Source organism: Pituophis catenifer, unplaced genomic scaffold (genome assembly GCF_029215685.1).
Source record: "Pituophis catenifer annectens isolate HBS135680 unplaced genomic scaffold, rPitCat1.0.hap2 SCAF_8, whole genome shotgun sequence".
Classification (NCBI taxonomy): Eukaryota; Metazoa; Chordata; class Lepidosauria; order Squamata; family Colubridae; genus Pituophis; species Pituophis catenifer.
In genome coordinates, this window is record NW_027256888.1 from 58,213,321 (window position 1) to 58,285,409 (window position 72,089).

Here is a 72,089-nt window from a genome sequence, read left to right on the forward strand (position 1 = left end):
AGAATGCTAAATTGGGTGTCCACACAGAAACCTCCCAATTTCACACACAAATTTACACAGGAACCTTGGCCATTCCTAGTGAGAAAAGAGTTCAGAAGATAAGGCTGTCTTAAGAAGTTTAGGATAATGCTAACAAGTCCAATAAGGAAAACACACTGGTTAATTTCAGCTAAATGTTAATTTATCTAATTCTGAAATTAACCAGAATATTTTCCTCCTTTTCTTTACTTTTTGGACTTGTTAGCATTATCCTAAACTTCCTAAAACAGCTCTAAATTAACCAGAAGGTGGAAATAGGATTTATAGGTTAATTATAAGAAGAAAATTATTTTCTCCCACAAATACAACTAAGACTGTTTTATTTCTCCTTATAAGATTAACAGTATTTTACTGATTAATTTGCCAGTTGCATGTATTTAAAGCTTTATATTCGCTTTGTTTTCATATGTCCCGAATAATTCTGTGAGCCCTTGTTTCAGTCATAAAAATATGTTATTGAGGAAATTCAGTTTCAGTTCATAGGTAAGTTTCAATTCTGGTTTACTGTTAATATTTTGAACTTTTATTCATTTCATGTAACATTTTTAAAAAGCTGTAAGGTCTTTCTTTGTTTTTCCTTTGAAGATATAATTTAACCACAAAGCAGTTTCCTGAAACAAAAATTAAAAAAAATATATGCCAGAGCCAAATCACATTACATCTTTGACTTTTTGTTATGGTATCATTTCAAGAAGTGCATTTCAAGAAGTGCAGTATATGCAAATATTATACCAGCAGGAAGTTGTGTTAGCTCTTCAGAACTGTGAAACCTGAAATAAATTATTTCAGTTTCACAATGAGGTGAACTTTATTGCAATACATTGAAATAATTTTACAAGGCAAGCTGCAGTAAACCTGGATTAGAAGTATAGGCCTCAAACTGAATAGCTCATGTGACAAATGTTATAACAAACCTTCTTGCTTACCATTCCTATCCTATCCTAAATGCCTTAAACTCTTAGTCGTGGTTGGTGTGATTCATAGTTTGACAACTTTTTCTTTCCAAGAATGATGGAAGAGAAATAAAAAAAAGCCTGTGGCGAAAACAGCTAAAGATGGATGAGAGCGCTTACAAAATTGGCCTTAAATCAATTCTAACAAGCAAAATAAAGACAATAAAAGAATGATGTGATTGTATGGAACTTTTAGCAAAGATCTGAAAATGAAAAGAGATACAGAGGTAGAGAATTACAGAAATCACTTTGGAGAAATGGCAGGTATGCTTACAATAATTTGATCAAAAACTTGCTTCAAGCACGCAAAATAAAGAACATATTAGAAAGAAAGTCAGAGTGGCTCCATGCTACTTCTCTGAGGTAGAAGAGGGACAAAACAGAAAAATACAGTCAGGTTTTCAAGATTTAGAAAGCAATCAGATTCATTTAGAGTAACAGAATTGGAAGGTACCTTGGAGGTCTTCTAGTCCAACCCCCTGCTTAGGCAGGAAACCCTATACCACTTCAGACAAATGGTTACGCAACATCTTCTTAAAAACTTCCAGTGTTGGAGCATTCACAACTTCTGGAGGTAAGTTGTTCCACTGATTAATTGTTCTAACTGTCAGGAAATTTCTCCCTAGTTCTAAGTTGCTTCTCTCCTTGATTAGTTTCCACCCATTGCTTCTTGTCCTACCCTCAGGTGCTTTGGAGAATAGCTTGACTCCCTCTTCTTTATGGCAATCCTTGAGATATTGGAACACTGCTATCATGTCTTCCCTAGTCCTTCTTTTCATTAAACTAGACATACCCAGTTCCTGCAACCGTTCTTCATATGTTTTAGCCTCCAGTCCCTTAATCATCTTTGTTGCTCTTCTCTGGACTCTTTCTAGAATCTCAACATCTTTTTTACATTGTGGCAACCAAAACTGAATGCAGTATTCCAAATGTGGCTTTACCAAGGCACTATAAAGTGGTATTAACACTTCACTTGATCTCAACTCTATCCCTCTGTTTATGCAGCCCAGAACTGTGTTGGCTTTTTTGGCAGCTGCTGCACACTGCTGGCTCATATTTAAATGGTTGTCCACTAGGACTCCAAGATCCCTCTCTCAGTTACTACTATTGAGCAAGGTACCCCATATATTGTACCTGTGCATTTTGTTTTTCTTGCCTAAATGTAGAATCTTACTTTTTTCACCATTGATATTCTTATACTAGTATATACTTATAAATAATATTTCACTCAAATTTCTTGGTCTGGCCTATTTCAAAGGCTAATGGCATGGAATGGTAAAGGTGAACTAGGAAGAACACAACAAATATGGAGCTGTAGATATATGTCAAAGTAGCAAAAGTTCAAAATGAGTTGTTGGTTAAGAAAATCTTAAATAACTTATATGTTGCAAAGGAGATCCAGTTGGATTTAAGAGCTTAAGAGCTGCAATGATTTCCTTAGCAACTTGACAAAGGTTGTAAAATTGGACATGACTCATTCAGCAGCCATCTATCTTAACAATGGAAATTCTGTTCTCAATTGTGTTGTAAGTCAAGTGCTACTTGTATCCTCTTTCAGTCTTTATGGACTTAAAAGGAATTGGCTGTATGCTCAAATTTTTCTTTTTAATTGTGTTTCAGAATGGTTTCTCTTTAAAGGAAAAGAAGATTCTCAGAAATCTTTTTTAAAATTAATACTATAAGATACAAAAAATTCAACAGGAAATAATAGGAAAGATAGGGAAGGGAAAAAGGGAAGGGAAAAGTGTAGGTAAAGGGGGGGGAAAAAAAGAAAAAGTGTTGACTTCTGATTCCCTTTGGTGAAGTAGAATAAGATAATAACCTCAACTTTTTACTTTTACATAATAGTATAAACTAGCCATTTCTGTAACAACAAATCTATCTAATTGGTAAAACCCAAAGTCAGATTTCATTTTTTCCATCTCGAGCACAAAGTCCAGAAGTGGTTTCCAAGTAGAAAGATTCTCAGAAATCTAAAGAATCAGAAGTCTTTTTGAAGTCGTTGTTTTATTTTCTTATCTGTCTTCAAACACGTCAATCTCTAACATATGTAATAATGTGAAACCAGCACTTTAAAAAGGGAGTCCCTACAGAAAGCTACTTGATTGGCAAAGATGCTAAACTTGTCAATCAAAAGGTCGGCAGTTCAGCGGTTTGAATCCCTAGTGCTGCATAACAGGGTGAGCTCCCGTTACTTGTCCCAGCTTCTGCCAAGCTAGCAGTTTGAAAGCACATAAAAAATAGGGACCACCTTTGGTGAGAAGGTAACAGTGTTTTGTGTGCCTTTGGTGTTTGGTCATGCTGGCCACATGACCACGGAGACGTCTTCGGACAGCACTGGCTCTTTGGCTTTGAAACGGAGATGAGCATCGCCCCCTAGAGTCGGGAATGACTAGCACCTTTACCTTTACCTTAATGTGTAAAGTACATCACTGTAATGAGCAACTGCAAATTTCTACGGTCATGTAAGAACTCACTTTAGTCCTCACCTATCAATTTTCATGTATTAAAAATAGAACAGGAGAAAGATCTTTCATAAGAGATCTCTCTGAAATCATGGTCTACCAAAAATAATAATGAAAAGTAATTAGAATTTCCCCTTACAGTATATGTAATAAATTTATCTTCTCCTGCATCAGACTCATTGTTGCAAGGGTAGAAAGGGATTTCCAAGAAGACTAAATATTGAGTTCAATGTCTACCATAAAAATGAAATTTTATTTGACTATTCAGGCTATAAAATTTCCGCTACTTTTTATATTTTGGCATGTAACACATTATTTTAAAATAAATGCAAAATTTCATTTGTTTTCATGTGAATGGCTAAATAAAGAAGTAGTCTTAAAAGGGAGTACACTAATTCAAAAAGTTAAATCTCAGCTTTTGTGCATACTCCCAATCTGGACAATATTTATCCTCAAACTAATTTTTGACTAATTGAAAGTTTTATTAATATTTCTGTTTTGAATTATTCATCCAAACATTAATAAAATGCTTAATTATCCAAAGTGGTAAAAATCTACTTGACATTGTTTAAATCAGGTATGAAAGGTAATTTACTTAAAAAATATTTGGATGGTTGTACACTAGGACCTATTGCTATGAAAATTTCCAAGTTCATATCAAATTATATACCGGTAATCCCTGGGTTACGAGTGTTCCCTTAGTGAAAGTTCCAAGTTATGCAATAAGTGCCCCCTAGCATTTATGAGCACATCCCAAAACTACAAATCTTGCAGCACCACGGCAGTTGTTCTCCCTTATGAATAACCGCAGAGGCTCTGCAACATTCCATCTTCCACGTTATTGGCCGAAATGCAGCTTCTGAGGGGCAGATCTGCCCCTCAGAAGCTCCGTTCAGGGGTCCAGAGGCCTTGCCTGGCATGTTGGCAGCTGAAATGGAGCTTCTGAGAGGCTGGAGAGGAGATTGCTTGCTAGATCTTCATAAGGTAAGTGACCTGGCATGGCAGTTTGGGGTGGAGAAAGCAATTGTGGGGAGCATGAGGTATTTCAGTGGGTCAGGGAGGCCTTGGGTGATTTTAGGCAGGTGGCCTGTTCCATTACTAGCCCCCCCCCCATGGCCTTCCTCACCCTGAAATATCTTGTGTGCACTTAACGAGCCTCGCCTTCAATTAGCGAATGCGTTGGTGAAAGGAGGGAGTGATCCCGTTCAAGGTACAAGATTCATTCCCATGAATCCTTGGGTTACGAATGGATGGGCAGGCTCCATTACAGTTGTATCTCGAAGACTACCTGTACTTCTTTAAAATTTCTGTAATTCTTTAAAGGGCCTTTCTTTATTTAGACATCCCCAATTACCAGATGAACCGAATTAGATAAGTTTCAGATTGATATGTATTTGGGATAAATCCATTTTAAATAATCCATGTCCATGTTTGCATGTCATAGTAATTATTTTTAAAAAAGATTTATATTGAATGACCCCAATTATACCTTATGCAGAATGTTTTTACTTCTAGCAGGAGTGATTCAGAACTCAAAAACCCCTTTCATGGTTTGTTAATGGAGTTGAAATGTTGGCTTATACCAGAGGTGGGTTTCAGCAGGTTCTGACCAGTTCTGGAGAACTGCTAGTGGAAATTTTGAGTAGTTCGGAGAACTGGTAGTAAAAATTCTGACTGGCTCAACCGATCTATTTTCTATTCTCTCTATTCTCCCAAGTCCAAGCTGATCAGAGGGAAATGGGGATTTTGCAGTAACCTTCCCCTGGATTGGGGAGGGAATGGAGATTTTACAGTATTCTTCCCCTGCCACGCCCACCAAGCCACGCCCACCAAGCCATGCCATGCCCACCAAGCTATGCCCACAGAACTGGTAGTAAAAAGATTTGAAACCCACCACTGGCTTATACCCTGATACAAACCAGATCCTAGTTCAAAAGCTTGCTTAACTACTCCTATTAAGACCACAAGAATGACAATAGTTCATAATATTTCATAAAAATAAAAGTTGATTAAAGCATCTTCATATGCTTTTTAAATTAGAAATAAGATTTGCCATGTTCAGAGAATTGCAGTCCTGAAGAAGTGCACTTGAACAGAACTGAGCCTTTGAAGCCTCTAACAGAGGTGTCAAAGTCAAGGCCCGTGGGTCAAATCTGGCTCGTGGGGTGCTTAGATCTGGCCCGTTGGGTCAGCCTGGAAACAACAAAGGACCAGTCTGTGATGCCTCTGCCAGTGAAAATGGGCTCCTAATCTCTGTTTTTGGCTGGGACAGCCTCCTGCAACCCTCTGCCAGCGAAAATAGAGCCCTCCTGAGCTCTGTTTTAACTGGCAGAGGGTCGCAGGAGGCCGTCTCAGCTGAAAACGGATATTGGGAGCCTGTTTTCACTGGCACAGCACATGAGTGATGTCAAGTTGGCCATGCCCCCTGGCCATGCCCTCCCAAGGTCAAACACAACTCTGATGTGGCCCTCAATTAAATCGAGTTTAACACCCCTGATCTAAGACCTCAAAGTCATGTAGAACTCCATCTACAGTTCCAATCCAGGCATTATAAAACTCAGAAATCTGGGTGATTCTCATTCTGCTGGCATTCCAAGGGTCCTTAAAGACTTGGCTGTGCTCCTAGCTTTTGGGCTAGGGTGGCTGGAGCTTCTTGTGGGCTGGGTAACATATGCTTTTGTGGTGTTGGCTGGATTTACCATTATGCTTCATGGTTCCTTAAAAAAATCTGTTTGATATAGTATTGTGAGCTGTCCACAATATAAGGCAGGTGGTGACTAAATAAAATACCGTATTTTTCAGAGTATAAGCACCGGAGTATAAGATGCAGCATAGTTTTTGAGGAGGAAAATCGGGGAAAAAAATCTGTCTACCAGGTATTCATCTGGCTAGCGTCCTTAGTCTGGTCAGCTTCAGCACATTAGTTTGCTGGTTTTTTATCCCCTGCTTGGGATAAAAACCAGCTTCTAAGGCATAGCTGAGAGGAAGCAGCAATGAGAAAAGCAGGCAAAGCACAGGGATATCGCTTCACTCGGCTAGCGCCTAGTTAGGGCTGGAAAAAAGCTTCTAAAGAACAGCTGAGAGTTAGAGATGGCTTCACTTGCTAGTTAGGGCTTGTAAAAGCTTCGAAAAAGCTACATTCGGAGTATAAGACACACCCAAATTTTTACCTTCTTTTAGGTGGGAAAAAGGTGTGTCTTATACTCCAAAAAATACGTAACTGAACTCAGATTACAGCTCTGTATGACATTTTCTCATATTTTCATAACTCTTGATGTTATTTTGTTGTTTCCATCTTAAATTGCTAACCCCTCCCCCCAAGAACTAGGACCCTGGGTTGTCTTAATGAGAAGAAAAGATAAGAGACTGGAGAGGATTGGATTGGAAGGAATGAAAGCTCCATAGGGGAAACCTCATTAAAAGATTAAGATAAGTCTTCCAAATTAGAATCTCCAAGACAACACCAGCTTTGCAAAGTCCTGAACTCAGTCATAGAGTCTTGGACTTCTTATGGCATCAGCATTAGAGAAACTGAACCATCTGTAGCTCCAGGAAGTTCAAGAATTTGGAAATCTACCTGTAAGGTGGACTTTGAGAACATACAAATTTTTCTCAGGAGTAGGTCCTCCATTCACAATTAAGGATTCTTTTCAGATGACTTTTCAGATGTGAAAATATTTACAGACCCCTCGCATCCTGGACATAAAATTGTTTCAACTCCTACCCTCAAAACAATGCTATAGAGCTCTGCACACCAAGACAACTACAGTAGATACAAGAACAGTTTTTTCCCGAACGCCATCACTCTGCTAAATAAATAATTCCCTCAACACTGTCAAACTATTCACATTAGGCTGCATTACTATTGCTATTGGTCTTCTAATCGTTCCTGTCGCCTATCTCCTTCCACTTGTGACTGCATGACTGTAGCTTTGTTGCTTGTATTCTTGCAATTTATATTGATATTGATTGTTTCCTAGTATGATTTGATTGCTTATTGTACCATATGACTGTCACTGAGTATTGTGCCCTGTGATTCTTGAGGAGTGTATCTTGTTTTTTTATGCACACTGAGAGCACATGCACCAAAGACAAATTCCTTGTGTGTCCCATCACACTTGGCCAATAAAGAATTCTATTATATTCTATTCTTTGGCTAGCAGTTGAGATTTGAGTTGAGCAGTTGAGCAGTTGAGACTTATGGCTGCATAAGTCCTCAATTGCTATGAGTTACTAATTTGACACTATAGAGTTAAACTAGTCTTTTGTTTTCTCGGGAAAGTTGTTTTAAGTTTTTTTCCCCTCCTAAATTTACATAATGTTAGTGATGTTAGTAAGATCTGCGGTGGCACAGTGGTTAGAGTGCAGTACTGCAGGCTACTTCTGCTGATCACCGGCTGCCAGCAGTTTGGCAGTTTGAATCTCACCAGTCTCAACGTTAACTCAGCCTTCCATCCTTCCGAGATGGGTAAAATGAGGACCCAGATTGTTGGGGGCAATAGGCTGACTCTGTAAGCTGTTTAGAGAAGGCTGTAAAGCACTATGAAGTGGTATATAAGTCTAAGTGCTATTGCTATTGCTATGGTGACTGGATAAATTTAAAATAATCGTGGACCACAAAGGAATACCAGCAGCTAGCAGACAGGTAGTAGAGCTGGAGTTGGCAGTGTCAGTGAGACCTGGAGATGATGTGAGCGCTTGGCAGCTGCATTTCAAAGTGGCAGTGGTGAATTTATTGAATTTTAAAAAACACGGGGGAAGGGCATGACTTTATTTGTGGACTGTATATTATGCAGGTCTCTCTAGACCCCCAAAATGTTATTGCGTAGACAGTGTGTGCAGACAAATTAATAGACTAATAACATAAATTTTAGTTGCAGCAAAATATAGAATATTTTAGGTTATTCTGTCCTAAGGAGGATATTATTTGCTGATCAATGGATAAAAAGCTTCTCTTTACCTGTTAGGTTATAACTAGATTTTTATATTGCTCAGAAGTACTCTAACACTGCTGAAAATGTTCTTCTTGAAGTTCTAGATGTTTTTTTTTATTTTTACTATTTTAATGAATGGTTCTTTTCTAAATTCTCTCCTGTTTTCTTCATAAATCAGCTATTCCCTTAGAAAAAGAACAACGTTAAACCATTCCAAAAATAGTTTGTTAAATTTGGAATCACATGTTGGAGTGCTATTAGCAGGTTCATTATCTGGAATTAGCTGCAATAGATATGGTTCAAGATGGTGATGCACAATATAATGTAAATGAAACCAATCAACACTATTTTGTGTGTGTAAAAAATGGTTTTTTCACTTAGTATTACTCCAGTGGCCTATTTCAGCTTTGTGAATTTAAAACTGCAGCTTTAATAAGCTACTAGCATTCACCTTTCAAAAATGTATGTATGAATATTTAGTGTGTGTGTGTGTGTGTGTGTGTGTACGTACACACCAGGGGTGAAATGCTCCCGGTTCAGACCGGATCGCCCAATCTGTTAGCGATGGCTTTGGGTGGTTCGGAGAACTGGTAGCAAAAATCCCTGCCCACCCCATGCCCAGCTGAGATGCGTGATCATCAGAGGCTTTTTAAAAAACTTTTAAAAGCATTTTTTCTACAGGTTGTAGAAAAAATGCTTTTAAAAGGCTCTGACGATCCCAACTGAGTTGCCTGATCATCAGAGGCTTTTTTTTTCTTTTAAAACAAAAAACAAATGCTTTTAAAAGAAAACAAGTGTCTCTGACGATCAAGCAACTCAGCTGGGATCGTCAGAGCCTTTTAAAAGCATTTTTTTTACAACCTCTTTGACCAAAGAGATTGTTGAAAAAATGCTTTTAAAAGTTAAAAAAAAAAAAGTTGGCTACGCCCACCCAGTCACCTTACCCCCCCACCACCAAGTCAGCCCACAGAACAAATTTTACATTTCACCACTGGTACACACACACGCACACATGAATGTAATATTCATTTATCCATAAAATTAATTTTTGAATACTTTTATAGAAAGAAAGAGATTATAGCAGAAAGAACCCTTTGTTTTATCCTTCTGTCTAATGCAGTGTTTCTCAACCTTGGAAGCTTGAAGATGGGTGAACTTCAACTCCCAAAATCCCCCAGCCAGCTACTAAGGTTGAAAAACACTGGTCTAATGCATTGGATTTACACACAGGCTTAAACCCCAAACAATCCTGCCAATGAAAAGCTGGTTTTGCAATTTTTAACTCATATAAATTTAGCCAACATGTGAATCAGGATCATGGCAATGGAAGCTCATAGATGGCAAGATGTGGAAGAAGGAGGATGTATGTCCCTTTCCAATGTATATCCCTTTTCTAAGCAGTGTCTTTTTTGTTTGATTTCAATCAATCAACTCGATAGCACACAATCATTTAGAAAACTTAAAAGATTGTGGGAAAGATGTTGAGCCCAGATCACATTATGTCTTTAAACTCATTCTTTAAACATGTTTGAAGCTCTTTGTGAAACTATTTTTCAGTTTTAGAGTCTATATCCCGAAAGCATAATTACATATTCCTCCAAGTTTTCTTGCCATTTTAGGCAGCTGTGGAGTAGTCTTCTGAAATACATTGATATGACCACCAGATGGCACTGTTTCTCTATGCAAACCGAGATAGCGGCTCAGCTTAGTAGCTTTATAGACAAGCATTGTTATCTCAACATCCTGCTTATGTTAGGTGTTTTATGCATGATATAATTTTTTAAAATTACTACGACATCATTCTTTTGACAGTGTGAACTGTCTTGTGACTGTTTAAAAAGTTAATTAAGAAGGAATATACACTAAAATAGGATTAAAGGAAACATCTGATTAAAATGGGCCTTTAGAAGCATTTCTGTTTTAGCTGCCACTTGCCTGAATCATAAATACGTTGCTAGATTGACAGGCAGACAGGTAGACCGTCAATAATGTTTGCATCTGAAGGAAGTATTTTTCTTTTTCAAACCTGGAAGAGGTCATGCTTTTCAGATTAACAATTTCAAATGGATGGACAAAGATACTTCTTTTGTGATTTAAATCCAGACTTCATTCCATAAAAGCCTCAGGAATCCAACTCAAATGGTTTGAAGCCAGCTTTCTTCCACTTTAGTGCTTTCCAGATGTTTTGGAACCACAAGTTTATGAATCCTCAACCCAGCTGGTTCTCTTGGTGCATCTGAAGGGCATTGGGATGGAGAAGAATAGGTTATGATATTAATGATAATTAATGGTAATAACAGGTTAGGAAACATGGTGGTGCAATAGTTAGAATGCAGTATTGCAGGTAATTCTGCTGACTGCCAGGGGTTCAATCCTCACCAGGCTCAAGGTTGACCAGTACGCTGATGACACCCAGCTGTACATCTCCACCCCGGATCACCCCAACGATGTCCTTGAAGTGATGTCCCGGTGCCTGGAGGCTGTGTGGATCTGGATGGGGAGGAATAGGCTCAGGCTCAACCCATCCAAGACCGAGTGGCTGTGGTTTCCGATGTCCCGATATAGTCAGTTGATGCCATCATTGACTATTGGGGGCGAATCATTGGCCCCCACGGAGAGGGCTCGCAACTTGGGCGTCCTCCTGGATTCACGGCTGTCTTTAGAAAAGCATTTGATGGCCATGACCGGGAGGATTTTTCATCAGGTTCGCTTGATTCGCCAGTTGCATCCCTTTCTGGATCGGGACTCCTTACGCACGGTTACTCATGCCCTCGTCACTTCCCGCCTGGACTATTGTAACGCTCTCTACATGGGGCTCCCCTTGAGGTGCACCCGGAGGCTCCAACTGGTGCAGAGTGCAGCCGCACGGGTGGTAATGGGAGTGACACGGTGTTCCCATGTAACACCTCTCCTGCGCGAGCTGCACTGGCTCCCGGTGGTCTTCCGGGTGCGCTTCAAGGTTTTGGTTATCACCTTTAGAGCGCTCCATGGCTTAGGACCTGGTTATCTATGGGACCGCCTACTACCACCAATAGCCTCCCACCGGCCGGTACGCTCTCATAGAGAGGGGCTCCTCTGAGTGCCGTCAGCCAAACAATGTCGACTGGTGGCTCCTAGGGGGAGAACCTTCTCTGTGGGGGCACCTACTATCTGGAATGAGCTCTCCCCGGAGATACGGAGGATCCCGGATCTGCCCAACTTCCGTTGCCCTTTGAAGACCTTTTTATTCCATCAGGCGAGCCTGGCCTAATCTTTTTTCCTCTTTTCTTTTTAAACATGCAAATTTTAATCTGTTTTTAAATGACTGGGGTGTTTTAATTTGTCTGGGCCAAATTGTTTAATTCTATTTTATCCTGTTTTTAAATTTTGTATTTATGCATTTTACTGTTTGGCTGTTCACCGCCCTGAGTCCTTCGGGAGTAGGGTGGTATACAAATCAAATAAAGATAAAGAAGAAGATAAAGACTCCTCCTTCCATCCTTCCGAAGTCGATAAAATGAGGACCCAGATTGTTGGGGCAATATGCTGACTCTCTAAAATGCTTAGAGAGGGCTATACCACTATGGAATGGTATAGAAGTCTAAGTGCTATTGCTATGATAATTTATTGCCACTCATTCTTGGAGGCTATTACTTAATATTAAAAGTGCATTTGTTTTAATTTAATTTTGAATCTAAATTAATGCATTTTAATTTATTTTAATCTAATTAGATTCAAACGTTTTGACCAACATCACAGAGTTAATTTCATCACACTTTTTTTTCATAACATTTGTTGAGAGATACTTCATGGATATGACATTAAAGCTGCAGGAATCATGTGAAAGCCAGCTGAAAAATAATTGGTTGCAATTTACCAAAAAAGAAAACAACAAACATCTGAATGAGTGATAACAACTGAGTGTTGTGTTACGATCAAAATATCTGTTCAATGTTGAAAAGAATTATGTCTAGACATCTTGTCTCATTTCCAAACTGTGAGCTGCAGCCAGCTTCTCCAACTTTAATGTTTTTGATTTTTGTGGAAACCAAGAGTTGGAATTCAAATAACCCAAGAAATTATGTTTGAATTAAAGAAGAAAATTGCCACTGAAGAATAAAAATATAGTTCTGATGCAATGTTGATGCGGGCCCCGACGATTTCTTACTAATTGTCAGATTTCTTTAGCAAATGGTAACTGCCACCAATTTTAATCCTGACTATTAAACTGTTTGGAGTAAAGCTAGATTATGTTTTAAAGAAATAATAATAGCCATTTCAACACATTAGCAACTTAATTTATTTTTTTTCTGACTGGTTGATAAATGAGAATGTTGCCATTACTTTAGGGAATTGGATTAAATGGAAGTGAACTTTTTTTAAAAGGCAGAAATTTATGCTTAGCTATATTAGGGTTTATGCTAATTCTATCCCTGTTTTCATTTTATCCAGTTTTTGAGTGCAATGCTTGCAGAAGGCATTTCTCTGGGCCTTCTCCCTGAAATGGCACCCTAAATCTCAAACACAAACCAGGACTTTAAGTTCCCCAAGAAACGTCTGGTAGCATCTGTCAATAATCTTGATCCCTGTGCATATATTACAGACTTGAAATGAACTTGATCTGAAGCCCTAAGGCAATTTAGGGCTCTTCAAAGCCACTGCTATCTCAGTATTTCTTATGGTAAATGAATTCCTGTTATTTCCTACTGCTATCGTGATCAACATGGTCTCCAGATCTCAATGTAGTCAGGAGGTTGGCTTTTTCCTCCAGTCTCATATAGCCCCCTTTCTTCAATATGAAATATTTGTGTAGAGTTTTTATATGCCATATAAAATTCATAGTAAAAATGAAAAGGATATCCAGTTAATAATAATGAAAAAATATCAATATCAAGCCGTAGAAAGGAAGAATTCTGACTGCAAATAAATGCTGGAGTCATATCAAATGAATTGGCTACAGTACTAATGATTACAATATGAGCTTACCATTTGTATGAAAGTCAATATAATTGCTGTAAAAAAACTATTGGATTTCATACTGAAGAAAGGAAAAGAAATGCAGTGTTTCTGAGGTTAAGGATAAATATAATTGATTTATGATTAATATGTAGGCCTAGGTTTATTGAGCAAATATATTGTATTTCACACAAATGAATATAAAAGCATTTTTCTCATTTCCACGTGAAATCCAATATTTTGTATGCCAAGGAATGAAGGAAGTTATTGGCTTCAGCTACTGGTGGATGAATCCTTGACATCAATTCTTGCCAAAGTCAAGTCCATCTGTTGTGTAGCATTGGAAAATGAATGGGAGTTCAGCACTCCAAAATAATATTAAGGAAACTATAAAATAGCTATTCATGGAATGATCCAAATAAATGAAACTGAGACATATTTTCAAATCATCTTACTGAGAATTAATTAAGCAAACTGATATTAGGCATATAATAAAAGTATTGCCCTTTTAGGAATGAAAGGGAATCTGATGTTAATACTCCCCAAAACACCATAAGAAATTGAACAAATAAATAAATAATAGCCTCTGTATTTTTCCAGCTGTCCACTAGCGTCAAGAAAATACTACGCCCCAAGTCCATATATTATAACTCTTTAAAAGATCTAGTCTTAATTTGTGCCTGACTACTATTACAGAAAGGCAAATTCTAGTGTTTAAAGGTGCTTCATCTTTTGTTTTCTTGTCTAGGAACTGACTAGTGGACATTATGATTTCTTGACAGGCTAGCATTATCAAGGAAGCCTCAAATCATTTTAATCTCATTTATCACTCTGATCAGGTCCCAGCCCAGAGATGGGAGTGCTAGAGTTAGAAATGGCTCATTCATCCCTGCCATTTATTAAATTATTTGCAAAATAGCCTACATTTACACTAACAATCTTATGAATGTAGAAAAGTCAGGAGTGAAAAATGTAGATGTAGACCCAATTATGTTTCTTCATATCTTCACTGAACGTCAGAAATGTTTTAGCCAATGATATCTTCATCCTTTGTATTTTGGAACATGAAAATAAACCTCTAATTATAATTTGCTCAATTTAGGAAGTGTCTGCTTATACAGCTTTATTTGTAACATGGCTATTTTAGAATTTTACTGTTACATTATCATTATTTATTATTCATTAATTCATTGTTTATTTATCAGCTGTTTTGAACTTGACTGATGAATGATGGGTTTAAACCAGAAGCAGACAATTTTTTGATGACTAGGAATCATTTTTTAAAAACTTTATTTTCAGAGGTTAGGGCTGAAAGACATTGTAATTTTAGACAAATGGGCAGGATCAATTTGTCTGCTTTTAAAATGATGTCTTGGTATCTCTCGTTTGTTTGCTTTGTTGCTTAAAATCATATTAATGACTTTGGATGATTTATCACTAAATTTTGACGATGTACTTCTGCAAATTCTGCAGTCAAGAAAAAGGTATTTTCAACAGTAATCTAAGCCCTTATCACCATATTTGGCCTGCTGCAACAACTCTAGTTGAGGCTATCTCTAAAGATGATTGGAAACTACACTGAGTCCAAAATGCAACAGCTCAGTTAGTCTGAGGGCTCCTCCTCCTCCTCCTCCTCCTCCTCCTCCTTCCTATTGCTATTGCTATTGCTATTCTCATTTTATTTAGTGTGATCAGTTGATGGTTGGGAATAATTTTATTATTTTTTATTTATTGCAAACTGCCTAAAGTCTTTAAAGCTATTGTTCTGTGTAGAAAACATATAGAGACAGAGATAGATATGCAAATATATTTAGTTTAATTTAATTCAGTTTACTTTACTTTATTGTCATTGCACATGGTACAACGAAATTAAATGCCATCTTCAGTGTACATTATAACTATAAAAATAAAAACACAAACATACATCCTTGACATTCTATATAATTGAAATTGAAAACCCGATATTGCACTATACCGTAGAATTCAGTATGGTTATTGCCCTGGGATAGAAGCTGTTTTTCAGTCTATTTGTCCTTGTTTTTAATTATCCTGTACCGTCTGCCAGATGGTAATAGTTCAAAAAAAAGGGTGCCTAGGATGATCTGGATCTTAAAGAATGTTTTGAACTTTCTTAAGGCAGCGGGAGCTATAAAGCTCTTCCAAAGAGGGGAGAGGGCAACCAATGATCCTATAACTTAATAATAACTTAATGATATATTAAGAAGATTTTGAGACTGGTCCAGTCGTAAAATCTGACACTTATCTTGAATGTCTTTTTGGGATTAGTACAATGGAAATAAAGGTTGGCATAGTAGATGCTGGATTCTTTCATTTCATTTTTGATAGGTATGCCGTTCCTAAGGATCTTGTCTAATAGAACCTTATCAAAAAAGAGTAGTGCCCTATAGAACTGTTACAGGTATTTGTTTCACAGTTTGATGTAGCCTTGTGATCTTGTTTTTTAGTTGTTTAACTTCGTTTTAAACTTTCCACCTCTGTGAAGTGTATAGTTCCTCTTTGTGGCCTGTGGCTTGTGAACTGTGCTATCAGTTATTTGTTGTTGATCTTTTGCTCCTATCTAATAATCATTTGTTTTTTCTAAAGTTTGGCGCACATATTTTCTCTTCCTTTAGAGCTGTTTTGATTTAAATTTAAAACGTTAGATTTGATTTAGATGTAAGGATCTGGAAGACTTTGATTTTGCACTGCCCTCTAATGTTTGGCAACCCAACAAGCCTACCAATTAAATTTACAATCCCATATCTTAAGCACATTCTGGCTAAACTGTGGAGCGAGCTGCAGTAAGTCATCCCTTCCAGTGGCTTTCTACACTCCAACCAGATTATGATGAATTTAAGCTTCTACACATATAGCTTTTAGCATAATAAAAGCAAGTTGAAGTACTTACCCCACTTATTTGATAATCCTCTTTACTAATTTGCATCCTTAGAATTTATATTTATTTATTTATATTTTGCTTTAATTATTTTTACAAATAATTCAAGGTGGCAAACATATCCAACACACTTTCCTCCTTCTATTTTCCTCACAACAGGAAACCTGTGAGATGGGCTGAGAAGAAATGACTGATTAAGATTGTGGCTAAAATGAGACTAGAACTCACAGTCTCCTGGTTTCCAGCCTAGTGCCTTACCACTAGACCAAACTGATTTATTTACACATTTTCCTTGTTTTGTAGTAAGCATTCAAATATTGGAAGTCAAATTCACTGCTACCTTTCTTGGGTCAATGTATCCTGTTCATCTGGACAGAGGTATGGATTTTTAAAATGTATTTGTAGCTAGAAAATTGTAACCATGATTAATCTTTATCAGATTATCTATATGATCATGCACACTGTCATATCTTGATCATCAGTGGTGGGTTGCCCCGGATCAGGGGAACTGGTAGCGGTGGGTGGCTCCGCCCGCCCAGATACTTCTGTGCACATGCAGAAGTGTTGCGTGCACGCACCCACGAACAAACCGGTAGTGATGGGTTTTGAAACCCGCTGTTGTTAATCATGTATAATAAGAGGTGTAATGGTATGTGGGAATGACTTAGGGAGATAGGAAAAAGGCTGCAGACTAGATTATGGTCAGATAAGAGGCCACGTAGCCAAAGAAGGAATGTGGGCATGGCAATGTTTCTGAAGGGACCCTACCTAGTTTCTTAACCTGAAAAGGTGAGGGGATAGTGATGTACTTTCAGACTTCCAAGATTCTGTTAATGTAACCTTGCAATAACTTTAGAACTAGGACTTCTGGATCTGCTTCACATCTGGATTACCCTGATATCAATCTTGCTTGAAAGTTTATTTATAAAATTTATGAAAAGAAGTATCTGAAATATTATCAGTCATACTAACCTTAATATTGTCAGATTTTTTTTCTATTTGCTAAGCCATGCTATGGGTTGTCCTGTTTGATTTACCATATTGTGTGAAGTCAACCATTGTTGTTTACTCTAGGAACTTTGGATCAACAAACCATGGCTTAGTAGGATATACTAAATCACAGAGTGATGCATTCTAGGTCCTGTGCTACACCCCCAGCCAGCTGATGACAAACCAAATGTACCAAATCGTTTTATCCCGATGTATTTAAAGACTTGCAGCAAGACAGGTTTGACCTGTTTTCTGCGGTCTGATTTCAATACTGCAGATGGCAGATTGGAAAGAGTTTAAATAGCACAGCTTGTGACATGACCTTGGAGCCTGTTACATTTTGATGGACAATGGCTTAGTTTTGTATCTGTCACAGTTTCTCTTCTTGGTTGAATGAATCCTTTTCTTTTCTGTTTATCTTCATAATGAGAGGTGAAGAGATGATCAGGAGCAGTCAATCATGTGTCAAATCCTCAAGAAGAAAGGATACTTGGAGCGCTTTGTATATTGCCGAGGCCAGATTTGGATTCTAGTTTTAAGTGCCAAAAGTCTGCCACTGAACTTGCTGGATTTGATGTAAAGTTAGAGGAGCAAAATCTGTCCAGGCTGAAGAAAAAGACAAAACAGGAGAAGAGTGTCTTTCATCATTGCCACTGTAACACCATCACAGCGGCCATCACTGAATCTGCCTCATTTTGTTGGTGCTGTGTCCATGCTGAATTAATTTACCTTGGCAGTTTCCTGATTGTTCCAATGTCTATTTGTTTAAAATGGAAACTGAGCTATGTTGTCTGCTCTCTCATTTTTTTTGGCATGTGGTCATATTGTGTCTCCCATTTTCATAATCAATCATCTGCAGTATTATTTTCCATGGTATGTCTCAGTTTTACAATACCTTTGGAGACATTTTTATATAAAATTCAAGACATAATGAGAAATGAATATATACATATGTGTGTGTGTGTAATATCTGACCCATTAGACTCCATATATGGGAAAAATACTTTAGTTCTTTTAGATATTTGCTTGGTGCTTGGTTTTAAAGAACAATAGACCTTAAACTGTTGTTTCAGTACTTTTCCAAGAAATAAAATTTGCAGCAGTGAATGGAATAGGCTTTTGACTCATAGGCACCTCAGCTTTCCCTGTAGCCTTCCTGCTCTTAGATTAAGGGCAAGCCGGAGTGCTGCCAGGTTGATTTTAGCTTTAATTGAGTTCAACTCAAATCCTCAGGCTGGTTGCTCTAAAAATGTTGCATTAGTCTTACCCAACCTGATGCTTTCCAAGTTTTGCAGTCAGACATCTGGAAATTCCAGCCACTTGGGGCTACATTTAATCAAACATGGTGCAAATGTGCACCAATTGTGACCCTACTTGGATCGGGAGGCTCTCTTCACCATCACTCATGCCCTTGTCACCTCACGGTTAGGTTATTGCAATGCGCTCTACATGGGGCTATCCTTGAAAAGTGTTCGGAGACTACAGTTGGTTCAGAAAGCATCCGCACGAGCTGTCGTGGGTGCACCTAGGTACACCCACATTACACCAATTCTCCGCGAGCTGCACTGGTTCCCTATTGGTCTCCGGTCACAATTCAAGGTGTTGGTTATTACCTTTAAAGCCCTACATGGCTCAGGGCCAGGTTATCTTCGAGACTGCCTTCTATCGCATAGCTCCCAGTGACCGGTAAGATCCCACAGAGTTGGTCTCCTCCAGGTCCCGTCAGCTAAACAATGTCAGCTGGCGGGCCTGCGAGGGAGGGCCTTCTCTGTGGCTGCCCCAGCTCTCTGGAACCAGTTACCTCCTGAGGTCCGGACCATCCCCACCCTATTGGCCTTCCAAAAAGCGGTGAAGACCTGGCTCTTGCGATCTGGCGAGATCCATAAATGGTATGAATGAGTTTTAATGTTTTAATGTTTTTAATTTTTAAATGTTTTTTATTAGGATTTTAAATGTATTGTGAGTCACCTTGAGTCTTCGGAGAGGGGCGGCATATAAATTGAATTAAATTGAAATTGAAATTGAACATATTTAGAGGGTACCACATGGGGTGAACCAGCATATACCAAGGGTAGACCATTGATCCATTTAGTTTATCAAAGCCATGTGAAGGGCCTGTGATGTGGTGGATTCTGGCACCAGAGTGCTTGTAACATCCATAGCTGATTCTTGCAAAAATCATAAAATTAGTTGGATTTTTTAAAAAAGAAAATTAGTAAAAATCTCAGAAGAACATTAAATGTAAAATTTCATGCAAAAATGTTTCTGCAAGATTTGAAGGATTATATAGCCAAAATCTCATGCAATCTTGTGAAATGTCAGTTATTTTAATATTTTAAAATGTTTTTGGATGTACAATGGTGTCTAGGGCTTGAAAAGAATACTATGTGCTACACAGATTGATTATTCTGTTCCCATATTGTAGACAGGGAAGTTCTCTTCCAGTTTGCTAATCAGGAAGCTGGAAAGAAGAGTTCCTGGATGGTAGTTCTTATAGACATTCAAATGTTATGTCTGAAATTAACCAGGACTGGGATGAAGGGAATCTAATTTTTCCCCCTTATGCGTAACAGACAGTTCAGGAAATGGATTCTCCATGACCTTCTTACTGCTAAGAGACTAGTCCTTCAACAGTGGAAAAATAAATTTATGGGTTCAGTTACTCAGTGGACCTGATGTTATTTGCAATTTACAACTGAGTTGCTTATAGACATAGATTACGGTGGGTATGAAATATGATTTTGATGAAATATATCTAATCTTTATTGAGACTGTTGTGTAAAATATATATATTAAATCAAATCTAGTTTTTGTTCTTTTCTCTCTCTCTCTCTCTCTCTCTCTCTCTCTCTCTCTCTCTCTCTCTCTCTCTCAATTGCTTTTCTTCCTTCCCTTCTTCTGTGATTTTTTTTGGTCTTCCCTTTGTTTTGTTTTATTAAGTGAACAGAGGCTATTAAAAAAACTCAGTGGCTGACAGATTGTGGATGAGCCCCATGATGGTATGGTGGAAGACAAACAGGACCAATTTAGAGGTGTTCAGGCCACACTTGGCTTTGAGTGGTATAGTGAGGCTGGACTAGGCCATTTGAAAAACAAAAAAGAAAGCTTGTTTTAATTATTGTTATTTTGTAGTTGCTCTGTGCTCTATATATGTATGTATAAAATTTATAATTATATGCATACTTAGCTGGAAATAAGGCCTATGGGTCATGGGTATCCACAGAAGGTGTGTATGTGTATGTGTGAAAATCTGCAAGATGGTGGACATGGCATTGTGATCCAAGGACCTTGTGATCCTTTTGTATGAGGATGGAGATTGCAGCTTCTACTGTATTCAGTCTTGCAGAATTTGACCTTTCTGTTGGATGCTCCTGCCGTGGATAATAATTTTTCTCACTGCTGAATAAGCATGAATAGCAATTATTACAATGTTATATTTTTCACTTACCTTCTTTATTTCTCTAGTTCACGGGTGTCAAAGTTGTGGCATCACGTTGCTGTCACATGATGTTTTGCGATGTTTTTTTCCCTTCATGGAGCTGGGCTGGGCGTGGCCTGCACGTGACGCATCTGGCCCATAGGCCGCCAGTTTGACACTCCTGCTTAGTTGGCTGTTATCTCTCTTGTCAAGGCCACTTTCTTGGTCAATCCTTAAATTGGGATTTTGCAGATTGACGGTATCACAGGACATGAAAAATGCTACAATATTAATCCAACAGCATTTTGCACTATTCTTCTTAGAATATGACTTGCCATTTTAAATCATGACAGTTCAACCACAACAATACAAGAGCACACAATAGATACAACTTAAGGTAAACCGCACCAAACTTGATTGCAGGAAATACGACTTCAGCAACAGGGTGGTCAATGCCTGGAATGCACTACCTGGCTCTGTGGTTTCTTCCCCAAACCCGTAAAACTTTAACCTTAGACTATCTACTGTTGACCTCACCCCATTCCTAAGAGGTCTGTACGGGGCGTGCATAAGCGCACCAACGTGCCTACTGTCCCTGTCCTAATGTCCCCCTTTTATTTGTAACCATTTCACGTATTAATAACCATGTTTATATCTATATTTATTTATTTATTTATTTATTTATTTATTTATTTATTTATTTATTTATTGAATTTCTATACCGCCCTTCTCCCGAAGGACTCAGGGCGGTGAACAGATTAAGATTTCATATACATATAATAATTTTTTTTTTTATAAACAGTAAATAATAAATTGAGTCAACTTGGTGTATCTGCTAAGACCTTGGCATAGAATTTAGATGTTTATGCTAGCCCTGCTTGTTGAAACAGAAAGTTCTTCAGGGCACGTCGGAAAGTGTGAAGGTCTGGGATTATTCGTATTCCAGGGGGTATTTTGTTCCAAAGAGTAGGTGCCCCCACAGAGAAGGCTCTCTCCCTTGGAACTACTAGACGACATTGTTTTAATGATGGTACTATGAATAGGCCTACTCTGTGAGAGCGTATTGGTTGGTGGGAGGTTATCGGTTGCAGCAGGTGGTCTCATAAGTACTCAGGTCCTAAGCCAAGACTTTAAAGGTAAGAACCAACACCTTGAAGCGCACTCGGAAGGCCACCGGAAGCCAGTGCAGCTCGCGTAGAAGAGATGTTACATGTGAGCACCATGTTGCTCCCATAATTACTTGTGCGGCTGCATTCTGGACCAGTTGGAGCTTCCGGGTGCACTTCAAGGGGAGCCCCATGTAGAGAGCATTGTAGTAGTCAAGTCGGGAAATGACGAGGGCTTGAGTGACTGTGCGTAATGAGTCCCAGTCTAGAAAGGGACCCAATTGGCGAATCAGGTAAATATCTGTTATCTAATACGTGCTTGACAAAATAAAAAAAATAAAATAAAGTTTATGTGTTTCAGGAGTAAGGTTGCAGTAAGCAATATTATGATTAAATGTTGACTGTGCATTAAACCACTGCATTCATTCTTTAAGTACAAAAATAATGTGAGAATCTCCAGGCACAATAACCATCAACACCTTTCTTATTTTTTTTTAAGCTTAAACATTTAACTATAAATGTGGTTCTCTTTTAAATACAAACAGTTTTTGGAGTGCTTACAAAAAAGTCTGTCATTTTATAGGTGGTTATTTTAAAGACATTTTCGAAACATCTTTATTGCTCATTCAGTAGCTGGAGGCTTGCAGGGACACAACCTATACAGAATTGGAATCCAAATGATTCAGATCTGCATTTTAAAAAGGACTACATGAGCACTGAGCCGTGCTTCCTCCAGTATCAGTACACTCATTTATAGAACTAGTTTCCCAGTTATGTCAAAAAGAAGGTGATCTGCTGACAGATTAGACAATAGGCCTCTTAAGAAAGAAAGTTGCTATGCAGGTGTTTTACCGGTTTCCCCTCCAGCAGTTGTACAAACCAGCTAAATTATGCTTTGGCCTGATATAACCTGAACTTATCTTAAGATGAAAGCACAATTTCATAGAGCCCTAGAGTACAGGTCAAACTAGTTGCTCACGATATCTGATCCCAATAAAGACTGTGAAACAAGGGTAAATTGGATGACAATATTTCCTGCTACTGTGGCTCATACTTTTCTAGAGTTTCAGTTGCTCACCTTCTCAGACTTCAAGCTGTTGATCTTCCCCCTTCAGCAATATAGTTCTACTTGATTTCATCTGGAGGCATGCTCTCCCATGTATGATAGGTTAAAAACTTTGGCACTAGCAGGTGTATAAACATGCATGTTAAAACAAATCCAGGTGTTGTATAGAAGACAATATCTGATCGTTCCTAAATAGACGCTGTCCTTTCTAGTCACGTTTTGAAATCATTTAAAAATCAGGAGTGGCAGCCACCAAATAGGCTGATTTTTCTCATGTACGGACTAGCATTACAGATTTTGAGTTACAGATGTTAAATTCAAATTCATTTGTTAAACTGAATACATTTTCACACATTCTGCAATCCTTGTAACTTCCTTAGCCTTTTGACCATTAATAGTACATTTTGTGCTCAGAGTAACCCATTCAGCCAATAAAAGTTTAGCATTAATTTAGCAGCACATGAAATAAATCTTGCATACTGGAGATTGTTGGCTAAGAATTACTGTTGGCTAAGAATTACTATTAATATTAACTAATATTAAGTATTTTTAAAATATATCCACTTTAAAGTGGTAAGAAACACTGCACTGTCACTTTTCAGCAGCCATGGTCAACAAGCTATCCAAGAGCTATTACTGTAAAGAGTAAGATGATTTCATTAACAGAGAGATACAATCAAGATCAAGTGAGGTACTAATACCACTCTATAAAGCCTTGGTAAGACCACACCTAGAATACTGCATCCAGTTTTGGTCAGCACACTATAAAAAAGATGTTGAGACTCTAGAAAAAGTGCAGAGGAGAGCAATCAGGATGATTAGGGGACTGGAGGCTAAAACATATGAAGAACGGTTACAGGAACTGGGCATGGCTAATTTAGTGAAGAGAAGGACCAGGGGAGACATGATAGCAGTGTTCCAGTATTTGAGGGACTACCACAGAAAGGAGGGGGTCAAGCTATTTTCTAAGGCACCTGAAGGCCAGAAAAGGAATAATGGATGGAAACTGACCAAGGAGAGATTCAGCCTAGAAATAAGGAGAAATTTTCTGACAGTGAGAACAATCAACCAATGGAACAGCTTGTGGGAACTTCATCACAGGAGGCTTTCAGGAAGAGACTGGACTGCCATTTGTCAGAAATGGTCTAGGTGGAGTGTCTGTTTGGGCAGTGGGTTGGACTAGATGACCTACAAGGTCCCTTCCGACTCTGTTAATCTAATCTAATCTAGTCTAATCTAGTCTAGTCTAGTCTAGTCTAGTCTAGTCTAGTCTAGTCTAGTCTAGTCTAGTCTAGTCTAGTCTAGTCTGATCTAAACATCCCATCTGACTAACAATGGATGAAACATATTCCAATTCTCTTATATTGATGCTTGTCCATTTTATCCACTTTCTGCAGTAATCCGCTTTCTGCATTATTTTTGCATGCAGTTTTTCCTAATATATGCTTCAATGTAATAAATGAGCTTGAAGTTGCTCTTCCAAAGAAAACAATTCTCCAATTTTCATATCTATCTGTATAATAAAACTCTCAATTTGTTCAGAACTGTCCTTCTTTACAAGTGAGAGATACTCACCTCTGAAATCTTAATTCTGCATATTGAAGCTTATACAAGAGGAAAAGTCTTGGAAGAAGCAAAAGGTTATTACAGGGATATGTAGATGAAAAATCCCCCTTTTCTTACTCCCTCCTCAACTTACATATATGATGGTTTTTTCAGGTTTAATGTTAATGCTACTTATAGGAATAAAACTTCCACTATAGAAAGATGAAGCAAATATAGAGACATCCTGGTGAAAGAATTATAAATATCATCACACCAAATTCAAAAGAAAGAAGACGTTTTAAAGACTATCATACTGGGAAGCCTTTTTAAAATCTTCTCCATGGGTGAAGGGGTGATCCAGGAACCTCAATGAATAATCTACATTGGGAAGATAGTTTCCAAATGGGTCATACTCTGAATTGGGCTGGCTTCTAAGTACAGGAGAACCCTGGCTTTAGGAAGACAGAAATGTTGAAAAGCATCAGCCAAATCATACTCATTAACAGCTACTGAAACATTACTCTCCTTCTCCTCCTTTCATGAACTTCTGGATCCTCTAGTTGTCACCAGTTCCTAGAATCCAAGGGAAAGATGCTATGGTCCACTCTATTGGCAATTTTCTGTACCAGGTAAGGCAGGGGTGTCAAACTTGATTTCATTGAGGGCAGCATTAGTGTTGTGTTTGACCTCGTGGGGTCAAGGAGGGCGTGGCTGGAGTGGACATAGCCAGCTACACGTCACTCATGTTGGGGGCACCTGTGGTGGCCCAGGCCCTCTGCCAGTGAAAATGGGCTCCCGAACTCCATTTTTGGCCGTGACGACATCCTGCAACCCTCTGCCAGTGAAAATTGAGATCACGAGGGTTACATGTGGCCCTCCCTAGTTCCATTTTCGCTGGCAAAGGCACTGTGGGCCAGTTCTTTGCTGTTTCTAGGGTGGCCCTGCAGGCCAGATCTAAGCACCCCGCCGGCTGAATCAGCCTGCGGGCCTTGAGTTTGACACCCCTGAGGTAAGGCATTATTTTTAGATTATACTTACAGTAACTGCGGGTGGTATTCCACATAGAGCAGACAGAATGTTCAAACATGATTGCAATAGCACCTACTACTGTAAGACAAGAATGGAAGAAAAATTAGTGTCACTGGGAATGCAGTGAACACAACTCAGAGGTTAAAAAAGAAATCTTATATTCTATTACTTTTTTTCTGGAAGGTCCATATACAAACTAGGGAGAGGTCACAAAACAGCTCAATATATATATTAATATATATTTTAAGGCATGCTAAATTAAAAGGTCAGAAATTGGTTAGGTTCTCAAAAAGTAAGGTATGTGGTTGGAGATCCAGTTTCACTAAAGTGAATCCAGATTTTTGGCATGGACAAAATACTTGGTTTATAAGATTACTTGAATGAGAAATTCTTCAGCTGACATGTACCCAAAAAGAATGTGTGTACAGTAGGAAGAGAGATCTGCATAAGATATCAATAGTATTTTGATATATTAGCGATAGAAAATGAATATAATTGCATTGAATTTTAATACAAAACACTGTGTCACCTTGGATTAGCATGCAACAGTTTTGTATTTATATTCAAAATATTATATAATAATAGCCCCCCCCCGACTCTACCCCTAATTAAGAGATTACGGGGTCATAAAAAGGGAGTTATTCAAAATATTAAATAACTAACAGTATACATTTAATGTGACAACCTCTAAAAATCTCTCAATAATTTATTTATTTGTTCATTCATTCTTTTCATATTTTCGTCACAACTTGGACAGCGTCAGAGTTAATAAGAGTGGAAATTGGAGACTGAACATTTTTTTTTTCTTTGAAATCACTTTCTTCCTTAAGGAAGGAAATATGGACCAATGATGGATCCAACCACATATTCCCAAGCAACCTTCATTAGGCAGGAAAGGATCTAATCTAACATTGCTGTGTTAACAGTCCCAGGGATCCGGATGACTTGCACAAAACCGACCTTGCCTCAGCTAACCAAGCAAGGCCTCATTTCCATCACTTTATTTACCAGATGCCTACAAGAATTTTAACAATGGTCAGATAGATGGTCCCGAGTCTCCTCCTTCAATTATGTTTTATACATTTCATAGGTTTTTAAGTTTTGTAGGAATTTTGCAGAAATTCTGTATAATATTGATGGCTGTCCTTACACGGATAAACTTTCACTGTTCTGAGTGGCATTTCAAAATATGCATTGATCTCACTACGGTGATCTTCCGAGACCCGGCCATTGAATGGAGTTTGTGGGTTTTTAATGTTTTCTCTTAAAAATTTTTTACGGGATATTGTTCGCATTGTTTTTTTTTTGCTGTAAGCCGCCCAGAGTGCCTAAGGAGTTGGGCAGCATAAAAATGCGACTAATAAATAAATAAATAAATGTAGAGTTATCTTTTTCGAAGATACTTCATTTTAATGCATATTAAAAATATTACTGAATATTTTACCCAACTGAATATTACCCAAGGGGAAGAATTTATATCAAAGACTAGCATTAAGAATATAACTGATGAATTATAGGACTACAATAAATCAAGATTGGCAACCTGCATTGTTAGGGCTGTATGTGAGCTAATTTCAAAAGTCTCCTACAAGCCATTAATTCAAAAGTCTGGCAGATGTAATTTGTCTTAGCCTTCTGGGCTAGTCTTTGGGGAATGGGGACAGGACAAGGCAGAGGAGAAGTGGATGTTGAGAGTAAAAAACAAGCTAGAGAAAGTATGCAGAGAATGATTTCTGAAATTCTTTCCAAGCCCTTTGCTTGCAGTGGTCATAGGAGCGGTGTCTTTGCTTCTGAAATGTATTCCATTCCTCTGTGTATATGTGTATAGACATGCGTGCATGCATATTTCTGCTCTCCCTTGTGTGGCATCATGTGTTTATATGTATGCTATGTATTTTTATCTTTCTGTGTGTTTTGACCATCATTCTGCTTAACAACTAACTCCCACAACACTGTCAAATAATTTACTAAGACTGTATTACTATTATTCTTCTCTTCCTTACTAATATCTATCTCTTCCCACTTATTACTATAACCATGTTGCTTGTATCTTTCAATTTATATTGTTTTTATTTGTGTGATAGCTTATTAGTAACCTTGACTATCACGAAGTGTTATTTATTCTCGATGAATGTATTTTATTCTCCTTATGTACACTGAGAGCATACACACCAAAGACAAATTCCTTGTGTGTCCAATCACACTTGGCCAATAAAGAATTCTATTCTAAATAGGAAGATACCACAAAGTAGGTAAAACTTGCCATTTTAATTGCATATCATAATTTTGTATTTATACTTTTAATGAAATCCTTTTAAAGCTACTGATTCTAAGAGATCAATCATCTAGGCTTTTCAAAAATGATATTAGATACATTAGCATACTACATTTTTTGTCTCTCTAACAGTATGTACTTTCCACCAGTCTTAAGTGTAATAAGTTAATTGTTGTCTATATTTGATGCCATTGTGTAGACAAAAATATGGGTTTAGGTTTTTTTAAAAAATTAATACAGGAAGGCCTATGATGTAGGATTCTTTGAAATAATACAATGCAACAAAAGTTAAGAATTTATTATTTTTAGCTCTAAAGGTAAGCATGGGATTATTGTGTTTGACTTTTCAAATCCCCTGTAAATGTCTGATTGGTCTGTTTTCCAAGTTTTTCCTCTGGTTAATCAGTCTACAAGAAGAGACATATAATTTTTTTTCTATACAATTTCAGTCTCAGAATGAAGTTTCAATGTGGTCTATTTGTGATTGCAGTTTGGTATTTACAGGTGGAGATGCTCTGAATTAAAATAATCTTGAACTATGAACTTGATAACATCTTCACTGTTCTTTCCCAAAAAAGTATTGAACAGACCAATGTACAAGTCAGTTAAGGTGAATACATATAGGCAAACACAATTAAATTGTACAGTCTATTGTTAGCATATTTATAGATTTAACCTTACTGAGTGAAGAAAATGCTGCATCATAAAAATGGTTAATTGTTGTACATTAACAACTGTACATATGCACTGATGATATCACCTAGTTTGGTAATGAAATGAAGCATCAGCAACAGAACAGTCAAGCTCAGAGATCCCCAAGGTCCCCTCAGTTATTGTACAGGATATTCTTCCAGAACTTTGAATTTCTAATTGCATGAGACTGCAGCTCCCAGAATTCCCCCTCAACCCCACAACAACAGTTAACTAATGGGCATGTATCCAGAGGCTACCATAATAGTATGTCAATGTTTTGTAAGTACTATGCAGAATGGCTAATCCATCCATTTCTTGCTTAGTAAATGAGACTAAGGAAGTAGAAGGCCAACTGGACCACCCCAATGATGCCCTTGACGTGATGTCCTGGTGTCTGGAGGCCATACGGATCTGGATGGGGAGAAACAGGCTCAAGCTCAACCCATCCAAGACTAAGTGGCTGTGGCTTCTGGCATCCCGATATAGTCAGTTGGTGCCATCTCTGACTATTGGGGGCAAGTCATTGGCCCCCATAGAGAGGGCTCGCAACTTGGGTGTCCTCCTGGATACACGGCTGTCTTTAGAAGAGCATGTGATGGCCATGGCCATGGGGGCTTTTTATCAGGTTTGCCTGATTTGCCAGTTGTGTCCCTTTTTGGATCGGGACTCCTTACACACGGTCACTCATGCCCTCGTCACTTCCCGCCTGGACTACTACAATGCTCTCTACATGGGGCTCCCCTTGAAGAGCACTCGGAGGCTCCAACTGGTCCAGAATGCGGCCGCACAGGTGATTATGGGAGCATCATGGCGCTCCCATGTAACACCTCTCCTGCGTGAGCTGCACTGGCTCCCGGTGGTCCTCCAGGTGCGATTCAAGGTGTTGGTGACCACCTTTAGAGTGCTCCATGGCTTAGGGCCGGGATATTTACGGGACCGCCTTCTGCCACCGAAAGCCTCCCACCAGCCAGTACACTCCCACAGAGAGGGGCTCCTCTGGGTGCCGTCGGCCAAACAATGCCGACTGGCGGCCCCCGGGGGAGAGCTTTCTCTGTGGGAGCACCTGCCCTCTGGAACGAACTCCCCCCGGAGATACAGATGATTCCAGACTTACGTACTTTCCGTCGGGCCCTTAAAACCTTTTTATTTCATCAAGTCGGGCTGGCCTAATCTCTCCAATTGTATATTTTAATTTGGATTTTTAATGGGGGATTTTAACTGTCGGGCCAAATTTTTAATTCATTTTTAAATTGTTTTTATATTTTGTATTTGATGTTTTTTACTTCTGGCTGTTCATCGCCCTGAGTCCTTTGGGAGAAAGGCGGTATATAAATTTAAATATTAAATTTAAATTAAATTAAATTAAACTTGTTTTGTTCTGCTCTATCTTGACTCTGATTTGGTGCAGAATCTTTTTTGCAGTGAGAGAATGTCATGGTTTAGACAAATCACTGAAGAATGGAAAGTGTTTTGGTGGTATTCAACTTTCAAACCACCTTAAGCTTATTTTAAGCTTAGTTTAGAAATAAAATTGACCCTGGCACCTCATCACCTTTTACACTGAAAACAGGAAAATAAGTGATATTGGAAGAGTTGGACATGGGGTGATAGGAGGCTCACGAATTGAAATCTTTATGATTGGAAGCCCCTGGAGTAATGTGGGGATTAGAATGTAATTCTCTTCTAGATTTTAAACTTCTCTGAATTTTATAGACAGTTCTCAATTCAAAAGCAAAACTTATGCTTAAAATGCAAAAATTAGAATATGTCTGGAAATAAGTGTATTTAGGAAAATAATCACAAAATGCATACTTTGCAATACAGTTTCAATTATTCAAAACATATGATTTTTAAAATATAGATTAAAATATAGATTTTCAGGTCAATGCAGGCACAGGCCGAAATGATTTATGAACAAATGAAACATTAAAGTAGACTTGAAATATACGGATTCCTGAAAACTATGTGGAAACTAACAATTTTGTACTATTTCACAGTATTTCAATCAGTGATATTCATCTGACTTTGGTTCACTTATCCAAAATGGCCTTTAAGGAATAAAAAAGAAATACAAAATAAGGACAAAATAATTAATTAGGCACACAAATATATTGATTAAAATACAGCTGAATATATTATCAGTAAAAAGTAGACAATAGGTGGTAATTAAAACCAACTCTTTTAAGATATTTAAGAGAAATAATTATTTATAGATCACAGCAAGATTTTGATTAATTTTAATGCACATACTTAAGATACTGTTCCTGGAAAAACCAGTGATCCACTTATGCTGACATGTTTTCCCAGATAAGCAAAGAGTGTTTATAAGTACATAAATAAAACAGTACAGATAAAAAAAAGCTAAGGAATGGTAATCTGAAAAATACAGAATTCCCACATGTAATGCAATGGAGGGGAATGGACAGTGTTCCCATCATATATTGAGATGATATAGTATGTGTGTGACTTAGAAAAAATGCAGAACTGGGAAAAAATATATATCTATAATGTGGTATGCTTTCTTAGTACTTGTGTGAAACACCCAATTTTTTAGCTTTGCATCTCTATGATTTTTGGTTTTGATAGAAAGATGGAAGGAATTTTAGCTTCTTTGTACTTTGTACAGTTTTTGGTAGATTTGGTTTTCTTCACATTAAAGTGAGTATGTTAAAATGGATGCCCACCTGTATTCTCCTTTAATCCGATAAGATTTCTTTATTACATATATTATATTCTGGATGAAAGACAATTTTTGTTCTTGTTAAATAAATGCTGTTTTCTGCTGACTATATGTAACTAATCAGAAGTAATTATAACATATTGCTTTTATGAGAGTACTTATGCGTATGTATCAATATATAATATTATAGATATTCATCTCAGATTTTCATATGCCTATGCTTCAGTAACAATGCTTTTAGTTCTTATGTTATTGTGGTGATTGTACATGATTTTAATAAATTGTGCAAACAGTATCATTCTAAAAATATAGATTTTTAAATATACCAAGTACACTTTCACTTTCAAGTCTCCGTAGCATTATTACTCATTTGTTCAACATTCATTTGTCATAACTTGGCTTTCTATAATCAACTGCAAGGAAATATTCAGAATAATATGAATATAATATAATCTGAAAATAGGCAACAATTTCAAGAGAGTTCAATGAGAACAGCTGAAGACAGCGTGTTGTGTGAAAACAGGAAAAGTAATGACATCTGAAGACTACTTCTTCAAACAAAGTTACTCACAGGGTTGAACAACATGAATGACGAATAGAGCTGGAGTGTGAAGCTCATATGTCAGTTCTTTTGTGTAAATAGTAAACAGCTGCAGCCAAATGTTCTTTGGGTCCTTGAAGATAGCTCAAGGTTAAGATCTCAAAAAAAAGATCATTTCAGCTATGACAGGATTGTGATATTCTTTGCTCTGAATGTTGACTAGCACATAGAATAATCTGTTGGTACCGACGAAGTAGGTTTTAAGGTCCAAGAAAATAATTGGTATTAATAAAACTACTAGCAATTCTTTTGCATTAAATATAATCCCATAATAGCTTTAATTTATCTTCTTCTATCTGGTGTCTTCTAAAAGCATTAATTTCCTGGCCAATATTAATAATACCTGCTTCTCATGAGAGTGCTTCACATTCTTTATGGATTCACAGGTATTGGATAATATATTTATCCAATATATTTACTGGATATATTTACTTATTATTTCAGGCATCCACATTCCAGGTGGAGTCACACTAGTGAACCAAAAACTCCAAAGTAATTTAAAACATAATAAAACTTGAATATATGTACAATGGTCTTTGGCCATGTCATCTTCCTCCACATTTCTTTGATAACTGGACAGTGAAGCCAGACAACATTAAATCACCCCTTCCTCAGCTCTTGACTAGCTTACTGTACTATTCTCCATATAGGCCTGGCCTAAATAATGATCCAGAAAATGCAAATATACAATATGTGGTGACTAGAATACTAACAATTGTTGGTTATTGCATGGGTCACCAAAATTATAGGAATTGAGCAACAATATCTTTTCACAATATGATTGCTGTTTTTTCAGTTCTGGTTGTTTTTTGCTTTAACGTTTGCACATTTACAGTCTTATGACCTAGGTATAAATGCCTGCAAATAAATACCTGATTGCTAATTACCTTTGCTATTAATGCAGCTACATTAAAAATTTAATTCTAGCTTTGCAGGAGACTCCCTTAACATTTTTCAGGACTCCATTAAAAAGACCACATTATTACCCCTTTGAGTGCATTCCTCAATTCCAAATATGTAGAATGTTCAGATTTTATTCACTAAAATGCATCTCACCTTTTATAAAACCATAATGTGATACTAAATGTTCAAATTTATATGCAAATATTGGATCAAAAATAATATAAAAATAAAATAGATACAAGAGAATAAGCAAAAATAAGAAAGAAATAAGTCTTTATTGGAATACCACGAGAAGGGAGGGTAGAGAAACTTACCATATAAAACAGGCTTTTGAGAGAAAGAAGTGTTCTAAAGTAGAGTGATGACTGCATAACCACCTTTTAGGGTATGCTATTATGGAAGTCATACTCTGAAGATGCTACATTGATTGGTTTTCTGACTATTATTTCCTGACAGAATAATTAATCCGTGGAACAGCTTGTCTTCAGAAGTTGTGGAGGTTCAATCACTGGAAGTTTTTAAGAAGAATTGGATAACCATTTATCTGACATGATATAGTAGGGGGTTGCACCTGCATGGTCCCTTCCACTTTCTTATTCTGTTATTCTGTCATTCTGCTACTGTGGACAAAATCCTAGCAGGCACATGCACTTCTGACCACAGCTGCTACCTGAACATCCAGAAGTAAATCTTGGTTCAGGAGTAGTTCCATGTTGTGAATCTAATTACGACTCTATAATCTTAAATAAAATTGATGTAATACTCTTTTAGCAACTTACTCTTTTAGCTTCTTACTGTGCAAGAAGTGTAATTTATGTAAAATTAGCAAGACTTTTTGGAGATTTAACTAATTCTTATTTATCTATTGCATCTTTATCATAGTTTCTTCAAAAGAATTCTGGGAAATGTCTGATATGAATGCATTCATTTTCTGGTGGAGTTCTCTATGTTGTTTCATATTGCTACAGTACTCAAGATACCTTCTGGATTGTCTAGCTGGTTATTGAACTAGTTGAATATAGAAATGAAGATTAACAACAACAACAAGATCACCAGGGGATAGTGAAATAGATGAAAAAGAATTGGAAAAGATCACAAAGTATCAAGACCTAAAAATATTGATTGAAAATGGAAATATTATGGCATAAACTGGCTGTGGTGCTCCTACTGGTTCTCAGCACACTGGGTACTGTATAAAAAAAAATCTTAAACATTTAGAAGGTGGCACCAAGAAGATCTTCAAATTAACAAAATTTCCATCAATCATGCAAAAGATCACACTGCTTGTGCCCACACATATACTACACCAATATCTTTTATCCTTGGTTCTTGGGAAGAACTCAGTATATATGAAGGCCAACATTAGCTAAAAAACTGACAGCTGTAATTCATACTGTTTTGAACAGATAACAATAATAATATATTAAATGTATAGAAAATGCATACTTACCTTTGAGCAGTTGGTTGATCAGGTATAACTTGTATGCAGAAAGCTCTCACTGAATTCACAGGAGATGTGATTTTGTTGGTTGAATTGTATATGTTTTAAATATAATGGAATTTTTGGCAGATGAAAATTAGAAGATACAGAAAAGGCTATGCAAATAAACTGTCAGATTAAGCTCAAACTATATTTGTCTAAACATGCCAAATTATATTTAAGCTTGGGCATATTCAAGATCTTTATCTGACTGAACCCATTTTGGAAGATGATAGGATCTTGGCAGAGAAACTTTTATTAGCATGAAATGCTTCCAGGGCTTTGGTTGTACTGATTATTCTATTTTGGTGCTTTGCAAATTGATGTATCTTCCCATCACCATAAGATCAGAAAGCAATTATATGACATAACATTGCCCAAAGCGCTGACATAACAGAGGTGTGCCTCATAGGAACACAGTAAAACATTTGAATTCCTGCAGTAAGTAGAATATAGATGTACCTTTCAAAATGGTTTATGAATAGCAGCAAATTCAGAAGAAAGTAGTAATCTTATGAACACACATGAAGACTATTGCTTTATCAATTATACTGGTTCCAGGTCTGATAGGTCAAATCAGATCAAATCTGCTAGTTTTGATTGTTAAAGTCATACATGGCTTTGGTTAAGATTAACCAAACTTTCTTCAACATTTAATTAGCTAGACTCTGAATGACCTCATCCATTCTCCTCCATGTGAAAAAAAAAAGGGCTTCTCAATGATGGTGTCAGTTTGGCTATAGAATATGTTCCTCAAAGGGGCTAGTACCAACCAAACAAACAAAGAAACAAACAAACAAACAACACATTATTTTCCTAGGCATCTAATTGCTTTTATTACAACAGGATAATAAAAATTGCATTGCAGATACTATAAGAACAATCAAAGCACATTGTTTCAGCATAACCAAGGACAGGAGCAAACATAACATGCAGAGAGTTCAAATCAACCAATTAAAATCCTTGGCCAAGAAAAAGGTCTTCAGCAGGTGTCAAAACATGTCATTGGCAGCAGCATTATCACAAAGGGAAGATTATATGATAATTTTGGTGCTTCAGGCTTTCTTTACTAGTATATGGTGTATTTTATTTCTTGGAGAAGAGTCCTCTTTGATGATGAACAGGTTGACTGACATAGAAAGGCAGTTTTTTAAAACATTGGGACCTAAATGACCTATTACTTCCAGAGCCAGCACTGTTCTCTCATAATTGCTGCAATATAATTTTGCTTGTTTGTATTGGTTCCAATTCCAATACACACTAGACAAAGGTTCTGGGTTGCCTTCAAGAGAAACCGAATAATGCACCTTATGGTAATCTAATTATGACTGTAGAGCATACATTTTTGTGTCCTACTTATGTCTGCTGAATAGCAAGGATAGCGGATGAGATGAAGTTGATAAAAGAAATTCCTAGGAATTGAGATAAGATGTGCTTCAAATAACAAAGTAGCATCCAGAAATACTATAAGCTATAGGGTTCCAAGTAATACACCCATAGTAAACAGAACTCTGCGGCAAATAGGTTCCTCAAAGAACAGTTTATTGGATATATCATATCAGACTGGTGAAAACCAACTCTAAAGGTTCCCACGGTTTTCACCTAATTAAAAGTAAAAATTTCCCCCCTGTCCCAAACAATCAGTCACATGGTCCAATCAAGGTGCTGTCCGGTTGCTTGGAAACTTCACTCTTCCTCTCTTGTGGGATTCTTGTCACTTGTGGGATTTATTTATTTATTTATTTATTTATTTATTTATTTATTTATTTATTTATTTATTTATTTATTTATTTATTAGTTTGATTTATATGCTGCCCTTCTCCGGAGACTCAGGGCGGCTTACAATGCATTAAGCAATAGCCTCCTTGGTTCTCAGGGGAAATTATTTTGTTTTGTCTACAAAATCCCAGCTATCTTTATTCCCCCCTCCCTATTCCTCAGCACCATATGTGGCAACACTGAAGTCTCCAAGATGGCCTCAGTCCGGCCAGCTTCAGAGTTGGCACTATGCACCTACTCTTGCAAGACTAATTGCAATCCCATCTAGGCCAGGTTGTACATCTAACAATGAGACATAGAATTGCCTGTCCTTCAAGTTCTTTCTCCGGTCCGAATTCAAAATCAGTTTAAATTGGCTTTCAGTTCATATTCTGCTTCAAAACTTGCCCAGGTTATCAGTTGGAGCCACAACTAATTCAGTCAATAAAGAGAAATAAAACTGGATATTATCACTTATTCATGACAGGTCACTCAGGTTTTTTTAGTGACCTCAACTTGTTGAACTTCTCTAACTGTTAAAGAGCACATGGGAGCCACATATAAAATCCTTTGAGTTTACAGAAGTATATATCCAAATTTCACTTCTGTGTATCATGATGACATTGTCATTTAAGTTTCACAATTGATCTATGGTAGATGGTAACAAAATTGCTGAAAAAATGGTCGAACAACAGACTTTGCAGAATAGACTGGAATGGCTTAACACAATCTTCTTCAAAAGTATTTGAAGGATAATTTTCTGCAAAAACAATATATGTTGTTCTCATTATTTAAATCACAATAGGATAATGATATGATCAATATAAGTTAGCACTAGGCTTTGTGTTTGTTGTCAAAAATACAGTGAGCAACCAAAGCCTATATGCTGGTGTGACATATTTTCCATGAGAAATAATATCAGCGAGTGATCAAATGTTGTCAGCTTCATGCTCACAATTAACCCTAACTTCATCTATAATTCTAACTGAAAGCTTTAAGCAGGGATTATATGGTGGCAGGCTATATCCGACAGACACATTTGTTACTGCCTAAGTAGATTATGTTGGAAAAAATATTTTCTATATATTGTTAGTAAAGCAAATCAGTCACCATCATCTGAAGCTAGATTGCAAATTCCTTTGGTTTCATAGTTGATGATAAACAGATTATGCAGTTTATGTCCAAATTAAATCATAGTTAGCAATTAGTAATTGTCATCATAGTATTATGTGGTCAAATTGTGACACTAAATGAATGTGGGCATCTAATTTGGTTGTCAAACCAACTTGACAGGGAAACAGAGGCTCTAAGTATGGCCATATGCTATTTTATAAATCATCATTATCATCATCATCATTTTAGCCACTGTCTATTCACTGCAGGTGGAAAGTCTCTTCTGCATGTTTCCAAACAATATGGTCCCCAGCTTTCTTTTGCCAATCACTAAATAACTAACTAAAATTAAATATATATGTAAATATCTAAATAACTAATATAAACCACCATAAATCTTTCCATTAAAATGCCACCAAATAGAAGAACTCGAAAGACTAAAATAGACAATGTATTTTGGTGATTCAATTTACAAAGTCTATGATCTATTTTTTCCTTAAATTAAACTTTGATAAACCACTTAACCTTGCAGGTAATCTCAGTGCAGCTGTTGACTATTCATACATCTGTACATGTATACAAAAGGAGACAACTTTGGAGGCTGTCATATATAGATACAGTTGCTGTAACATATTGAGGAGGAGTTTTATGCCCATGATAAACTGCCCTGCTCAATACCTCTTTCAAATCCTTTGCACAACTCTAGAATTTCTAGAGATTAGAATTTCTAGAGATTAGAATTTCTAATCTGCAATTATAAAACTATATGTAGACCTATTGTGATGCTTTATCAATCACTGACCATGTCCGAGAACATAAATGGTTATCTGTTGACATCACCAAAAAATATTTTCAAAAATTGGGCCATAATTTACATTTGATTGTGTGACAGGAAATACAACTGAGCAATTTATTAAGGGAAACACTTTTGGTACAATTTCCAAATGTATTCCTTGTCCCAAGCAAAATAATCATTATGTGGAATTTAAATAATTTCAAAGTTTTACAGATTTACTTCTCCTATGCCTTGAGGAAGTATAATGATTTCTTGGTTTGTTAGTTAGATTTGGATTCTCCAGTTTTTCAAGAACTCAAGATTGGATAAATACAACTCTTTCCTTTAACTTTTTCTATCAATTATCCTGTACAATAGGCTAAGATGTGGGAGTGAACTGCCATGTCTGAAGGTAGAAATAAACTTGCCTCTTCTTGGTCCAATAGTTAATCACATTTTAAAATATTTTCTCGTTTTTTCAAATATATGTTATTTATCCCACATAGTAATGGTTTCTATGAAGTATTTCCAGTTTGCCTAGCTAGCTATAGCACCAAGAAAATCCTTACTGATCTCAACTAAGCAAGGAAAGATGCTTCTTAAAAGTTTGGATAACTATTAAGACCAAGCTCTGATCAAACCCCAGATAGCTCACACTGATTATTTGAACATATTTCTTGACTGGGCCAAATACTATTTCATCTCTAACTATTTATATCTTGTTTTGCTGCTTCTGTTTCAACTTATGAGCTAGAACGCATGCAGGAAAAGAGCATTGAAAAAAAAGCATTATCCCAATCTCCAGTTCTAAAATGTTGGCAGGTATGTGTTACTTTCATTGTGAGGTGATGAATTCAGATATTAAACAGTTTGTTCAATTTCCCTGACACAAATAAGTAGAACTTTAAGAGGAAACTGTTGCAATAGTGCTGCAATGCTAAAAATAACATTCATGTTAGCATAAAAAAATAAAAATCAGCGTTTGAAAGAATTCTGGAGAGGAAGGGTTTATGTCCATATTAAGACAGAGGCCTCATAAAATGGGGGCCCACATATAGTTTCATAATTGCGGATTTTTTTAAAACTAAAAGTAAAAGGTAGAGCCTTAGGTAAGACACTAATAGAATAACTTTCTATCCGTGAATTGGAAAATTCCACTGACAACTTTTTAAAAATACACATTTGCCAAGACAAACAGAACAGTACATGTTAACCTGGCTGGCCCTAGGTTAGAAAAGTTTTATCTAAACATTGCTATTTCTTATAGGAGAATGGGTCTGTATGAATGTAGTACGAATGAAATGTACTCTGGGCCTGTTCACCAGACAGAAATGTTCCTGATAGTATTTGTGTGTTAGTACATGTATTTGTAATCACATGTTTAAGTCTTACTTTTGCACATCAAGCTATACTTAAGTCTTGAAGATAGGTTGGCTTGTAAATGTTTTATTACTTCTTATAGCTAGGAACCTTTTAATAATTTGTTAGTTTTCCATATTCTCAATTAGACTCATTTGTTTGTTTGTTTTCCATTTCAGTACCACCAGAGACTTTCAGCTGCTTATATAGAAATGGAGTTATGTTGATTTAGTTCAGCTAAATTTAGCTTGTACTTGGAAATTAAAGAACTGAATATGAATCTCAGAAAAAGGCAACAGCAAGTTACCTTTTGTTATTTACCTTTCATATTGTTGCCTCCATGGTCATGTCTGTGTAGGTACCATGAGTCAAGTTTGTTGAGATGTTTACCATGTTTAAGGTATTTTGCAAGGGCAAATAGATTCTGAAAGGCTATTGTTATGGGATTACAGTTTTGAGTATAGAATGACTGATGATTAAGCATTTTCAGATTTGCTTAACAACTGTGCTGTTTGTTTAATGATTGCTGCAAAAATTTTGTTGCAAAATTGAGTCACATGATGACCTGCTTAATGATCAACATGAATTATGACCATAATTCCAGGGTTAATTATATTCGTAAGTGAAGGACTACCTGTATTTACAGTATCTCTCTGCTAAAAAAATGACATAGTTCAAAAGGATTAGAGAAGACAAATGAAATTTTTCATGTATGAGGAGAAAATGTTTACTTGTACAAAATGGGTCACCTGCAACTTGATCAAGAGAGAACTGTAATTGAATAGGAAATAATATGTTTCATTAAAATGTCCCAATTTTATTCTCTAACAACTCCAGCTAAGAATAGTGTAGAATTCTGGCCTGGAACCTAGAAGGACAGTCAGTCATCAATGATGCTACCTATTTAAAAATCTATCTTTGCAATTTTCTTTAAACTGTAGCAAATGTAAGTTTATAGAATTACATTGCAATATATACAAGAACTAACTGAATATGAAATAATAAATGTCTTGGCTAAACAAGCAGTTAGAACATAGATGCAAATTAAGTAAGATATTAATTTAATAGTCTGTTCAGGGGAAAGGTACGCCTACAAAACCAAAGATTCCCCCCTTTTTTTTCTTTTTGCAAAAGTTGAAGTCAGGCTCTTACAAGAGAGTGGTTCAGTGACTGACAGTTTGAAAACTCTCCTGTAAGGGATATTGTTCTCTATATCAGCCATACAAGGACTGTTATTTATTTAATATATGGCGATAGTACAGTAGTCAGGAAACTACCGTGTTAAAACAGAATAGTTGTTTGGATATCCAGAAATGCACCACAGGGGGCAAACTAGCTCTACACTCAGAATCAGAAAGGAAACATGATTTAAGGTGAAATTTTAAAGGAGGAAAGTAATTGTTGCTGCAACTTTTCAGTTCTTTTCTACCAACTCATTCACCTACACAATCAAGCCATCCTTCTTTCACCTTACTTTGCTGACTCCCTCATTCTGGTGTGCCTCCTGACAGCACTTAGCAGCTTCCATGTTTTGATTTAGCTATCATTGTGACTATCTGAAGCTGCTGCTCATTTGCTTGCCCATTCTTACAGCTCCTTCCTTCCTTCCTTCCTTCCTTCCTTCCTTCCTTCCTTCCTTCCTTCCTTCCTTCCTTCCTTCCTTCCTTCCTCCCTCCCTCCCTCCCTCCCTCCCTCCCTCCCTCTTCCCTCCCCTTCTAGAAGTTAATTATGAAGTATGCACAGAAGTATAATATTTATTTTTTTTCTAAGGGAAACGGTGACTGTTGTCTAAAGTGTTTTCCCAAATAATGGACAAAATCACTTAAGGGAGAATTGTCTGCTCAAAAATTTTTATCTTTTGCATTGGAAAGGTCCTAAATTTAGGTCTGTTACTGAAAACCTTTTGTGGACAGAACCAACCTAGAACTAAGAAAACATTTCCTAATAGAGCAATTAATCAGTGGAACAACTTGTGTCCAAAAGTTGTGGGTGATCCATCACTGGAGGTTTTAAAGAAGAGATTGGACAACCGTTTTCTTGAAATGGTGTAGGTTTTCTGCTTGAGCAGGGTTTATTTATTTATTTATTGGTTCGTTTCCGGAGACTCAGGGCGGCTTACAATGCGTTAAGCAATAGCCTTCATACTTTTGTATATACCTGCTTAGTAGGGCTTTCGCCGCCCCCCAAGTGGTGTTCTTTTTTATACAAAGTCAGTTTATTGCCCCCACAAACCGGATCCTCATTTTACCTACCTCGAAAGGATGGAAGGCTGAGTCAACCTTGAGCCTGGTGAGATTTGAACTTGCAGTAATTGCAGGCAGCTGGTGTTACTTAACAGTGCTTTAGTCTGCTGCGCCACCAAGGCTCTTACTTGTTGAACTTGAAGACCTTCAAGATCCCTTCCAACTCTGTTGTTCTGTTATTCTGAAGATTCCTCCCCCCCCCTTCAAATAGTCAGATGGTTGACTTGGCTGTTTTACAGATGGTAATTGCCTTTCCAATGCTGACTGTTTTGTTCATCTTCTACTGTCTTTCTGTCAGGTTTAGACATCTGATCAGTTATCTAGCTCTTTAACTTTGCAGATCCAACAGTTTGAGAGCTATCGGGAAAGATCTGATTCATTTCACTTTACTTGCGTGACGATCAAAATGTTAGCAACTGCCAAGTTTTATAAAGTGTATAAGTAAATTATGAAACGTTTGGCTTTGCTCCAGCTTTGGTTCAGATAGAAGTCATTCAGAATTTCTCAACTGTGAAAAAAAAGGTCAATCAGCAATTATTGTACATTTAAAAAATCTATGCAGAAATGTGCATAATCTTTTAGAGAAACTTTGCTGGATATAGCTGTAGAACAATGAAAATGAAGCTATTTAAGTTGCAGGTAAGCTCCATGAATCTCTACATTATTTTTGTTGTTGCTTTTTAATGTGAGCTGTGCTTTTCCTAGACTGTGCTAACAGGTCAAATCTGGGAAATAACATGGATCCAACTAATAGGGGAACTTCACATGGCATAATTTCTGCCTTCTAAACTCCTCTGGAACAGTTTGAAATAGCCCCTGTGCTGTTTCAGATATTGAGTTATAGTGAATTAGTTACCTTAAGGATTAAGAGCTGTCTCCTTAAGAGATTGCATTGTGGGAGATGTAGAGAGAGATTGCATTATGGGAAATGTAGTCCATGACATGTGACCACATCTGTGTGTCTGATTGGCCACTGAGGCTCTCTGCCTGGGTGCAGAACAAAGACCCGACCATTTTGAACTACCACAGAAAAGAGGAGCATGCTTTCTGAACAGGGGGACAGAACTACCATCATTTTACACTAGGAAATGGGATAGATTATGAAATACTTGGATGAAGCTCACCTTGACTCACCATGATTGTAAGTCTGTGTTTGAGGATACCCGAAATAAATATAAACTGCATGAAAACCTGTTTGCTAGAGTTTATCTGCCTGTTCCCAGTGGAGCCAGATGCCTGGGAAACAGAACAGCCCCACCAATTGTTTTCATGCCTTTGATTCCAGAAAGTTAAGAGCATATTAACAACTCAAGGTCAAAGTCAGGGCTCTTCCTTTACTTCACCCTAACCCAAGTGTTCTTTCCGATACAAAGAATAATTAAATAATTTAATTTAATACTTAACTGTCTCAACACAAGTCTCAACAATTCCACCAGAACAGAGTTTGATAGCAGTTAATGGACTTCTATAGCTGAAGTGCCTTCACTGGTTGTACAGTTTCATGACATTGTACTGTAAATGCCAGCAAGTCACAAAAGTAATTCTAACAAAAATTCTAACAGAAATTAGAGCCTCTAGGATTGGTTTTGAAGGACATACTGCTGATAACTAATGATATTTGGCCATGACTAAAAGTGTTTTGCGATGCACAAGAGTATGTATGAAGTTTTTCTGTGAATCAATAAGGCAGTCAATTTTCTGCACCTTTTAAATGATGAAGAAAATGTGAACCAAGTTCTAGATAGGAAGTTAAGATTTAAATATGCAAATAGGTTGCTAAATAATATTTCTAAATGTGGAATATTTTATCTGTATTTGAAGTAATTTGGATCTATCATTTTTGGAAAATTGAAAAAGAGACAGGTGTTCTTGGAAACACACTTGTATCAGATATCAAAACATGACTTGACCAAATGTATGTCACATATACAGCCATTAACGTATCACAGCATATCACATATTCAGCCATTAACATTATGGAAGGACTGGATAATGTGATTCTCTACGGTCAAGGTTTAATCGTTCAAACCAAAATTAAATTATTTCATTTATATTCACAATCTCCTTTTTTGCTATTTTGTTTATTTTCTTCTGTATCTTTTTGTGTGCTTTATACAATACATTGTTTTCTTTTCTTTTTTCAGGTTATCAAGTTGTGGAGGTCAGCAGCTATGGAGGTAGTCAGTAATATTAAGTATCTGGGGTGCAGATAACTAACAATATGACTTGGTCTCTAATACATTATTTTTAGCAAAAGTCCTGCTTGTCAGAGCTGTGGCTCCAATATAAGAACTTGTTAAGTTCATAAAGGTTAAAATGATGTATCCTGTATTTAACTGTATGGAATATGTGAAGAAGTGTTTTTTTATACCTTGTAAAGGAAGTTATGTGCAAATTATAGCGGGACATATATAAGATGTAACATCTTTAAAGCACTTCATAAGTAGCTGGGGAAAAAAAGATGACAAAAACCACAAATGACTAATGATGATTTTAAACAGTCATCTCAGAATGTTTTCTTGTAAAATTCCAGATGCTGACATCCATATTTTATGGGGAACAAAACAATACTATTGTAACTGCTGATGGGTTTCCCAGATGAAGCATATTTTTCAAAAAATACAATAATAAAATATAATATGCTCTATCTTTGCTCAGGGTGAAATGAAAAAAGCAACAATTTGTAAGTGCATATTTTCCTTTGAATCAGATTTTGCTGTGTCAGATAATTAGACTATTTCCTCCATGAAAAAAGAACATTGGTACAATAATAGCAACAATTGGGATCACATAACTATGGGATGCTAAAATGGTTGTAAGTATAAGAACCGGTCATAAGTAGATTTTTTTTGGTGTCACTGTAACTTTAAACAGCCATTAAACTAATGGTTATAAGTTGAGAACTACTTGCACAGATGCATAATTCTTAAGAAGTTGTTTAAAACTTATTGAAGATTGACAGAGAAAATCCGACTCTTGTTAATAAGCTAATATTCTGGTCAGTTTGAGGAGCAGTGCCAGCACAGCGGTGGTGGTGCAGTGATTAGAATGCAGTATTGCAGGCTAATGCACTGCTCACTGTCAGAAATTCAATTCTGACAAAAGTCAAGGTTGACTCAGCCTTCCATCCTTCTGAGGTCAGTAAAATGAGGACCCAGATTGTTGGGGGCAATATGCTGACTGTGTAAACTGCTTAGAGAGGGCTGTAAAGCACTATGAAGCGGCATATAAGTCTAAGTGCTATTGCTAATATTAACAGGAACCACAGGGAATTTTGGATTATCTTTGACCATCCACTTAACCCACCTATTAAATGTTTTGTTTCCTTGTCATGAAGGCATTTCTTCTCCACTATTTTGCATACCAAAATTTATTCTTCTGTCCATCAGAGGTTAAAAGGGGTAAAAGAATGAAAGCTGAAAAATAATAGGGCATGAAAGTATTAAACTTCTCAAACCATTTGTAATACAAAAAGATGCCTTGTGCATAATCAGATCTTGCTTCGGTTAGCTCAGTAGTTGTTACTTAGAGTGAGATATCCTATAGCCAGCTGGTCAAATGTAGCCCTAAGCCAGGGGTGGGTTCTAAATTTTTTTACTACTGGTTCTGTGGGCGTGGCTTATTTTGTGGGCATGGCTTGAGAGGCATGTGACAATTATTTAGGATTTAGCAGACGTACTGGTCTACCAGGCTTTTAACTGCTTGCAGAGCTGTACCAATCTACCCATTTATTTTTTGCAGGCATTGGTCTACTCATGTATTTTTGCAGGCACTGATCTATTCATGTATTTTTGCAGGCACCGATCTACTCATGTATTTTTGCAGGCACTGGTCTATCCATTTATTTTTGCAGGCACTGATCTACTCATTTATTTTTGCAGGCACTGATCTACTCATGTATTTTTGCAGGCACTGGTCTACTCATTTGTTTTCTTTCAACATTGATCAGCTGTAGGGGAGCCCTTTGAAGCCCCGTGGCAAGAGCTTAAACAGTTTTTTTTCCCTCTAGCCATCAGCTGGGACTCAGGAGACAGCAATAGATTGGGGGTGGGGCCAAATAAAAGGTAAGAATAATGCGGGGGGTGGGGGGGCGCGTGGGGGGCAGAACCGGTTTGGTGATGTCATATCGTCACCGCTACCAGCTCGGGAGAACTGGGCTGAACCGGGAGGAACCCACCACTGCCCTAAGCCCATTTTTAATTAATCTCAAAGTCACCAGATCATATTACCAAATTGACATATCAACACAAAAATGGAGACCCAGTTGGACGTAGTGACTAAGATTTTGGACTAGAAACCAGTAGATTGTGATTTCTAGGTCTCATTTAAAGCTACTTGGATGACTGTGGGCCAGTCACTCTGTCTCAGCCCAGTCCCCATCACATGGCTGTTACTGTGGGGAACATCAGAGCATTAGGTATGAATGCAGCCTCAAACTGACCAAAAAGAGGCTCATAATTTTATGGTAGAAATATAATTAAGAATATTAAAAAAAACAAAAACCTAATGCCATATTTAAGAGGCAGACCAGGTGTTTTAGGAATCTTATGTTATGTTAAATCAAAAGTAAAACAAATGAAAGTCTATCTATCAGTCTTTACAAAGAAAGACTGATAGAAAGAAAGCTCCTAACTACAAGAATTTTCCTTTTGTCTAAACTCAATTGGATTTTCCTGATTTCAAGGTTCTTCTTGATGCAGTTGTAGTTATAATGGATTAAAACTGGGAAGTATAGAAAAACTGAATTACAAAAACATGAACATTTTCCCAAGTGGTCTTCTAAGTAGTAATCACATTCAGTTGGAGTTAATTCCCAAGGCATGGTGCTGGACTGTTATGCAATCAGTCTTCTTTTAATCTTAAAAAATTAAGATAACTGCTGAAATGGAGCAAAGTTTTGTGGTGGTTGTTTACTAAATACAAAATTGTTTTTCTCTTGCATTTAAGGTTAGGCCTTGTCTCAGACTTATACCACTAAATCCTGTGAACAATAACAAGCTACCACAAAATCATGAGCCTATGATGTTTTTGGATAATAGTTCTTCCACAATTGCTCCCAAAAGAGTATACAAGATGACAACAAAAAAGGGAAACAACTTTATATTTATTATTATGGCAAAGCTGCTAGTGATAAATTATGGAGGGAAAAGAAAGGGCTGAAGGATAATTGAGTGAAAAACAAATGTCAGTCAGAGTAAACACAGCAGATTCTACTGAACCTATTTGCAAAATGTCAGAGGAGTTGTTTTCCCTCACAATATTTGTGCTGGTATAAAGGGACTGCAGTTTAATTAAATTTCCCCACTGACATTGGATATTCCACTTGATGTCACTTTGAGATTCTGCTAGGATGAAGTACAGCATTCTGATTAAAGGATGCAGCAATCTCCTCTCTGTATGAGGTCTAAATTAGATTAATGTTGGCCTATTTGCCTGCTGAAAGAATACCACTAATGTGAATAAGTTCAAAAGTGTTTCTGCTATGACATCTTCAACATCTGTTGAAAACTGCCCAAAAGTGGGTAAGAGGATTTACCTCAAAGACCTAATCTCAAGTAACACATGCTATATAGGTGGTGTTTTTAGTGAACAGTGGCACATGCTAATTTAGGTTTGACTCTCCTTTAACAAATGGCAAGTGGGATTAAAAAAATATAGAAGTTGCATCTTTGCAGTTCTATTTAATATTTTGCTTATAATATTCAGGCAGTTCCTAGAAAGTTTCTATCACAATATTTACAGGGTCAGGTGAGCAGCAGAATTAAATTGTGTTTGTAAGGAAGGCCTTTTATCTTTAAGTATCTTATAAATAATGATAAAGCATAGAAGGCTGTCTCTTGCAAAAAAATTTCAGCCTAATGCCCGCCAACAAATATCCATTCATATTTGGTGGTCACCAGACTGGGTAAACCTGATCTATATCTGTTTGGTAAAATAGTAATATGTTACATTGATATTGGCCTATCCTCTGCTGGCACATAGCATCTCACAGTTTCAATATGGCAGCCAATGTTACTATGTTATAGAAAAGAAAGCATAATGACCATGGTAATGTAAGATTCTACTTTAATTTTTGAAAGCTCTTGGTAACAAGGATATTCTGAAATCATTTCTCACTTCCAGTAACTATTTGGATACAATGCATAAACGCATTTGAATTATACCAACTGAAAGTAAACCAGTACTTAACTTAGCAATCAATCAATCAATCAATCAATCAATCAATCAATTGGATCTTTATTTGGTTGTAGACAGTAAAATACAGTAACCATAACATGTATGTGTGTCTCTCTAAAAAGAGTTGTTAATACTATGGTGTATTGTTCAAACTACATAACAATTGACTCAATAATAACATTTTGAGATAGAACAAATTGGAATACCTAGTGAATTTAGTGAAATATTTAGTGAAAAGTGGAGATAATTCCTGGTGTCCTCCTTCATAAAGAGGACAATAGAGTATAATACCTTCTGTTGAGTCAATCATTCCATCACCAGATGGGTAATTTAACCCAGCAAAAAGATCTAATAAATCTAGCAACTGCCAATAATTCTTTTTCAGAACAGTGATCTACAACAAAAGTTATGATTATTCACAAAAACCATGTATTAGATGAAAAGAACAAGAAACCCTTACCATGGACTAATGTTTTTGAAATCTGTAGAATTTACCTTTTTGAGTTAAGTTGCAAATTTATTATGCCATATATTACAGAAAGCTAGAATTATAGCTAAAGTTCCTTCTGATGATCTTTTTGACTATATTCTTAAATGCTCATTAAAAATGAATAGAAATAAAAATTAGTAATAATATCTAAAGCATACCTAGTATTATTTTCTCCTATTCTCAGAGTGGCATGCAAGGTTTGGATAGAGAATAACATTGCTAATTATGGCTAAGGGAGCAGCAAATTAAAATGGAAAAAATTGTTGATATTCAGGTTTGAGTGAGATACTATTATTCCTATGTTAAAAGGTTCATAACATGGAGTAAAGTTCTCTAGTTGATTTCAACATCAGGAGAAGAACATTGAAGTGGAGAAAATGAATATCAGCTCAAAAAGCTGATATTAGAATAAAACTAATAAAAGAATCTAATTTGGTATGTTTTGTTCCCTGTCCCCCTTCCACCCCCTCATTCGGAATTAACCTTCTGATATGCTGTGCTCAGCTGTTAAAATTGTATGCAATAAACAGTTGGTGTGAAATGTCCAAGAAAAGTTGTTTTCTTTCCCCTCCTTTTTTTAGTGTAAAGAAAGGAATATGCCGGTGCATTAAACATTCAGTGTTTTTTCAGTGCCTGCCAGAATGGTATCCCCAAAGCTTTCACAAGCTGCATTCTATTTGTGCAGTAAACAAGCAGCAGCTTCTGCACCTTTGCACATTTGTTTACTAAATATAAAGAAACAATGGAGTTCAATTAAAAGTAGATTAGTCGCACATGTACCAAAGGAACATGTACTTAACTGACTATGGCAAATCTGACTCCAATTAAATCCACAGAGAAGCTGCTTCAGCATGCCTGTCTTGGTCTTGCCAATAGCTTCCTGTTAGACTGAAGGCTGGGTGATTTTGAAATATGTTAAAATGAACATGTAATAATTGAAGGGCAGATGTTGTCTTAGCAGAGGTTTGCTGCAACTCTGCAGATGGGAGGGTGGAAGCATTGTTTGATGCTACGTTATTGCCTAGTTGAGCACCATATGTGCCTTTGGTCTCTCATGCTGGTTTTTTGTTTATTTGTTTCAAGGAGCATAAATAAAATTGAGACCAGGATAATAGCATGTAAAAATAGGGCAGCATTGTTCCAAATGTCTTTTATTAGCCTAGCTGAGATTTGTGTGTTTCACAATACTCTTGAAAAACTGGATTGATAACCTGTTGGGAAATTTGGTACTTTACACTTGATAAAGATCAAGAGAGAAATCTACTCAGGAAGGCAATAGCTAAGATGAATGTTTCTGAAGTTTTATATTTTAGCGAAGTCTTGGTCTTACTTTCACTGTGGTTCCTTAATTCAGAAATGAGTAGTGTATGCAGAATGCTTTCTAAAAATCAAGACAATTATAGTGGGGGATGAAGAAAGCAAAAGGCTACACTGAATTTTAACATGCTGAGACTACATTTCCTAAAAACAGTAAGGCCAGACCAAGTACGTAATTTTAAAGTAGACTTAAGTTTGAAGGAATTAAATACTAGTCCTATTATTTCAGGTTTTTAAACTTCCTGCACCATATCAGTGTGGAGGCTGTCATCTATAAAACATAATTTTATAGCAACTTTTGGAGAAGCTTTGAGGATTATATTTAAGGCTTTGGGCCCATGTGCAATCCTGAGCAGTGGATGCTACAATATCTTGGACCTAAGTTACCATTCTGTTTTGTCTGATTTCTGATGATTTGGTGCATGGAATTCTGTGCATAAAAAGATGATCCTTAGTGGTTTCTCTGATATTAGCTATAAAACTTTTGGAAAAAGGAATAAATAATCACCTATCATCTGACATGAATTTATTTGTTTTCATTTGTATATAACTTTCCGTATCAGAGAGCATGATTTAAAACCTGCACATCTGAAAAACAAAACAAAACAAAAAGCAACAATCTAAAGCCTTCCAGGTTTTATTTTTGCTTGTTTTCCCCTTTTCAATTATGGATATCCTTGGAAGCTGTCCGGACAAGTTCTTGCAGTTTTCTTGGCAAGCTTTTTCAGAAGCCTCCTCCTTCCTAGAGCTAAGAGACCGTGATTAGCTTAAGGTCACCCAACTGGCTTTGTGCCTAAAGTGGGACCAAAACTCACAATTTCCAGGTTTCTAGCCTGATGCCTAATGCTAATGAGCCTACTGCTGGTTAAGATTGAGGGCAAAAGAAGAACGGGACAACAGAGAATGAGGTGGCTGGATGGAGTCACTGAAGCAGTAGGCATGATCTTAAATAGACTCCAGAGGTTAGTAAAGGACAAGAAGGCCTGTAGGAACATTGTCCATGGGGTCGCGATGGGTCGGAGACGACTTTGTAACTAACAACAAGAAGCCTGATGCCTTAACCTACACCAATTTAAAATAAATCTAGTATATACTGAGTGAGACCAGAAGATGGGGCTATTGGCAAAGAATTCTGAATAACGACAAATACAAAATTGCAGTTACAACAGAAAATCCAAATTGCCTTTTGCTATTATATCCTTTATAATTTTAAGGAGAAATATAGAAGCACATGCTTCCAAAGACTGTACAATCTCCTAAACTAACGTCCAGTCCAGAATGTTGGTTTTGTTTTTCACTTTTCACATTATTTGAAAAGGTTTCTACTGGATTTAATTTTTAATTTTTAATTTAATTTGATGTCTGTTCAAAGGTTGGTGCCAGATCATTTTTCATGAAGTCAGTTTGAGGCTTTGGCCTGGCAATATTCTTGGAAATATATTTATGTGTTATACAGATAAACTCAGTAGCCACTTTTATGATCAGGAAGTCACATCCCAATTCTGAGAACTGTTTTAATATTAATAGTAGTAGCAACATTCAAAATAGGAACAACAAAAGTGATTTATTGCAATTCCTTTCCAGAAAACCCTCAAGAAGGGATATAGTTCTGATAGCCTTGGGACAAATAGCACATTACTTTAGATACATTTTCCATTGCATGTTTTTCTTCTAAAATAGCAGCTGTAGACAGGTCCCATCAGGATAACGATCATAGTAACTTTTTTTTTGTTATTTTCCTTCTGTGGCACTACATTACCCACAGTTGATATTTTAAAGCACAACCAGAGAAAGCATTAACCTAGAATGTAATTTGGTTGTTGCATGTATATTTGTCCAAGCTGTGAGTTAAATTTTGTTGCAGAAAAAAACCCTGCATATAATACTTCTTTGTCTTGCTGCTGTATAATTGTCTGGATGTTTTAAAATAATAAAGATAAAAAGATTTGAAAAACAACAATCCAATTTTACCAAGCACAGAGAAGGCACCAGAAAATCTTTATATGTCCAAAAATATTTACAGAAACTAAATATACTGTAGATTCATAAACACATTAATCCCCAATACTGAAATATTTCTCACCATTTCCATTGTTTAAAACCTAGATCCTAATATACTGTCCCTGCATATGTGGCACTTTGTTGATCAAATTGACATTTTGTTTATTTCAGTTTATTAAAACATATAAATCCATTGGAAACTTGCAAAGGAAAGTTTCAGTACAACCCTTATTTTCAACAATGTTTCTAGCTTCCAGAGGAATTCTTAGAAAACAAAATGACAGGGGCACAAACCCATTTTGCTTGAAAATATCCAGAAGAAAATGAAACAGGTGACACTAGATGTAGCAATAGCAGGGAATATGTGTAGCTCAGGCTTGAAATACTGGGACCTTGATGGTCACTGAGCTTGGCTCCTTGAAAATGTTTTATTACAAACTAGGTATCTAGGTATCTAGGTTTGGTTACAAAATATTTACAAGAATAAATCCAGGCTCAATGAATATGACAATTTCAACATGGTAGACAGTATAACTGAGATTAGTAAAATAAAATGTCATCAGTTTGCCTGTTGTAAAAGATGGCTTAATTCACCAGGGCCATCATCACATTTAATACCTATAAAATATAAAATTGAGAATGTCAATAAAATCCATGATGGGCCCATGGTGTGGATCCTGATTTAACACATTGTATAAGCGTATAAATTAATCACTGAGATGGCTTCTGTATGCCAACTACATTATTATCATTATTTTATTGATTTTTAAGGATGCAGCTCAAAGAACATCCTGTAGGTGATTGGATAATATATAAATAGTTAAAAATCTTTAAATATGTCAATAGCCAAAGTAGCCTTTCCTAGTTTTATACCCTTCCACATGGAAGAGGAGTTAAAGCCCAACATATCTGGGATAGCAAGAAACATTTTAAACAAAAGCAGAACAATTTGATTCTGGCAATGTAAGTCATCGCATGGATAGTTGACCTATATCGACTGTATAAATAAGCTGTGATCTTCCTTATTATCTCTGGGATGAGAAATCAGATACACATCAGAGTTTTAGGCATCCCCTTTCCTTCTGTGAATCTGCGCACCTTGTGTAGTGATGAGCGCCCAACGCAATAGATGTTGAAAATCTTGCCTCTAATTCTATGGAATACCTCAACTGTGTATGAGTGGTTTTAAAAATTATTTTAAGTAAAATGTTACATATTGCCCTTTTGGAAGATTTACAACAAGATAATGAGATAAAATTACCCCGATACAAGACAACTAAAATAAATTCTGAACAAAACCAACCATTATAAAAACAATTTACAAGTACAGTGCTGAATTATAATCTACTCCCAATTTTACTGGAATAACTGGAATACATGGTCTTAAAAGCCTTACGAGAACAAGCAGAGTAGGCGTCCCTTGATTCTCTGGGGGTGAAGTGTTCCAAATTGTGGGGTCTACTGCTGAAAATCCATATCTTTTGGTCTTTACCTGTTTTAATGTCAGCAGTTTGACAAATGTGTAAACATAATACAAGAGGAAATTCCAATAAAGGGAGTGATTTCCACCCCCCCCCATTCATCTGTGTGAAATGTATTAACTAGACTAGAGTACAATTCTGATTGTTTGTCTAGGGATATTTAATCTGTTTTCCCAACATACTTACTTAAAAAATATAACTAATGTATGAAGTACTAATGATGAGGCAATGTCCAGCACAGTTTCTGAGCGTTCATGAACTGGTTACTAACATTGCACACCAGTTGGTTTTAATTACGGTTTGTTGAATTAATTAATTGTGAGTTTTCAAAAGATGCTAAATGGAAACCAGCCAGATGATTTAATGTATAGTGTGAAACCAGATTCTTCTTCTCTCTGTGTGTCTCAGCATATTTGTTCCTATGATCTTTTTGAAAAACCCAGTAACGATTTTGGTAGAATAAAACCTTGTTCTAAATAAAGTGAGAACAATATGGCATATTGCCTGAAGGAATCCAACATATTACTATTTCAGATGGATTAACTTGTCAAACTGTAAGTGATTACTGTCTTCTACAGAATCCTGGAAGTTTATTTAGTAAATCAACATTTTCCCTCTCTTTTATGCACCCATGCACACTTAGAGTTGCATGGATACACTGTAGGTTAGTTTAATTAATACATTTTAATCAAGTTCTAGGTTTAGTGTAGTAAGAATTAATCTTTGAATATTTCTGGATATAAACATGCTGTCGGCTTTGTGATTAAATTTAGATTTGAAAGAACTACATAAATAACATAAAAGATCATCAACCCCATCTCTAATTATAAGACTGAAGTAATTATGGAAGTTTTACAAAGTTTTAAAAAAATCCATAGACAAATGTTAATAATAATTAAAAGACTATAAATTAAGCAAAGTCAATAAACTGATGACAAGGAATAAACTTTACTAAACCAAATGCAGACATCCTCACATCCTGCAGACATATAGCTACTACTTTAATTAAAAACAACTCCATTCCTATTATTGTCAAAATAGTACCACAAAACTCACGGTCGATGCTCATAAAAATGGGCCAAGTGTCTATCGTACTATTGTGGCAGTCTCCTTAATTTTTTCCACCACATCCCGAGAACACCATGATCTTGGTCCTATTCAATGCCACAGAAAAAGACTCCTTTAAACTGTAAATATGTAAGGGTAACCATGACATTTGCACAAGGAATATATTATGAAACGCACTGCATTATACCAGGACTTTATTAGCATGTTTAAAAACAGACTTTCTTATCTTAAAAGTAAATATAGTAAATATAGTACAGATCTAAGGGTCAGGCTCTAGGGACTGTGCGGTGTGTGTCTGCAAGAAGGACAAGTGATAAAATGTGTATCACGATATGAAGCAAACCCTGTGATTTGCATACTGTTAAGATATTAAAAGTTGATTCAGCCTTCCATCCTTCCGATGGAAGGTAAAATGAGGACCTGAATTGTGGGGGCAATAAGCTGACTTTGTATAAAAAAGAACACCGCTGGGGGTGGGGGCGAAAGCCCTACTAAGCAGGTATATACAAAAGTATGAAGATTATTGCTTAACCCATTGTAAGCCACCCTGAGTCTCCGGAGAAGGGCGGCATTTAAATTGAACCAATAAATAAATAAATAAATAAATAAATAAATAAATAAATAAATAAATAAATAAAATTTAATCTCTGGAGCAGTGAAGGTTGGATAATGAGTAAGAACAGATAGTTATAGCTAATAGGTTGAAGAGAGTTGGTCACTGCATGAGGCAATCTAAGTTGAGATTGTTTGCTGTGAGCGTAAAGGGGGAGTTTCCTTGTTTCCCGCCTTTTTCTCTGGATGCTGTGTGTGCTCTGTAATTTACCTCAAGATATTCCTGCTATATTGATTTACCTGACCATGTTCCTGTTTGTCTCTCTAGTTTGCTGTATATATAGTTGTAAAATATCTTTATTTATATAAAACTACAAGTTAGAGTCAGCGTCTCTGATTCCATTTGGACACTGGCTGCGCAATTCTCTGACACATACTCACTTCTAATTTGGGACTTTAGTACAATGCCAAAAGGATGAAGTTTTCATGCGACATCATCATGCATTTGTTGCTACTCTTCTGTCATAATAACTAGCATTAGCTATATGGTGAATTTTCACAGGTTTAAGTCTTCATGCTGAAATTGTTCATTTACAGAATTCATCACTTCTCTTAATCTTTCACTCAAAATTTCCTACATGCTAACCCTACATCGCTTAGTTAATGTTTATTTTTGGCAAGTTTTAGGGAACAATTTTAGACTACTTGCAATTAGAGAACCCTTGGAAGAAGAGGAAATGATGCCTTATTAGATTAAATTAGGAGTCAGGCACATTGGGGGGGGGGAGATATTTTCCTGAATACCCTTGTGGAGAAGGATACAAAGCAACAATGTTATTGCTTGCTTTTATCTGTCCAAAGCCACACTACCTTGGTGTTGATACAGTTCTTTTCAACTTGTACTTCACAAACCTTTCCTTGCTATCTGTAATAAGTAAGGCATGTGAACAAAAGCTTTGCTATGGATCCACTTCTGTTTCAATTACTAGCAGTTTTCTGCTGCAAGTGGATAGGTTCCTATAATAAAGATGATTATCATACAGTATTTAAGCTTGCAATAATTATCATATACTTGAATACGTCTATTTGATAATGGTTAGATATATACATAATAAATAAATGATAGTTATGAGAAAGCTACAGAAATATAATCAGATGTCTTCACGTGACACAGAAAATAATAATTAATCCTATATATCATACACTTGGGACTGTTACAGTGGTGGGTTGCCCCTGGTTCGTACCGGTTCATAAGAACTGGTAGTAAAACTGGCGGGAGCCTCCGCCCACTGACCCAGACGTTGTCAGGGAGCTTATGTGCATGCGCAAAAGTGCACGCGTGAGCGAGCAAAGCAAGCGCACATGTGTGATCCTGTTGCGAACCAGTAGTAAAGGTAAGTAGAACCTACCCCTGGACTGTTAGTTATATCAGTGCTGGCTGAAAGCTTGAAACCAAATTTTCTAAGTGCCCAATTGAAAACTATAGAAAATACATTAATTAAAATCATTTTGTGTTCATACCATAATTTCAGGACTGTAACCATACTGGGTATATTGAATATGAAGTACTTTTTTTGTCATTAGTTAATCCTATGAGTATTTTTATAATTTGATTGAAGTCAAAAAGACTAATTGAAAATTGCTATTGGTAGACTCAAACAGTGTCCTTTTAAAAGGAAGAATATGGAAGAAAATGAGTAGTTTTTTTTAAAAAACAAACATGACCTGTTTCACATGGGCAAAGCTTTCATTGTAGTTTTGTATACCTCCTTCCAAGACAATGGAAGATAAAACTCCAATTCTCAGGGGCTGCCCACAGTTTACTAGGCAAGAAAGAAGGAAAAATGCATCTAATTCCATTTATACTATATTTTTACTACTATTTTTAGGCTCATACCAATTTTAGCACTTATAATTTCTAATGTCTACGTCACACAAAATACTCAGTATTTCAGGCACTAATCTGCCTTTCTACATTTCGGCATATGCTACATGGGATTACTATTTCTATTTTCAAACTCATAATATTTCATGCCTGGGTTTCTTATCCTCTTAGTTGTCAGAGTTTAAATTAATTACACAATTTGAATGTCTTCTGGGATAAATACATCTATACTTCTGCATTACACTTCGGCTCTTCTGCTTTCTTCTTTATGGTTACATCAACAATTATGATATATCTGGTTAATTTTTTATTCTCTTGCAGTGGATTTCCTCATGATTTTCACTTGAAAACGTCTGGCAATAAACACCAAGCATGCTGATATTTCCTTTTCCTTCTTAAATTCTACATTAGGATTGTCTGTGATTAGAACTCTGTTTTATGTTCATTGCAGGTTCATTGGATTTTCCATCACACTGCCATGGTTGCCTTCTTGACTTTTCTGACCACGCCTTCAGTTTAATGGAGGGTTGTGAGTTAAATAAAAATTTCAGAAAATAAATAATATTTCATTTTGTCTCATTGTTTCTGATTACTATGCATTGACACATTTCCTTCTGCAAGAATCCAGTGAAAGTTTCACATGTGAGACTCTTCCTCTCCTTCTGCAAGAGCTTTTCCATGATGTCAACAGTACATCCTTCAGATATATCTTTGGATTCCAGCCGTGGAATTTCACAGGCATGTCAAAAGACATGATGACTGATTCACTTTAGGACAGTAATTTCTTCACAGATCTGTTGTTTTAATTAAGAAGCTTCTGCTTTTCACCAGCTTGCTCAGAGGCAGCACAATGACATGATCATAAATGGAGCAGATGAGTGAATGCTGATCACATAATCACAATGTGTGACTCATATTGAATAGGCATAGAGTTTAGCTTATCAGGAGGAGAACATCCCATTATTTGTGATGTTCAGACAATTAGCTGTTCAGTAAGTTCAAGTGGAGTTCTTTTTGGCCTGAGCTACACTTTCCTGTCATGCCAAGACAGGTAGATATAATTGTCCTCATTTACAGTAATGCTGTCAATAGGAAATCTGGTACTAAATAACACTTTTCTGAAAATTTATCTTTATGTTTCTCCAAATTCTATGTATATTTGTTTGCTCTACAACTAAAACCTGTTAATATTACAAGCTTCCTACTTCATCTATGACAAAAGACTTGTATGTCAGCCAGTAGGTTGATGCATTTAGATTAACTTAATATCTATCTGGACATGGTGGCTCAGTGGCTAAGACGCTGAGCTTATCGATCGAAAGGTTGGCAGTTCAGCGGTTCGAATCCCTAGTACCGTGTAATGGGGTGAGCTCCCATTACTTGTCCCAGCTTCTACCAACCTAGAAGTTCGAAAGCATGTAAAAAATGCAAGTATAAAAAAAGAGACCACTTTTGGTGCGAAGGTAACAGCGTTCTGTGCGCCTTTGCCATTTAGTCATGCCGGCCACATGACCACGGAGACGTCTTTGGACAGCGCTGGCTCTTCAGCTTTGAAACTGACCTGAGCACTGCCCCCTAGAGTTGGGAACGACTAGCACATATGTGCAATGGGAACCTTTACCTTTACCAAATATCTATCTATCTATCTATCTATCTATCTATCTATCTATCTATCTATCTATCTATCTATCTATCTATCTACAATCCTGGCTTACATAACATGCTAGAGAAAGCTAAACAAGAACATATAATGACTTGTTATAACCATGTTATATAAATATAGGCTAAGATTTGAGAAGTGCCTGTTAGCCTGACCTGATATTGTGTCAGTTTAAAGTATGTTTGAGAAGTGCAAAATTTGAAGGAAAATTGAATTTAGATTGCAATTTAGACCACTTTAATGCAAAAATAGATAAGTTGTGTTCCAATGCAAACCTTCGCTTCAGAGGCATCAATTTCATAGGAAGAAAAAAAAGAAAAGAAAGAGAGCAGTATGGGGAGCGGATTGCCCCCTTTTGGCTTTGACTTTACCCAGTGCCATCATGAAGCTACAGAGAGGTTATTTTTTTTTCAGGAAAGTACCTCTCAACAACAACAGAAATTTTCTCTGCATGACATGCATACAGTATCTCATTGCAATAGGTATTACTGTCGCAACATAGTTCACTTTAATGAAAAGGTGAACTCTGCTTTGGTATGTTGAATAACAGCTGTGCTATTGCCTTTATAAATTCTTCCCCTGCTACTGTCTGAGCTATATATTGATGGCCTATCTAGAAAAGAAGATGAGAAAACCAAGATAGTCCTGGAATAAATTGGGGAGTGATTAAAATGCAAATAAACCAGAGTTCCATTTGGATTGGTGGGTGTAAATTTGTAGATTAAAAAGGGATCCTGCTTCCCTTTAACAGTATGACAGGTCACTGTTTCTAATCTCAGGGTCATGTACAAATTCTTCTCTCAGTAATTGCTTAGGTTGACATCTATCTTGACCTTTATTTACTTTGTTCCCCCTGACAGAATCAGTGCAGGTGAAGAGGCCATACAAACTCAGGAGGAAAAACTCATAGAATGTAATGAGGGCTAAGGAAAAAAGGATGCAAACCATTTTAGTCTTGGATAGAGATAGAAATACAATCTGAATTGAAGCCTAGTCTGGTAATCTTTCAGAGCACAGATTTTTTTCATGTTTTCTTGGAATTTTCCTTTCAATTTTGTTTTTAATAATGTTGGTACTCCCGTTACATTGCTTTTAATAAGGTCAGTAAAGTCACATCATTACATATCTATGGATAACTACAAAATAATCAGAGAAAACTTTCAGTGAGTATTTAGGAACTGGTAGCAAATTACAATGAAAGATGAATTAATAATCAAGAGAGACAATGTTATTATTTCTTTATTTCAATAGACACACATGTACATTTTTTTAAAAAAAGTGTTAATTTTTTTAAAAAAAATCACACTATTGGAGTAACATGCATATATTGTTACTGTTAACATTTAACTTCTGCTTTATAATGGCTTTTATCTGCAAAGACCCCATTCTCTAAAAAGACCCTAATACTGGGAAAGGTAGAAAGAAATAGAAGAACATGACTAGCAGGAAAGAGGATGGACTCAGTTACAGAGGTGATGAAGGAACTATTGAAAAACATGAAAAAGCAGGTTAGGTAGATCATCTTGAACAAAATCTATGTGTTTGCAAGGAGTTGAAAATGGTTTGATGGCAGATAATCAATTAATAAATTCCAATAGCTACTGTTAATTTATTTGTTTATTTATAAAATTTATATGCTGCCCATCTTACCTCAAGGTAACTCTTAATATTGCACTACCACTGTATGTAGGTCTGAAATTTACTTTCCTCTGATTTCACCTAATGCTTTTACATTTATGGAGATATATACTTTTAATTTACAATATCTGCATATGCTTATATATCTGATCAAGTGGTCCTCAAATCAACATTTGTGGATTCGTTGATTTTCCTCTGGTAGACCAATGTCCTGGAGACAAAAGTGGTAATCATACAGTCATTCTATCTACCATTTATTAATGTGAACAAAGAGGATATAATCTGAGATTTTAATTAACAGATATTTTTTCTTGAGAACAAAGGGACAGGCTAAATGTCTGGATCAATTTTATCTAATTTTGATACTAGACTTTTATGACTCATTTTAGCATTTTTTAAATAATTCCTTTCTTCCCATTCAACAAATGATTTCCAGACATTTAGATTTGACCAATCTAAAATTTCTTGACATCTACATCTATAAATGAAACTCTGAACTGCCAGTTGAATTTGTGTGAATAATGCCTAATAATGCCAAGTATTGGCATCCAAACAATTGTGGGAAGCAATTATTCATAACTAGGGCTGTTTCCAAAAATCAGGACTCCTCCCTCCTTGTGCAATATGCCAATGCCTCTGACTTATTGTTCATAAGTATAGGTTGTCATTTTACTGTCTTAAATAATTCTGTAATTGATTAATCATTGCTCAAAAGAATAATTATCTCTTTTCATAAAGACACAATGGGATTATCATGTACCACCATCTTTCCCTCCCACTCTCTTGTAGTTTAGTAGTGCTTTCAGGATACAAGGATTCCATCTTGGCTGCAAGCATTTTTTACCTCGTGTCCTGGAAATGATTTGGCTGTAACACCTACTTTTCTCTAATAAAAGATAAATATTATTCCAAGCACTATGATCTTCCTGAATCAAAATTTTTGTAGGTATATAGTCAATCACAGTTAGCTATCTGATATAAGCTTCTGGATATAAGCTTCTGGAGGGAAGGGCTTAAAAAAATCAAGATGGCAGCCACCAAGCATGCAGGTCTTCAACCACAGTCCAGCAGAAGAGGTATGCTCCAGGGCTCATCCCTTAAGGAGGAAGATAAACTTTTCTTTTTTCTTTTTTATGAATTGTATAAGACAAGAAACAGCCAATACTCTGTTCAAAAAAGATGTGGGCAAATGTGTGTGTGTGTGTGGGGGGGGAACCAATACAACTTTTCTCTTGTGGAGTCCAGCAGGGCGGTTAAAATAAACCAGCATTCAGCCAACCAGTCAACTTTTTAAGAAAGAAAACATAGCATTCAAAAAATGAAGTAAAACCCAGGCATACTTAAGAAAAGAAACTGCTGACAAGAAGATGTATGCCCAGTGGTTTTTTGACTGCTCTCAGAGGGAATCTTCAAGACTCCTAGGTGGGTCCATGACTGTTCAAACGCTGTCTTGGGTCATTCCTAAGTGGTCCCATTCAAATCCAGGGAGCAGCACTGCCAAAGAACCAGCTTTAGCAGCAAAACCAGCAGATCATCAGCAAGATAAAAAAAAATCCCTTACTGTTCAATAGGCATCTTGGGGAGGAGTATTTCCGAATACTTCCTGCTTTTGAAAATAGAAAAAATTCCAGCCTTTAAGACAACTTAAATGCCCCAAGCAATTTAATATAAATCAGGCACGTTGAAGATAGTTTATTTCCTTTTCATTTTAGAATAAAACATATAAGAGCTGAGTTTAAAAAAGAAACTGAACAACACTCAGGTTAAACACTGGAAAAAACTCGTATTCAATTAAAAACATAGAGAATTAAAAATTGGGGAAGATAAAATAGGATAGGATCAGGGATGGTATTCACTTATATTCGCTACACTCACACGGACCTCCTCCGCACATGCGCAGACCATGTCAAAAATGGGATGTGATGATGTCTGGGTGGGCGGGCAGAGCCTCCTGCAGCTGGCGCTATTGGATCGCGCGATCCGGATAGAGCCTGCTGAATTTCACCACTGGATAGGATTTAAAATACAATCAAAAGATCAACATTGAGATCAAGGGAACCATAAATTTTCTTGAGAAATGCTCCTCTCCCCAACTCCTGTATTAAAACAGTGTCAACATAATATTTAATCTGTTATTCCCATCAGCTAAAGGAAGTTCAAATATGACATACAGGAACAAAGAGTTAAAAATAAGTGGAAGCCAAAGATTTGACTGATTAAATTGGTGGGATAGATGGCTTAAGATATACTGCTTGTATCTTTGCTAATGATTCACTGCAAAGAAATGTTGCTAGCTCTTTGGTTGTATTCATTTCAAAACATGATTCATGAAATACATAAGTTGCTCATCTGGGTGGGATAAAAGTATACAGATATGGGAACATTTTTGTGCTATTCTAACATATGCCATTTGTAATATGTACACCAAATGAGGCCACCCATTTTATCTCTCTCTTGAATTTTTTTCTTCCCCATTAGCTAATTTCTGGAGATAGAGAAATCACACTTGGAAAAGATAAGGACTGATAGTTTTCAGAATGAAGGCCATGGACATTAGGTTTTGGATTATTTGTTTTTAGGTTTGCAGCATCTAGCATATGTGATGTCCAGTTTTTTAAATAGCCCCTTTCTTCCCTCATTATTTAGAGCAGGGTGACTCAATTTTAAGATGTATGGACTTTATCTCCCAGTTTCCCCGGCCAGTGTTTTTCAACCTCATCGACTTTCTTAGAAGAATAATCAGCATATGCTCTGGCATACATTTTATCTTTCATATTTCCACATTTTGTCACAATCTGTACAATCAATGATATTGTTTTATTTCTTTATTTCTTTTGATTGATTATATTTTTATTTCAAAAATCTTAAAACTTTGCTTCCATGAGGAATTTGTACAATTGTTCCCTAATTTGCACATTCTCTTGCCTCTCTGTTCTTTTTTGATACATAGGTGCCACAAATACTCCATATTTACTCATACAATAATTGATATAATGTAATAACAATATATAGCTTTTCTATGGCATTTTCTTCTATCTTTACTTGCAAATGGATCAGTTGCTCAGCAGGTCAATTGTGTTGGCAGTAGGCCATTCTGGCCAAAGGCATAAATTGGAATGTACTCTGGGTGATACAGTTTTCCACTTCAGCATTAAAACATGAGCATGCTTGGAAGAATGGAATTATCTCACTTCTTAATCTAAATTGAAATATATGAAAGACTTTTGTGGTGGGAGAGACAGAGATATAACCCCTAGCAATAATTGACTGGGCTGCTGTAGTAGCAAACCAGCCAACTAGCCAACCAATAAAAAATTGACACTGATTGTATTACTTGAATCTTACAAAGACATTAAATTAAGCACATATTTTAACTAGTTGTAGTAGAAACAAGCTCCCAAAAGAACTGTCTTAAGAACAACAAAATAGTACTTGGAAGAGGCATATATTGGGAGGTGGCCATAGTGTTAGAGGAGTTGCCTAAGGCTCAATTTATTATTTTGTTCATTGAGGTGAAGTAGGTGATAGAATTCCATTGTTAATGCTGAAGAAAGGCTATCTTATTGATTGAATGTAACAAACTTTAAAATGACATTAACATTCTTTGCAGTAAGCAGCAGATATCATGGGAAAAGACACTGGGTGAAAAGAATGAGGAGAACTGCAAAATAAATTTGAAGGTGGGTGAATGGATTAGGAAAATAAGCATCGTACATTATTTAAATGCAAGGAAGGATAAAAGTCATGTATGATTGAAATGGCTAGCACAAATCTCAACTGCAACCATCTAATATTACAATTACAATGACTTGTAATGCAGGTAATTGTAAGATATTTTCCATGTTGTGTGCCACTTGTGCCCTTATCTGAACTGTGAGGCCCTGCACAATCACTCATGCCCGTCATCTCTCAGTTGGATTACTGCAATATCTTCTACATAGGGATATCCTTGAAGAGTATTTGGAAGCTACAGCTGATGCAGAATGCAGTGGTGCACAGATTCTGGGGGACCCTAGGGTGGCACTTGTAACACTGCTATTGTACAAGTTGCATTAGTTATCAGCTTGCCTCTGGGTCCAATTCAAGGTATTGTTTAATACAGCCCTATATGGTATATGTCCAGGGTATCTGAAGAGCTGTTTCATCACAAAGGAACTAGCCCACCCTACCTGCACCTGCGAAAGAGGCCTGCTATAGACCTTGTTTGCTAAGTTATTTTGACAGGTGGCGTCAAGGGGAAGAACCTTTCCCACCGAGCCTGTGGAACACTCTACCACTGGAAATGAGAATTGGTCCCATTCTTTTGGCCTTCTGGAAGGGTATTGAAACTTGGTTTTGCTGGGTGGCTTGTGGCCCCGAGAGGGGCATTCACTAATGAAAGCGATTGACAGACTATGACCACCACATCCCTGTGCCATTCATCTCTTAGTCCTGGTTTTTATTTATTTTATTTTTATTTTTATTTTATTAGATTTATATACCGCCCTACTCCCGCAGGACTCAGGGTGGCAAACAGCCAGATAAAACACATACATTACAAAATTTAAAAACAGTATAAAATCTGATTAAATAAGTTGGCCCGTGACAATTTAAACACCCTAATATTTTTAAGACAAATTTAAATTCATCATTTGAATTAAAAAGGGAAAAGAAAAAGTTAGGCCAGGCCGGCCTGTTTTGTTTAGCCTTAAAATTTTAATCTGCAGAGTTTGGTGTATCATACATGTGGTATATGCAGTCATGGTAGTTTATCATAACGGTTGTCAAATAAGAAAGCTAACACTGGGAACAATCCTCAGGAAAAAAAGACGGGTAGAGAGAATTGCAGCAATTGAATTAATTAAATTAAAGATTGTTAATTTTTAAAAAAATATTATCTAGCTTTGTAATAACTACAGTTATTGTCACACAATGGCATTACTGGTTTCTTCAAAATAGATGTGCTTAGATTGAAAACACTCTATTGAATCTAGGCATATAACAGGAAGATATAATCCGTTGATATTAAAAATAGAAGCTTACCTTTATCTCTGGGCTAAACAGTACAAATCCAGGAGAATAGGTGAATATTTTGAAGTCAGAATGAAGGGTAATGCTGTGGTTAAAGTGGATTTGTCAAAGCATTATGGGTGATACTTTAGATATGGTTTAATATTAGGTCTAATAGAGAGAGCATGAAAAAAACAAGTTAAAGATAACATTTTCTGCATCTTTAAGCACTGAGCAAAATAAACGTAACTTTTAAAAAAGAAATAGTAGTTCGTCATCTTGCTCTAAGTATTCAGAATTTAAAAATCCTATATCATCACGAATGCTTATCTAGTGAAGAGTTTTCACTCGGTCAGGCAATCTGCCTGCAGTAGCAAAATCTATTAATTATCAATAGAAACTGTTCTAATATCACCCTATGAAAGATTGCTTGAAGGGACAATCTGAAAGGAAATGACACTTTTCTGGTTTCCCCAGTTCTTTAAAAATAATATCCATGATTCCTTTTCAAAATGGCTAGTACTTCAAGTTCACTTTGACTTTTGATGCTTACACCAAGTAGATATATTAATGAACATTTTAGGGTGAATTATAAAATACTTAGTTTTTGCTTTGGTTTTTTTTCTTCTTCTTTCCAGGTCTACAGCCCTTTGATCTGCTGCTGGTCTCCCATTCGTTTACTAACTAGATCAATCCTGTTTATTTTTTCAAGATCAGCCAAGGTTGGTTAGATGCTGCTATATAGTTGAGTTTTACAGTAAAAGACAATGTTAGATAATATTATGCTTTACTGTGCTTCAGGTATCTGAAATTATTTTGGCCTTTTTATTTGCAATCTATCAGAAATGCAGTTAGAATCAGAGGTGGGTTTCAGCAGGTTCTGACCAGTTCTGGAGAACCGGTAACGGAAATTTTAAGTAGTTCGGAGAACCGGCAGTAAAAATTCTGACTGGCCCCGCCCCCATCTATTCTCTGCCTCCCAAGTCCCAGCTGATTGGGAGGAAATGGGGATTTTGCAGTATCCTTCTCCTGGAGTGGGGTGGGAATGGAGATTTTAGAGTATCCTTCCCCTGCCATGCCCACCAAGCCACGCCACGCCCAAGCCATGCCCACAGAACTGGTAGTAAAAAATTTTCAAGCCCACCACTAGTTAGAATGCTTGTAAATTGCATTTTGACCATATTTGTAAGCTATCTTTATTTATAAAATGAGGACCCAGATTGTTGGGGGCAATATGCTGACTCTGTAAACCGCTTAGAGCGGGCACTGTGAAGCAGTATATAAGTCTAAGTGCTATTGCTATTGTTTGAAGATTTTGTTTTCTCTGATGCATCTTTCTATCACTGTATAATTTCCCTGTGCTTCTAAAAATAACCCATTAAAGAATTTCTCATGATCTCTTCTTAGGTTTTAACTGAATTATGAGAAGATGCATATCTCTGAAGGGAGCACTGTTCAATGGAGCTCTCTTATAAGAGAAATCTCTTATAAGAGATTTCTAAATCTCTTATAATTAATATATAATCAGTACCCTGTCAGAGTTAGCGTAACATATTTTTAATCCTTTAAGAGAGAAATAAGTTTCTTTTCCACCCAAAGAAATGACAATGAGGGAAAGAAATACAGTGCACATGTGTGTGTGTGCGCGTGCGCACGCATGTGTACACACGTGTGTTTATGTGTGTATGTGTCTGTATAAACATTTAGTAGATATTTCAATGTCTAAAAACTAATCACATGTGGATAAAATTATTTTCTGTATCTGGCCTAAAGATATAACTTAGATTATTCTTAAACTGGACTAATTATACACAGTATACTCTCATTTTTGCGGTATGCTTATTAAAATGGAATGAAACATAGAATTTAATTCCTAAATAAAATGCAATGTCAGGATATATAGTGCCATAATTTACGATCACATAATCAAAAATGAAAGATAAGATTCTGAGCAAAAGCAAGAATTACTGCTACTTGGGACACTTAGTGATATAGAATGAGCAATTAAGAGCAGTTAAAGGTGTTCAGATAAGCTACTGACCTTGATCTTTTGTCTCTTTTTAAAATCTGAAAAGCCTCTTGTGCCAACATTGGAACACAACTTCTCTTGCTTTTCAGATAAGGAAACAACCTCCTTTGCATTCCTTGTAGTAACTAGCTGAGCCAATGCTACAAATAGTCCAAACTGAATGTTCTGTGGACACCTCTTCAAAGCTGTCAATTATTATTAACTTCAAAAGAAAGCTTTACCAAATCTCAGATTAGGCTACTGTGAAAAAAAAAAAGGACTAAGGGTAATAGTTAATTTTACTGGAAGCCAGTTTTTCCATCCAGGGCCTAATTTTCAAATACAGTGCTCAGACGCAACTTATTTACCTTTTGTACTTTATTATTATGAAAACTAGATGAACAATACTTGAAATAATAACTTGAAATAATACGGTCTTAGAGAAGTGGGGACAAACATAATAAGTAATACAAAATAGTATCCTTCGCTTCCCTTAGTTTTATTGTCTGACATTTATAGTTATATAAAAGTGAGGTAAGCTACCTTGTTGACCTTGTCCCATTTGCCATAGGTATATAATCTAATGCCAACATTATGGTAAAAAATATTCACAATCAGTTCCAAACATGCTATGGAAGAATTGTTGCTTTCTAAACACTGTAGAAAGTTATCCTAAAAGAAAAAGGCATGTTTTTTCTTTTATTCATGTTGAACATGCAAAATAATAGTTATTTTGAAGATACTTATTATAGCTTGCTATTCAGACACATGAACAACTGTTCAGACTGGCTGGAACATTGAAGTTTAAACTGTTCTTAGCAATAAACAGCATACAAGTAGTCCTTAACTTACGACTGTTTGTTTAACAATGGTTCGAAGTCACCATTGGTATCAGAAAAAAATGACTTATGACCCATCCTCAAAGTTATGGCTGTTGCACCATTCCCAGTCATATGATCGCAATGAGCCCTGGTGGCGCAGCAGACTAAAGCACTGTTATTAACATCAGCTGCCTGCAATTACTGCAAGTTCAAATCTCACCAGGCTCAAGGTTGACTCAGCCTTCCGTCCTTTCTAAGGTAGGTAAAATGAGGACCCGGATTGTGGGGGCAATAAGCTTACTTTGTATAAAATATACAAAAGCATGAAGGCTATTGCTTAACACATTGTAAGCTGCCCTGAGTCTCCGGAGAAGGGTGGCATATAAATCAAATAAAAAAAAAATTCGGATGCTTAGCAACTGCCTCACATTTATGATGGTTGTAGTAACTTGAAACCACATGACCTAATAATAATAAATAATAATTTTATTTATATACCGCCCTTCTCCCGAAGGACTCGGGGCAGTGTACAGCCAAGATTAAAAACATAAATATACAATATCATAATTAAAATTAATTAAAATCATTAAATAGTTTTGGCCAAATTTTAAAAACCCAATATTAAAACCCAATTTAAATCATTCAATTAGACAGCCCCGCCTGTCGCAACAGTAGGGTCTTGAGGGCACAGCGAAAGACCCAGAGGTCAGAGATGGTACGAATATCCGGGGGCAATTCATTCCAAAGGGCAGGAGCTCCGACAGAGAAGCTGGGTATCGCCAGCCGATATAACTTGGCCGATGGTACCCTGAGGAGTCCTTCTCTGTGGGAGCGGACTGGTCGGTGGGAGGCTATTGGTGGCAGAAGGCGGTCCCGTAAATATCCTGGTCCTATGCCATGGAGCGCTTTAAAGGTGGTGACCAACACCTTGAATTGCACCGGGAAGACCACTGGGAGCCAGGCAGCTCGCGCAGGAGAGGTGTTACATGTGCGTAACGAGGTGCACCCATAACCACCTGCGCGGCTGCATTCTGGACCAGCTGGAGCCTCCAAGTGCTCTTCAAGGGGAGCCCCATGTAGAGAGCATTACAATAGTCCAGACGGGAGGTGATGAGGGCGTGAATGACCGTGCACAAGGCTTCCTGGTCCAGAAAGGGACGCAACTGGCGGATCAGGCGAACCTGATAAAAAGCCCCCCTGGCTACGGCCGTCATATGCTCTTCTAAAGACAGCCGTGAGTCCAGGAGGACACCCAGATTGCAAGCCCTCTCTGTGGGGGGCAAAGATTCACCCCCAATAGTCAGCAATGGCACCAGCTGACTATACCGGGATGCCGGAAGCCACAGCCGCTCAGTCTTGGAAGGGTTGAGCTTGAGCCTATTTCTCCCCATCCAGACCCGCACGGCCTCCAGGCAGCAGGACATCACATCAAGGGCATCATTGGGGTGGTTTGGGGTGGAGATGTACAGCTGGGTGTCATCAGCGAACTGATGGACTCTCACCCCAAAACCACAGATGATCTCACCCAGTGGCTTCACATAAATGTTGAATAGAAGGGGTGAGAGGACCGACCCTTGCGGCACCCCCCAAGCAAGGCGCCTTGAGGTTGACCTCTGCCCCCCTGCCAACACAAACTGCGAGTGATTGGAGAGGTAGGAGGAGAACCACCGTAACACGGTGCCTCCAATTCCTAATCCCCTTACCTTGCAGTGAGATGGGCAGCAAATAAATTTAATAAATAAATAAATAAAAGATCTTCAATTTGCAATTAACCCTCCCCAATCGGTTTCCGACAAGCAGAGTGAATTGAGGAAGCTATATTTGCTTGACTACCATGGGATTCACTTAATAACAATATGATTCATTTAAAGACTGTGCTAATTCATTTACCACAACTGTGGTAAAAATGGTCATAAAATTGGGTCTGATCACATGATGACTCACCTCATGACTGCACTAACAATGGAAATTACAGTCCCAATTGTGGTTATAAGTTGAGGACTATCTATGTCTTATCAACAAGAGTTTCCCTACTTATTTAATTCATTTAAAATACTCATATATCTCTTGCCATCAAAGTACTTCTGGTAGTATATATTGTCCAAATACAACAATTGCTGTGATTTATTTATATGATTCCTTTATTCTCCTTTATCCACTTTTTCTTTCCACTTTTCCCCCTTTATTAAGGATGGGTGAAGGGCAGTAAATCTGAGGTAAGCCAGAATACATGGGAGAAATCAGTAAACACGATTAAAAGACAGAAGATAAATCAGTGCTATAGCCAGGGAAGTTGCCAGAAGGTAGAACTGAACAATTTAGGAATAGAATTCATGAAGATCATAAATGCTTAATAGAACATATATTTGTGTCTTGAGGATCTAGTAACTGGCCTAGGTTTATGCTGAATAAATCCAGGTAATTGCCTAAAAATCTATTAATTTTTTATCCTTTCTGTTCCTCCATTATTTCCCCCAGTATCTAAATTCTAGATTTTAACTGCAGAAATATAGTTATAATAGGTAAACAATTTGTTATTTCTCTGTCTCTCCCTTTCTTTGTCTCTTGCACTCATTCTTTTTGAGTTTTTCAATTATTTTTTGTTCTACAATTAATTGTAATCCTTCTATTTCCTTTTCATTACTGTTTATTTTTTCCTGTTATACAAAAAAATCTTAATGAATGAATGATTAATAAAACCTAAACAATCTCCAAACAAAAATACACATGTGGTTTGTATGGTGTAATTGTTAAGATTATGAGTCAAAGATAAACTACTAGGTTTCTCCAAACAAACTGAAACTACTCAGTTAATGTAAGGCATGGGTTAATATTATTAATTTCCCTTATTTGGTTGCTTAAAGCAAATTGAGCTCTTGAATTTTATTCATGTCAGATATATAAAATCAGTGGAATCCATAGCCATAGTCAAGTATTATGATGGACTTTAAATATGTATTTGTAAAGTATAGATCCCAGATAAAAAACATCAACCTTCTTCAGTCTGGTGCTCCAGATGTTGGACTCTAGCTAGAAATATGGTGCTGGATTGGAATAATTTGGAGGGTGCTACTTTGAGTGAATTTTGGTGAGTGTATAGTACTTGCATCATATTCTCTCAAATCTGTTGGGAAATTTCTTAGTGTCTTATCAAAGATAGTTAGCAAATTATGTGTGCAAAATTTATAGATTTTTCATACTAAAATTCTAAAGAAATTTAAGTTTTCTTACTTTGAATATGTTATGCAGTTACTTGCCCATAAAGCATATTGGGCATTTAGCTTCTGTTATTCTTTTTCAACAGTGGGTGTGGAAATGGCAAACTATTTGGATAAAAGAATGGATTACAAACGGAATTAATAAAAATATGAAATCTTGTATCAATTTATGGACTGCAATTTTATGCCTAATATATACTTCTTACACTCAGAGACAAGCCCCATGAGTTTTAAGGAAGTCATCGAGTTATTCATATCTATAGAAATGTATCTTTAGTGTCAGAAAGTGCAAATCACAGGGCATATGCACATATGATCTTTACTCTGCACTTATCCTATGCCCTACTAATTCCATGATGTCATTCCTGTTCACCAACTTAATTTATTTCCAGTTTAGCTTGAAATTGCTAAAATCCAAGCCTGGCTTTTGAGACACCATGATTCTGTTAAGCTTGAGGGCAGTCTGTTTCTTCATAGGCAGAAACTGTCTTCACCCTGCCACCCAGTTTCTGGGGTTGCAGCCACTCTAACAGATCTTTCAAGAGGAAGGCATCTTAATGCCTTTTTAGTGCCTGATCACAGGAACTGCTGGGATATTTTTATAGACAGGCAGACAAATGAATGCAACATGAATTAAGGAAAGGGGGGGGTCTTATGTGAATGTACATCTTTACACATACAAGTGATTCATTTAATTTCCCTTTAGTAGAAAGTGTGGCTGAGATGTTTTGTTGATTTGTTGATTTGTTTCTATAGGAGCTATGGCAGCTCTGGTGAAGACAATGATTTTTGCTCCTCATTTTCAGCAGCGCAGAATTGGCAGCAGTGAAAAACCTCTGCAGATGACCTTAAGACTGTTGCTGAGGTATTGGGGAATACAAGTGATGGTAACATGAAACTGTCCTTATTCATTAACTACATTGTTTATATGGATTAGACATTGTTCCAACAAGTCATTTGGACAGTGAAATATATTCCACTACTACAGGAATGAGAAATATGTAATTCCCAAGTATTGAAAATGGAGAATTTTGATTGCTTCTTTACAGCTCTTGGCCATTGTTATACAATAATGGAGATCCAGAATCCATATAATTGTGTCTGGACCTATATGTGTATGAAAGAAACAACTGCCTTTTGGCTAGTGGTTTTTGGCATGCATTTTTAAAATGTATGTACAATATTGAAATATAATTAGGATGTGAATGGCGGTAGTGAACAGGGGAAAAAAGGCCAATGCTTTCTTCATTGCTATTTTCACAAAGATTATATTTAATAATACTGGCATGCTCTCTGAAATTTATTTAATTAATACTATTTGACCCAATACCAAATTATGACTTCCCACATGTATGACATATCTAATGAACTGTGAAAGAGAAGCTATTCAGATGGTCACCAATAACCAATGCTTAGTTAATCTTTTAAATAAACCAGAGCTCACAATGTGTCCCTTTGAAGTCATAAATAATGTATATTTTTCTTTTGACTTTTAATAAGCCAGCAGAGTTCATCTCACAGTCTCCAA